The sequence below is a fragment of the Coregonus lavaretus genome, assembly GCF_964263955.1.
Source record: "Coregonus lavaretus genome assembly, chromosome: 21".
In the NCBI taxonomy this organism is placed as follows: Eukaryota; Metazoa; Chordata; class Actinopteri; order Salmoniformes; family Salmonidae; genus Coregonus; species Coregonus lavaretus.
The window spans coordinates 16,548,812-16,604,262 of record NC_140008.1 but is presented as its reverse complement, the minus strand read 5'-3'; the positions used below and the strand labels follow the sequence as shown (position 1 = coordinate 16,604,262).

Here is a 55,451-nt window from a genome sequence, read left to right as displayed (position 1 = left end):
TATGGCGTGGGTGTTGTCCTTGGCCACCTGCTGACAAGGCTGACAAGATAGGACTCTTTTGTCCATTGTTATAGGATAGGAACAGCATTGATTGAAAACAAACGCCCAACACAAAATGGGTCATGCACAAGATTTTAGTCAGACCAAGCTATAACATTATATATTTACTACGACAGTACATTCAACCAAAAGCTAATATAACAAAGGCATCAGAGATTATTTATAATCTGTCACAGAAACTGGAATCCATCTCCCCAGATCAGTCAATAAATGCTTCTGGTATTGACTTATATGCTGCCCCTGTCTTCATGTTGTTGCTGGACATATCTTTTTTAAAATGTGTGTAGGTCACCTAAATCATCAGAAAAATTGCCCCTCCTGAGAATTTGTTCAGGAGCCGCCACTGCCGAGAGGGCCGCCCACCAAAACTCACAGACCAGGCAAGGAGGGCATTAATCAGAGAGGCAACAAAGAGACCAAAGATAACCCTGAAGGAGCTTTAAAGCTCCACAGTGGAGATTGGAGTATCTGTCCATAGGACCACTTTAAGCCGTACACTCCACAGAGCTGGCTTTACAGAAGAGTGGCCAGAAAAAGCCATTGCTTAAAGAAAAAAATAAGCAAACACGTTTGGTGTTCGCCAAAAGGCATGTAGGAGACTCCCCAAACATATGGAAGAAGGTATGCTGGTCAGATGAGATTAAAATTGAGCTTTTTGGCCATCAAGGAAAACGCTATGTCTTGCGCAAACCCAACACCTCTCATCACCCTGAGAACACCATCCCCACAGTGAAGCATGGTGGTGGCAGCATCATACTTTCCCAGGGACTGGGAAACTGGTCAGAATTGAAGGAATGATGGATGACGCTAAATACAGGGAAATTCTTGAGGGAAACCTGTTTCAGTCTTCCAGAGATTTGAGACTGGGACGAAGGTTCACCTTCCAGCAGGACAATGACCCTAGGCATACTGCTAAAGCAACACTCGAGTGATTTAAGGGGAATCATTTAAATGTCTTGGAATGGCCTTGTCAAAGCCCAGACCTCAATCCAATTGAGAGTCTGTGGTATGACTTAAAGATTGCTGTACACCAGCGGAACCCATCCAACTTGAAGGAGCTGGAGCAGTTTTGCCTTGAAGAATGGGCAGAAATCCCAGTGGCTAGATGTGCCAAGCTTATAGAGACATACCCCAAGAGACGTGCAGTTTTAATTGCTGCAAAAGGTGGCTCTACAAAGTATTGACTTTGGGGGGTGAATAGTTATGCACGCTCAAGTTTTCTGTTTTTTAATCTTATTTCTTGTTTGTTTCACACACAAAAACTATTTTGCATCTTCAAAGTGTTAGGCATGTTGTGTAAATCAAATGATACAAACCCCCCCAAAATCTATTTTAATTCCAGGTTGTAAGGCAACAAAATAGGAAAAATGCCAAGGTGGGTGAATACTTTCGCAAGCCACTGTATGTGGGAACTCCTTCAAGACTGTTGGAAAAGCATTCCAGGTGAAGCTGGTTGAGAGAATGCCAAGGGTGTGCAAAGCCGTCATCAAGTTAAAGGGTGGCTATTTGAAAAATATAAAATATATTTTGATTTGTTTAACACTTTTTTTGGTTACTACATGATTCCATGTGTTATTTCATAGTTTTGATATCTTCACTATTATTTTACAATGTAAAAAGAAAGAAAAACCCTTGAATAAGTAGGTGTCCGAACTTTTGACTGGTAGTGTATATATATATAGTAATGTACTATTATAATGATGACTATTATAATTTTAATTCACAATAAGTTTTTTAAAAATCTGATATTGACAAGATCAGATATGCACTTTATGTAACAATACATCCCCAATACAGTAATCATGTATCTAAAATGAAGTTGCTGGGGTGGGATTGACACTAAATGCGTCTGCTACGTAAATGGCATATATTACGGTATTACAGTACTGTATTGGCCAATGCAATTTTAGTAAAGCAGTGTGCATCCCACCCCAGCAACTTCATTTTGGATACATGTTTACTGTGTTGGGGATGCATTGTTACATAAAGTGCATCTCTGATCTTGTCAATATCAGATTTTTAAAAACTTACTGTGAAGTAAAATAACAATAGTCATCATAATAGTACATTACAGTATATATATATATATATATATATAATACTTTATATGTTTATACTTTACTGACCTACATTTTCATTATGTAGTTCTCAAAGTCTTTAGTAGACAAACCAGTTTAAAATAGGTTTACCAAACGGTTAAGTAATAGTAACATTTATTTTAACAAATGAGAAGAGAATCATATCAAAAGTAAAGTGAGCATTGCAATGTAAAAGGCAATCACTTTATAAGAAATGTATTGCAATGTGAAACATGTATTTCTAGACGAAGCACTGATTAAGTTAGGTGAAAAAGTGGTTGTATGATTTTGTGTTGTACTTAGTCAATTGAAAATGTGGTTAGAGTTTTGAAATAACTGCCTTTTTGATGATCTGTTTTGAGTTTTGTACTAGGAGTTGTGAAAATGTACCACATACTTTTGAAAATTGCAACAAAGCGATTGAAAAATAAATAGGGTATTCTGGTATTAAGAGCTCCCAGCTCAACTATACAGTTTCCATATGCAGTACTCAGGACATCAGTTCCGCCACAGGATGGCAGTATACTTTCTATAATGAAATGAGTACTGAAGCTCGATCCATGTTGTGACTTGCTACTGCACACACAAACATGCTGCTTTTCATTCTGCTGGATCCACCACAGCGGAAGCAGGCCCAGCCATGCTGAACATTCAAATACAGTACTATATATTTTTTTACCCACTTAAGCACATACATGAACACATCACCATTATGTTTCTGGATGCTTTCTTACATGTTCTGAAATGTGTGCACTTTTATTCTTGTTAACTTTAATTCCTCCCTGTTTGCTAAGGTCTTGTCTTCTGCCGTGTCCACTTACACAGTCCTGCTGTCTTCCTGTGTGTGTGCGTGTGTGTGTGTGTGTCTGATTCCCTCAGGCTGTCCTGTGTGGTGAGCGGAGTCACGAGACGGCTCCCTCCACTCCCCTCACTCCAGGCCCTGCTCAGCCTGCCACCACCCCACACACACACATCTAATGCCCCACTAATGACAGTTAAGCAGACTAAGAGCCCACTGTGAGAGTTGCATATTCTCGGAAACGGTGTGTGTGTGTGTGCGCGTGCTCTCGTGTGTTATCCATGTGGTTATAAATGTTTCCTAGCCTCAGCCTGTGATGAGAAGGCATACAGTAGGAAAGTGTCCAAGTCTCCACTTATTATTCATCTTCATTGAGATAACATCTATTTGGGGATGTTTGAGTATAATTAATCTAGTATTTTGGGGGAATACTTGAAGCTAACATAATCTATATTAAAACAACAAAACATAATGAATGGAGAACACTTAGATTATACATGACTACAATGAAGTGCAGAATGTCTTTAGGCTTGACACGAATAAGAAATGTGTTCGATATCTCCGACACTGTAGGATGTGGTGTTATTTTCCATGTTCAGGCCCATGTGTTGTAGTCTAAACATATTGGATAAGACGCACAGTAACAACTGGAGGATAAGAGATGCCTGGGAGCTGTTGTCTACCGTCTCTGGTGACACCACTTTGTGTGTGTGTGTGTGCTGTCTTCGTTATGACCTGAGGTAGTTGGGCTCCCTGCTGTTTTCACAATGAACACACACAGAAGACATGTGTTCTTTCTTATGTTGATCAGGGACATTGACCCTTGACCCTTGACCCCTGAACCCTGCCGCCCTCCTCTGCATCTACCCCCACTCTGTCCAACTCCCACCAGGAAGCATTCTGGGGGACGGGGGAGGCATGGAGCCTCGCCTCTGGTCATTCCCCTCCCTAGAGCAGAGGACTGAGGTGCCTTTAAACCACTGCGGCAAAAACCCCACCAAAACTCTGCAGTCATTAATATGCAAAAATGCAAATGTGGAGGTAATTAAGAGCCTGAGCTCTCTGGAGGCTCTTTGATTGCTAATTAATTCTAATCTGCAAAGAAATGGGGAGGGGATGCAAAAAAGGATGAAAGAATATAGAAAAATAATGAAAAGAGGGCCCAATACCTGCATTTCTTACATTCATAACTTTAGAAATCTAAGTTATTACCTGGGGTCATACACTTAAAAATGATCCTGGTCATTTCATCCAATAACAAAATGGTACATATAGGTCACAAACATTTTGGGAGAATAGCAATATGTACTTGATACTTTTCAAAATAAAGAAATATAGTGTAAGCATTGTTGTTTTATTTAGCTGATGTAATTTTTATCTAAAGAGAGGTCATGTTTTGAACAGAAAGGGTTGTGGTAAACAATAGAGTATCAGTGTAATGGTGTGTTTGTAATGGGAGAACGTTAGACATACTAAAGCAGATTAGAACACACTGGCAAACAGACACTTACAGTGAGGGAAAAAAGTATTTGATCCCCTGCTGATTTTGTACGTTTGCCCACTGACAAAGAACTGATCAGTCTATAATTTTAATGGTAGGTTTATTTGAACAGTGAGAGACAGAATAACAACAAAAAAATCCAGAAAAACGCATGTCAAAAATGTTTTAAATTTATTTGCATTTTAATTAGGGAAATAAGTATTTGACCCCCTCTCAATCAGAAACATTTCTGGCTCCCAGGTGTCTTTTATACAGGTAATGAGCTGAGATTAGTCGCACACTCTTAAAGGGAGTGCTCCTAATCTCAGTTTGTTACCTGTATAAAAGACACCTGTCCACAGAAGCAATCAATCAATCAGATTCCAAACTCTCCACCATGGCCAAGACCAAAGAGCTCTCCAAGGATGTCAGGGACAAGATTGTAGACCTACACAAGGCTGGAATGGGCTACAAGACCATCGCCAAGCAGCTTGGTGAGAAGGTGACAACAGTTGGTGCGATTATTCGCAAATGGAAGAAACACAAAAGAACTGTCAATCTCCCTCGGCCTGGGGCTCCATGCAAGATCTCACCTTGTGGAGTTGCAATGATCATGAGAACGATGAGGAATCAGCCCAGAACTACACGGGAGGATCTTGTCAATGATCTCAAGGCAGCTGGGACCATAGTCACCAAGAAAACAATTGATAACACACTACGCCGTGAAGAACTGAAATCCTGCAGCGCCCGCAAGGTCCCACTGCTCAAGAAAGCACATATACATGCCCGTCTGAAGTTTGCCAATGAACATCAGAATGATTCAGAGGAGAACTGGCTGAAAATGTTGTGGTCAGATGAGACCAAAATGGAGCTCTTTGGCATCAACTCAACTCGCCGTGTTTGGAGGAGGAGGAATGCTGCCTATGACCCCAAGAACACCATCCCCACCGTCAAACATGGAGGTGGAAACATTATGCTTTGGGGTGTTTTTCTGCTAAGGGGACAGGACAACTTCACTGCATCAAAGGGACGATGGACGGGGCCATGTACCGTCAAATCTTGGGTGAGAACCTCCTTCCCTCAGCCAGGGCATTGAAAATGGGTCGTGGATGGGTATTCCAGCATGACCATGGCCCAAAACACACGGCCAAGGCAACAAAGGAGTGGCTCGAGAAGAGGCACATTAAGGTCCTGGAGTGGCCTAGCCAGTCCTTAATACCATAGAAAATCTGTGGAGGGAGCTGAAGGTTTGAGTTGCCAAACGTCAGCCTCAAAACCTTAATGACTTGGGGAAGAGCTGCAAAGAGGAGTGGGACAAAATCCCTCTTGAGATGTGTGCAAACCTGGTGGCCAACTACAAGTAACGTCTGACCTCTGTGATTGCCAACAAGGGTTTTGCCACCAAGTACTAAGTCATGTTTTGCAGAGGGGTCAAATACTTATTTCCCTCATTAAAATGCAAATCAATTTATAACATTTTTCACATGCGTTTTTCTGGATTTTTTGTTGTTGTTATTCTGTCTCTCACTGTTCAAATAAACCTACCATAAAAATTATAGACTGATCATTTCTTTGTTAGTGGGCAAACGTACAAAATCAGCAGGGGATCAAATACTTTTCTCCCTCACTGTATGACCTGACGTGTGTCAGGGATAAAACAGAAAAAGGTCAGGTATCTTGTCAGAATGTGTTCTACTACTGCAGCAGCTGTGTTGTGGAGTAGAGGAGATGTCATTTCATCACGTTTGCAAGCAATAACACCCCCCACTTCCACGCTCTTGCTCTGACACATGCACACACAAACACACACACACTGCTGTTATTGTTGTTCCAGTGCTCTAAAGACACCAACAATCTCTGTCTCCCTCCCCCACTCGCTCCCATCTATCTCCCTTTCTCTCCTTCTTTTCCTCCTCCTGTCCTGGATCTGCCTGACATGCCTGCTCCAATTGATTTAGAGTCAATTCAAACCTTGATCTGATTGTAATCATATGACTTTGCCCTCCCACACCTCCTACTCAGTATGTGACTATTACATTATATTTACAAAATGTCAAGCGACCAAAGATTGGGAAGTGTTGATATTGCCAGGGACCCCTCTCTCTCTCTCTCTCTCTCTGTCTGTCTCTCTCTCTCTCTCTCTCTCTCTCTCTCTCTCTCTCTCTCTCTCTCTCTCTCTCTCTCTCTCTCTCTCTCTGTCTCTGTCTCTGTCTCTCTCTGTCTCTCTCTGTCTCTGTCTCTGTCTCTCCCAACCCAGTTATATTTCTGTTTCTCCCTCTGTTGTTGCACTGCCACATTTTTGCTCTCCTTCTTGCTCATGGGACCACAAGTCTGTTCCGTAGTTGGGGTTCTAATGTGCCTGCCTGTTTAAAAAAAATAGGAATAGTGTTCTGTTCACTGTACCTGAAGCGTGGGTGGCAGAACAGGGCCTACCCATGGAATTACTGCGCAATAATGGGATTTCAAGATGGTAGGAGGGGTGTCAAAAATCACAAGAGAAAGGTAGTGGTCAGGAAACCACCTCATGTTAAAATGGGACAATGGGGAGGGCAATGGTGTTTGTTGGGCTTTGTAAATACACAGTTGATTTGTTTTTGTCTGTGACATACAGCATTGTGTTCATTTTAGCTCTGGGATGTTCATGAGATTAATTTTAAGGTCAATCCAAAACGCTCTGCGGGAATTACAGTTTCGATCAAATACAGTATATTTTATTGGAAATATAATATAGAACACATTTGTGTTCACATTTAAATTATTCTTTCTGTACCATGAGGGTTCTTTGTGTACCATGAGGTTATCTACTAACTATTTGAATTTGAGGTGTCTTCACATCACATACAGTCTTAAACTTGTGTTTCCTCATAGCTAGCTGACCTTGTAGCTTGTTAAACACTCTTCTCTGTGCACCTTGCTGATATTACACAGGTGGGCGTCTGATCTTGGATAGTTTCTGTTCTGTGGGGGTCAATTTACCATGAGCACGGAGAGCACAACAGATAGACTCAGAACACAGGCACCCAGCCAACGCTATCAATCTATCCCCTGCTACCTTCAGCCCCTTTCATTGGAGCAATGCTTTCAAGGGGTACGGAAATATGAATCATTCCCCAAATACATAAGGTCTATTCTCTAAACACACGTGTTGTGGACCAAATGCTTTTTTAATGTCTGGTTAATGACATTCTCTCAAGGGATTGTCTTGATCCTGTAACAAGTTGCAGTGATGGGAGGGGCTAGGGTTTGAAGGGTTGTCGGTCTTGGCCTAGTTTCTTGTGTGATCAGAACCCCATGCACCTCTGCCCTTCCCCCACACCCAATCCAAAGCCTCTACCATTATGCAGTCATTGCCTGTTAGGGGCTCAGTGTAGTGAGCAGCTTGTCTCACTGCTGTGTGATATAACCTGGTGATGTGGTTTGCATGAGTGGCTTTCTATAGACTGAACAGAGAGGATGCTGGGGAAGAGGACTGGATTTGAAAAAGATGTAAGAGACTGTTGAGACAGGTAGCACCAGACCACAAAACATAAAGAGGAAAGGTAAATGCTGCCATTTGTTCAGTGTAAAATGGAACAAAGAGAACATTGGCCCACAATGCTTTCTTCCGTGTTCTCCCAGGAGTGGAGAATCCCCCTTTGTTTATTTATTTGTTTCTTTACTATACATAATTAATGTGATAAATTCATCTAAGATCGCATAATTTGTACACTTAGTACACAATTATTACTTACATTAATTGGTCTATATTCAAAGATTCGTACACATTTTTAATATTTTATACATGTGCCCAAATATATGACCGATTAGCACCAATGTGCATCTGTGGTTAATTACAGAGAGGAGGCAGGGAATAGCTTGAAGGAAGTTATGAGGGCAAATATGGCAGTCTCCCACTCGAAATACATTCTATCTTGTCTATTGTACTGTTAATGCATTTGAAGATTGTATATTATATATACAGTATTTTGGTATCCATTTGTTCTTCCTGTAACAATGATATATGATCATCATGATCTGCAGCTGCCAGGCTACCATTCTGCGACCTGTTAATCATAAACAACCATTGCAATATGACTGATGGTTAAATTATGTGATTTTAAATCATACTATTTCCCTGGCACACACATTATTGATACAACATTTACAGGTACACTTAACTCAAATCGATACTCCATTTTATGTTTCCAATTCTATACAATGCCCCTTCCACTCCACCTTTATTTCTTGGAGTTCACTATCCACTCCAATATTCTATGAATTGACGTCTTTGATCCTTTAGTTAAAGGTTTTCAGACTGTTTTTTTTTATTCCACCCCCCCTCTTCATTCTGGCTGCCCTTGTCCATGCTCTCCATGTCAGGCCCAGCTGTTAATACAAACTACTTGGAGGGCTTACAAGCCTCATTGCTAACACTGACAACAGCACTATTCTTACCCAGGGGCCAATACTGGAAAAATATATTTTTTCCGGCAATTCATTTTCAAACAGATGTTTCCATCTGTTCACATTTTATTTTTGATGAATAGATACCTTAATTCAGGATTTTTCAAGTGGCTGTCAGATAAGTGAATCAGATGTCCTTCTTTGACAGCAGGGATAAGTTTCTGTTTTCTTCTCCCTGCCTTCCGTCAATGTGTTCAGTGTGTTAGTAAAGGTATTTATGGCCCATATGTGCATTTGTAGGGAATAACCCCATTACATTCCACAGATGGTCCCTGGGACTAATTAATGCACTGTGCTGCCGTGGCTCTCCTACCCAGGGGACACCATGATTATTTACCTATAAATCCTATTGGCAGCCCATCCCTCTCTCTCTCCTGGCTATCCTAAGTGAATGGACAGTTAGATATTTGGTTGATGCTTTTAATAATTGCCATACAAAATCTTTGCTTTCCAACTGTAAACTTTGGCCACAACTTGGACCACAAACACAAATGGTCGTCATCATCATCATCATCATCACATGTCTATCTACCCATTAGCCAGTCTGAACTTGATGTTGGTCATAGCATTCCTTATCTCATCCTTGCCTCATGGTTGATCTAAAGGGTTTGTAGTTTCTACACGCAGGGCTCTCCAACCCTGTTCCTAGAGATCTACCCTCATAATAATAATAATAATAATATGCCATTTAGCAGCTTCTATCCAAAGCGACTTACAGTCATGTGTGCATACATTTTTATGTATGGGTGGTCCCGGGTCCATGTTTTCGGTCCAACCCCAGTTTTAACTGAGCTGATTCAATTTATCAACCAGCTAATTATTAGAATCAGGTATGCTAGATTAGGGTTGGAGCAAAAACATACAGAATGGTAGCTTTCCAGGAGCAGGGTTGGAGAGCCCTGTATGACAAGGTTTAAGGCGGAGCCTCTGACATTAGTTATAAAGCAGCCATTAGAATAACATATGACCAGCTGTCTATAAGACATGCTATAAGAAACATATAAGCTGACTATAACATATATTTCCAATAGTGTGCGATGCGCTTACAGTTTACATATATCTTGCCCTTCAGTGTAATACATTTTTTGTTTTGTTTTGTTAGGGGAAGTGAGGTTGATTTAAAGTCATTGACACATTCCAAGGCTGTGTATATTTTGTGTAATTTATAGAAAGATATAATCTAACTACAGTGGGGGAAAAAAGTATTTAGTCAGCCACCAATTGTGCAAGTTCTCCCACTTAAAAAGATGAGAGAGGCCTGTAATTTTCATCATAGGTACACGTCAACTATGACAGACAAAATGAGGAAAAAAAACATTGTAGGATTTTTAATGAATTTCTTTGCAAATTATGGTGGAAAATAAGTATTTGGTCAATAACAAACAAGCAGGATTTCTGGCTTTCACAGACCTGTAACTTCTTCTTTAAGAGGCTCCTCTGTCCTTCACTCGTTACCTGTATTAATGGCACCTGTTTGAACTTGTTATCAGTATAAAAGACACCTGTCCACAACCTCAAACAGTCACACTCCAAACTCCACTATGGCCAAGACCAAAGAGCTGTCAAAGGACACCAGAAACAAAATTGTAGACCTGCACCAGGCTGGGAAGACTGAATCTGCAATAGGTAAGCAGCTTGGTTTGACGAAATCAACTGTGGGAGCAATTATTAGGAAATGGAAGACACTGATAATCTCCCTCGATCTGGGGCTCCACGCAAGATCTCACCCCGTGGGGTCAAAATGATCACAAGAACGGTGAGCAAAAATCCCAGAACCACACGGGGGGACCAAGTGAATGACCTGCAGAGAGCTGGGACCAAAGTAACAAAGCCTACCATCAGTAACACACTACGCCGCCAGGGACTCAAATCCTGCAGTACCAGACGTGTCCCCCTGCTTAAGCCAGTACATGTCCAGGCCCGTCTGAAGTTTGCTAGAGTGCATTTGGATGATCCAGAAGAGGATTGGGAGAATGTCATATGGTCAGATGAAACCAAAATATAACTTTTTGGTAAAAACTCAACTCGTCGTGTTTGGAGGACAAAGAATGCTGAGTTGCATCCAAAGAACACCGTACCTACTGTGGAGCATGGGGGTGGAAACATCATGCTTTGGGGCTGTTTTTCTGCAAAGGGACCAGGACGACTGATCCGTGTAAAGGAAAGAATGAAGGGGGCCATGTATCGTGAGATTTTGAGTGAAAACCTCCTTCCATCAGCAAGGGCATTGAAGATGAAACATGGCTGGGTCTTTCAGCATGACAATGATCCCAAACACACCGCCCGGGCAACGAAGGAGTGGCTTCGTAAGAAGCATTTCAAGGTCCTGGAGTGGCCTAGCCAGTCTCCAGATCTCAACCCCATAGAAAATCTTTGGAGGGAGTTGAAAGTCCGTGTTGCCCAGCGACAGCCCCAAAACATCACTGCTCTAGAGGAGATCTGCATGGAGGAATGGGCCAAAATACCAGCAACAGTGTGTGAAAACCTTGTGAAGACTTACAGAAAACGTTTGACCTGTGTCATTGCCAACAAAGGGTATATAACAAAGTATTGAGACACTTTTGTTATTGACCAAATACTTATTTTCCACCATAATTTGCAAATAAATTCATTAAAAATCCTACAATGTGATTTTCTGGATTTTTTTTCCTCATTTTGTCTGTCATAGTTGACGTGTACCTATGATGAAAATTACAGGCCTCTCTCATCTTTTTAAGTGGGAGAACTTGCACAATTGGTGGCTAACTAAATACTTTTTTCCCCACTGTACCTAGCTATTAAGTCATTTATCTTTTATTTTTCTTAACATCTTAATCAACAAAATGTAGACTTCAATATATGTCTCTCCCTCTCTCAACACATGCTCTCTCTCTCGCCTGCTCTGTCTCAATTCAATTTCAATTTAAGGGCTTTATTGGCATGGGAAACGTATGTTAACATTGCCAAAGGAAGTGAAGTAGATAGTAAACAAAAGTGAAATAAACAATAAATATTAACAGTAAACATTACACTCAGAAGTTCCAAAAGAATAAAGACATTTCAAATGTCATATTGTGTATATATACAGTGTTGTAACTATATGCAAATAGTTAAAGTACAAATGGGAAAATAAACATAAATATGGGTTGTATTTACAATGGTGTTTGTGCTTCACTGGTTGCCCTTTTCTGTGGCAACAAGTCACAAATCTTGCTGCTGTGATGGCACACTGTGGTATTTCACCCAATACATAAGGGAGTTTATCAAAATTGAAATTGAAAGAATTATTTGTGGATCTGTGTAATCTGAGGGAAATATGTGTCTCTAATATGGTCATACATTTGGCAGGAGGTTAGGAAGTGTAGCTCAGTTTCCACCTCATTTTGTGGGAAGTGTGCACATAGCCTGTCTTCTCTTGAGAGCCAGGTTTGCCTACGGCGGCCTTTCTCAATAGCAAGGCTATGCTCACTGAGTCTGTACATAGTCAAAGCTTTCCTTAAGTTTGGGTCAGTCACAGTGGTCAGGTATTCTGCCACTGTGTACTCTCTGTTTAGGGCCAAATAGCATTCTAGTTTGCTCTGTTTTTTTGTTAATTCTTTCCAATGTGTTTAATTCTCTTTTTGTTTTCTCATGATTTGGTTGGGTCCTGGGGCTCTGTGGGGTCTGTTTATGTTTGTGAACAGAGCCCCAGGACCAGCTTGCTTAGGGGACTATTCTCCAAGTTCATCTCTCTGTAGGTGATGGCTTTGTTATGGAAGGTTTGGGAATCGCTTATTTTTCAGTGGTTATAGAATTGAATGGCTCTTTTCTGGATTATGATAATTAGCGGGTATCAGCCTAATTCTGCTCTGCATGCATTATTTTGTGTTTTTCGTTGTACACAGAGGATATTTTTGTAGAATTCTGCATGCAGAGTCTCAATTTGGTGTTTGTCCAATTTTGTGAATTCTTGGTTGGTGAGCAGACCCCAGACCTCACAACCATGAAGGGCAATGGGTTCTATAACTGATTCAAGTATTTTTAGCCAGATCCTAATTGGTATGTCGAATTTTATGTTCCTTTTGATGCATAGAAGGCCCTTCTTGCCTTGTCTCTCAGATCGTTCACAGCTTTGTGGAAGTTACCTGTGGCGTTGATGTTTAGGCCGAGGAATGTATAGTTTTTTGTGTACTCTAGAGCAATGGTGTCTAGATGGAATTTGTATATTTTGGTCCTGGCAACTGGACCTTTTTTGGAACATCATTATTTTTGTCTTACTGAGATTTACTGTCAGGGCCCAGATCTGACTGAATCTGTGCAGAAGATCTAGGTGCTGCTGTAGGCCCTCCTTGGTTGGTGACAGAAGCACCAGATCATCAGCAAACAGTAGACATTTGACTTCAGATTCTAGTAGGGTGAGGCCGGGTGCTGCAGACTGTTCTAGTGCCCTTGCCAATTCGTTGATATATATGTTGAAGAGGGTGGGGCTGAAGCTGCATACCTGTCTCACTCCACGGCCATGTTGAAAGAAATGTGTCTGTTTTTTGCCAATTTTAACCGCACACTTGTTGTTTGTGATTTTGGAATGAGATTCGATGAGCAGGTGTCCACATACTGTATATATATATATATATATATACACTACCGTTCAAGAGTTTGGGGTCACTTAGAAATGTCCTTGTTTTCGAAAGAAAAGCAATTTTTTTGTCCATTAAAATAACATCAAATTGATCAGAAATACAGTGTAGACATTGTTAATGTTGTAAATGGCTATTGTAGCTCGCTATTGTAGCTGGAAACGGCTGATTTTTAATGGAATATCTACATAGGCGTACAGAGGCCCATTATCAGCAACCATCAGTCCTGTGTTCCAATGGCACGTTGTGTTTGCTAATCCAAGTTTATCATTTTAAAAGGCTAATTGATCATTAGAAAATCCTTTTGCATTTATGTTAGCATAGCTGAAAACTGTTGTGCTGATTAAAGAAGCAATAAAACTGGCCTTCTTGAGACTAGTTGAGTATCTGGAGCATCAGCAATTGTGGGTTCGATTACAGGCTCAAAATGGCCAGAAACAAATAACTTTCTTCTGAAACTCGTCAGTCTATTCCATGCGAGAAATTGCCAAGAAACTGAAGATCTCGTACAACGCTGTGTATTACTCCCTTCACAGAACAGCGCAAATTGGCTCTAACCAGAATAGAAAGAGGAGTGGGCGGCCCCGGTGCACAACTGAGCAAGAGGACAAATACATTAGAGTGTCTAGTTTGAGAAACAGACGCCTCACAGGTCCTCAACTGGCAGCTTCATTAAATAGTACCCGCAAAACACCAGTCTCAACGTCAAAAGTGAAGAGGCGACTCCGGGATGCTGACCTTCTAGGCAGAGTTGCAAAGAAAAAGCCATATCTCAGACTGGCCAATAAAAATAAAAGATTGAGATGGGCAAAAGAACACAGACACTGGACAGAGGAAGATTGGAAAAAAAATGTGTTATGGACAGACGAATCAAAGTTTGAGGTGTTCGGATCACAAAGAAGAACACTTGTGAGACGCAGACCAAATGAAGAGTTGCTGAAGGAGTGCTTGATGCCATCTGTCAAGCATGGTGGAGGCAATGTGATGGTCTGGGGGTGCTTTGGTGGTGGTAAAGTGGGAGATTTGTACAGGGTAAAAGGGATCTTGAAGAAGGAAGGCTATCACTCCATTTTGCAACGCCATGCCATACCCTGAGACAGCGCTTGATTGGAGCCAATTTCCTCCTACAACAGGACAATGACCCAAAGCACAGCTCCAAACTATGTAATAACTATTTAGGGAAGAAGCAGTCAGCTGGTATTCTGTCTATAATGGAGTGGCCAGCACAGTCACCGGATCTCAACCCTATTGAGCTGTTGTGGGAGCAGCTTGACCGTATGGTATGTAAGAAGTGCCCATCAAGCCAATCCAACTTGTGGGAAGTGCTTCCGGAAGCATGGGGTGAAATCTAAAGGTCTGCAAGGCTGTAATTGCTGCAAATGGAGGATTCTTTGACGAAAGCAAAGTTTGAAGGACACAATTATTATTTCTATTAAAAATCATTATTTCTAACCTTGTCAATGACTACATTTCCTATGCATTTTGCTATAATTCCTATTCAAACTCATTTCATGTATGTTTTCATGGAAAACAAGGACATTTCTAAGTGACCCCAAACTTTTGAACGGTTGTGTAGGTTGAAGAGGTTGGGGCTTAAACTGCATCCCTGTCTCACCCCACGGCCCTGTGGAAAGAAATGTGTGTGTTTTTTGCCAATTTTAACCGCACACTTGTTGTTTGTGTACATGGATTTTATAATGTCGTATGTTTTTCCCCCAACACCACTTTCCATCAATTTGTATAGCAGACCCTCATGCCAAATTGAGTCAAAAGCTTTTTTGAAATCAACAAAGCATGAGAAGACTTTGCCTTTGTTTTGGTTTGTTTGTTTGTCAATTAGGGTGTGCAGGGTGAATATGTGGTCTGTCGTACGGTAATTTGGTAAAAAGCCAATTTGACATTTGCTCAGTACATTGTTTTCACTGAGGAAATGAACTAGTCTGCTGTTAATGATAATGCAGAGGATTTTCCCAAGGTTGCTGTTGCCGCATATCCCACAGTAGTTATTGGGGTCAAAATTGTCTCCACTTTTGTGGATTGGGGTGATCAGTCCTTGGTTCCAAATATTGGGGAAGATGCCAGAGCTAAGGATGATGTTAAAGAGTTTAAGCCAATTGGAATTTGTGGTCTGTATGTTTTATAATTTCATTGAGGATACCATCACCACAGGCCTTTTTGGGTTGGAGGGTTAGTATTTTGTCTTTAATAGTTGATTCTAAGATTTGCATTTGATCATGCATATTTGTTTGCTGTTTGTTCTTTGTTATAGGGCCAAAAAGATTGGAGAAGTGGTTTACCCATACATCTTTGTTTTGGATAGATAGCTCTTCGTGTTGTTGTTTGTTTAGTGTTTTCCAATTTTCCCAGAAGTGGTTAGAGTCTATGGATTCTTCAATTACATTGAGCTGATTTCTGACATGCTGTTCCTTCTTTTTCCGTAGTGTATTTCTGTATTGTTTTAGTGATTCACCATAGTGAAGGCATAGGCTCAGGTTTTCTGGGTCTCTATGTTTTTGGCTGGATAGGTTTCTCAATTTCTTTATTAGGTTTTTGCATTCTTCATCAAACGATTTGTCATTGTTGTTACATTTCTTCGGTTTTCTGTTAGAGATTTTTTAGATTTGATAGGGAAGCTGAGAGGTCAAATATACTGTTTAGGTTTTCTACTGCCAAGTTTACTCCTTCACTATTACAGTGGAACGTTTTGTCCAGGAAGATGTCTAAAAGGGATTGAATTTGTTGTTGCCTAATTGTTTTTTGGTAGGTTTCGAAACTACTTTCCTTCTACCTATAGCATTTCTTAATATTATTCAGTTCCTTTGGCTTTGATGCCTCATGATTGAGTATTGCTCATTTCAAGTAGACTGTGATTTTGCTGTGGTCTGATAGGGGTGTCAGTGGGCTGACTGTGAACGCTCTGAGAGACTCTGGGTTGAGGTCAGTGTTAAAGTAGTCTACAGTACTACTGCCAAGAGATGAGCTATAGGTGTACCTACCATAGGAGTCCCCTCGAAGCCTACCATTGACTATGTACATACCCAGCGTGCGACAGAGCTGCAGGAGTTGTGACCCGTTTTTGTTGGTTATGTTGTTGTAGTTGTGCCTAGGGGGGCAAATGGAGGAGGGAATGCTGTCACCTCCAGGTAGGTGTTTGTCCCCCTGTGTGCTGAGGGTGTCAGGTTCTTGTCCAGTTCTGGCATTTAGGTCGCCACAGACCTAAATGTCCCTGGGTCTGGAAATGATTGATTTCCCCCTCCAGGATGGAGAAGCTGTCTTCATTAAAGTATGGGGATTCTAGTGGGGGATATAGGTATCACATAGGAGGACATTTTCCTCTGTTGAGATCATTTCCTTTTGAATTTCTAGCCAAATGTAAAATGTTCCTATTTGGATTAATTTAATACAGTGAGTTAGGTCTGCTCTATACCAAATTAGCATACCCCCTGAGTCTCTTCCCTGTTTCACACCTGGTAGTTTGGTCGATGGGACCACCATTGGGTCCATCTCCTCTATACCATGTTTCTTGTAGGATGACTCTCTCTCGCTCTCGCTCTCGCTCTCGACTCTCTCTGCAGCCAGACCTCCTCCCCTCCCCCCACATTCATGCTCTGTTAAGATCCTGTACTCTGTGATCCCATACTCTTTTATTTCCCTCCTCTCTCAGTGGAGAAGACCAAGGAAGTTTAGTTTTATGGTTAAGGTTCAGCTTTTGTCAATAAATGTTATGTCCACGGTGAAAATATCACACAATCAATCAACTTTATTTATGGTTTATGGAGTTTTCCCTGGTCATATCACCAGGTCAAGAAAAACTCAGGCCCAATAATAACATAGTTATCTATTATCTATTATATTTTGTATTATTATTCATTGCTTGGCAAACATTTAGTCAAAACGGGATAGATAGGCTTATCAATGGCATGAGCAGTTTTAAGGGAAGAATTGAGTAGAAAATAATTAATTAGGTCAGAAAATTGTACAAATATATATTTTTAAAGACTAACATTGTAATACTGTTATACATGTGCTGTGCTGTCTATCTGACTTTAAAAAAGAAAAAAGTAGAAGAAGAATGTAGAAACAGCCTATTACTCTGATAAAGGCTAGATCATGTAGTCTGACATAACAATTTGGTGATACCCACTCTGTTGATACTACGGTGCACATAGCATTTAAACCAATACAACTAGTATAGTGTGTGGTTGACATAGGCAATGAATGTTATTTATTTGACTATTTCACCCTTCTGCTTAGAGTAGGCTAGGGCTACGCTTGCAAAATGTAGAGCGAGAAAAAAACGTTAACCACAGCATTAAAATGATGTCAGAGGCTACACTGTAGCCCCCCTCATAGCCTTCATTAGCACACAGCAAAACCAAGCGTCAAGATGAGGGAGGTTCCAATATATATTTCCGATCGGCTATTGGCTTCTGTGTCTGTTTGTCACTCATACCTGCTTTTCTATTGGCTATGCTCTTACGGATTTATCAATCCATCTCGGGAAGCTGCTGTGTAATCACAGTGAACTTTCCTACTATAACCTTCCGCTGAAAGGCGTAGTCCTTTAGATCTCTTTTATTTTGAAGAGAACATCATGAACTGTTGACCAACGAACTAACATATGCGGCTGTTACATCAATTTAGTCGTTATATCTTATAGTTTTTATTTTCCTATGAGCAAATAGGTTGTCTTTCAATAGGCTTTGAAATTGGACACCACTGGCTTTGGGGCCCTCATTTCATGCGTAGGGATATGTTGTTGCTTCTGACAATGTGGACGGAGGTGGTGAAGATGTCTACTAGAAGAATGAAATCATCTTAATTGTAACAACAAAAAGGAAGACGTGAGATTAATAACTAGATATTGTTTGGATGCAGACTGGTTACATTGTACTAATGACGTGGGTAGTGTAACAGAGCAAGGTTCAGGAGGAATAAGGAAGACATCTACAGCGATCCAATGCGTTTCACGCGCTGAGGTTGAAATTCTCTTGAAGTTTTATGTTTTTTCCCCCTGCGAGACTCAGCCTTTCTTTTTACTGTTGGATGCCAGACATTTGAAGATTAAAGGTAAAAATGTTTCTGTTTCACACTCGCATATAGTCGGGAAAATTGCACTAATTCATTAGGTACAATGTAGGCCAATTGTAGGACGTATGACTTCTACAATTATCAAAAGTTTTGGGAATGTGTGGTTGGAGCAGGGGGGTGTAAGTTTTTGTCTGGTTTCTAGTAAGGTGGCGAGTTCAGCCATCAAGTGTGTGATGGTCTCCGCACCAACCGTGTAGTGAGGGAAATTAGTCCTTTGTTCACCATAAATATGTTGTAAGGTTATTGTGAATGACACATTTTGATGTGTTTGCCAGTCTCAATTTTCCAATAAAGGAGCCTATTTGATCAGTGGGAATGACGACAAAACTAATTGGCTATAGCCTAAATAATGTTGAGGGGCATTATAAACTTGTGCTTTCATTTGTTCACCCTGCCATTTTAAATGTTCATAACAAATGTAAAGCAAGTAACGAACCTTTCTATAACCACTAATACACAAAACAACCACCCCTTAATGAAAGTGGTTAAGCGGCTGTTCACAGGCTAGACATTAATTTATTTTATTGCACATTTGGCAGGAAATTCCTTATGCTCCCACCTCCCACCATCTCCTTTCTGAACTAACTCAAATGCAAACTGTAACCTTGAGTTGTAAGTTGTCATATTTCAAAAGAAGCAACCTATTTGTTGCATTATTTCAAGGTCTTTCACAGTTATTCAGAGGCCACATTTTTCAGTATCTTTCAGAAGCCTTTCCTTTTCTTAAAGGTAATTAATTATTTTAAACTTTGTGTAGCTGGATATTACACTCTAAATTCCACGATATAGAGCATTTGGAACCTGATAATATCCTCCGGCTGAAAAGCGTCCCTTTTCAGTATAGCTATATAGGTCCTAGATGTGGCCTATTATCATTTGAAACGGGTAGCTGACGGAGTAGAATGAGTTTATAATCAGGAATAAATATTTACATTGTTTCAGTCAGGGAAGCTACCAGAAACGATGGGGGGGGGGGGGGGGGGGATTAATTGTTACGAAATATCGTTGGACTGAGCAGATTTCTTGTTGATACATTTGCTTCGTTTTCCGTCGATGTTACATTTTAGTTGGCTACGTTGACATTTTATTCTGTTGCTGAGAAGCAACAGTTGAATTTGATTTCTTTCAACTCAAACATAAACAATTTATGTTCGGGGAAAAAACAATTATCCAAAGCTCATATTCTACTTACACTAGTTGTTGATTTGGCTTGAATATGCTCGAAGATTTTGCGAAGTACGTTATCCCAATGTGTTTTATATTGCTGTTAGATCTCAAACATTTGAGGACTATAAAGTCCGTTTTATCAAAGTGTGTGTATATATATATATATATATATATATATATATATATATATATATATATATATATATATATATATATATATATATATATATATAGAAGAAGAAAAAACCATGTAAAAAAATGTTTGGTTCCCTTTAGGAATACATTCTATAGGCCTAGTTTTGCACTTGGAGGACGTCTTTCCTTGTCTGTCTCGCATGTGTACAAGGCAACCGTATACTTAATCTGTTGCATCCGAATATTGTTCATACTGTCAGTAGCAAAATATGCAATTCTGCATAACAAAATGTGTGTATCCACAAAGTGACAGCGTCCTTTTTAACTATCGAGACATACCCACAACAATTTGGAACAGTAAATGTTTTTGTGGTTTATGTTTGGCAAGGTTTGTGTATCCTTGGCCTACCACCTTATCGAAAGTCTGGCAAGACAACATTAGGCTTATTTACACTTGGGCCTAGTGTTATATTAGGGCATTACATTTGTTTTATTCAAGGTTAGATCATGTAGGCCTAACCTGCCTTCACAATACAAACACCTATTCCCGATGGATCCTTTGCATGGTATATAGAAATTTTTATGGTAAAATTGGATATCCTTTTGAATGTTTTTTTACACAGCTATTCTCAGCCTTCAAATAATATATTCAAGGTTGAAGATGCTAAAGCGTCATTTGCTGAAACTATAAACACCTAAATTCCTTGATCCCACAGTGTGGTCTTGGCTCTGAGGAATTAGGCCCTATGTGTGTGACAAATATGAAGAAAGTAAGAATAGCTTTCATTTTGCAATTGATGTATTGTTACAAATCTGGTCTTTTACATTTACACCTGAGAAGTTGCGTTTATTTTCTGGTTTAAACCCCCAAATGGTTGATTACAACAAATTGCTCTAGTAATGGATTACAAAGAAGGTTGTAAAAGTACACCACCTGTTGGCGCCCTAGTGCTTCTTTCCCGTTGCACTGGCAGTTTTTTTGTGAGGCAGGTACTGCTGCTGTTGAGCATCCAAGCTCTACCCTTTGTGCCTCAGGGGCACATTGGAATGAAAAACACAGGGTAAATCCAGTATTCATGCTTTTTTTTTTTTTCATTTGACAAGGTTCCTCTGCGCTGACATATGGTAATTTGGTAATGACATGTTTGCATACATCCATTAGCTCTGCCTTTCACCCCTATTACCCTGTGCAAACAATAGTCCCAATTATGTCTAATTGTGAACCTAATATACTTTACTTTCATATAGAATTGGATGATTGACGTGCATGTGATTTGTTGTGGAAGCATCAGAAAGGAAGACATGGTCTCAGAGAAGTGATTAGTCTTGCTAAAGGTTGGAGAAGGGATACATAAACTAAGCAGGCCTATATGTTTCACATTTGCAGCCTGTGTAGTGATGCCTCACTGTTAGTAGCTTATTTGGTCGTGCCCAAAGGAGTTGACGACATTCTCTGGTTGTTCTTTAGGTTGTACTTGTTCATATGCACTTATTACCAATTAATGAATGCACTGGCCAAACTTTTAACTCTGTTACAATAAAATAGTGTTGGCCATTTTTCCGGTCTATTGTTTGAACAACAGTGTCCCATATTCCAAAATAGCCTTGGCTTCTCACCCACGTCTGATGACAATTATTACCATGAAAAAGTCAGAGGCGATCAGGAGGCAGTGTTAAGATTGTAGGGCTTCTGGGAAATCATCTAATAAAAGGGGAAGGATCTTTAACTATTAGTCTGGGTACTCGACTTTCGCCAACTCTTTACGCATCCGTGTCCATAGGGAGTGGTAGGTAAGAGTGAATGACAATTCCGAAAAAGCAGTATGTTACCATTTGTGTGTTCATTCATTTTCTCAAGTGATAGAACTCGTGAATTCTTCAGTAATATCTAGCGTGATTTTTTTTTTTAGTCACATTCTATGTGTTTGTACTCTCTCTAGTCTGGTTCCATTAAAAGTCAGTCTATCCTATTTGCGAATCTCTCTCGTAGGGTTGTTAGAGACTGAGGGGCATGAACGAGCAGCCGCAGCAGAGAATGGCTGCAGTGGGAACACAAGACAAGGAACTCAACGACCTCCTGGATTTCAGTGCGGTAAGAGAGAGTGGTCTAGGGGTCTGGGGTCAGGTCAAAAGGGCTGCTGGGCTGGGCCGGATGGGCGGTAGGGCGGAAGCGAGAGAAGCTGAATTGGGAGGGATGGGCCTGTTACATTTCCAATTTAATGACAGCAAAACCGTTAAACAGTTCTCCTTGTTCCCGATTCATTAACAAGTTATACTTTTTCCACATTGCTCCCCCCATGCTTTTTTTTTTATCCTTTAACTTCTGCATGGCAGAAGTAGCTTAATTTCCCCCCAGAAGTCGTTTGATTGGAGAGAGAAATTCTGTTTTACCCCATCCCACATCAAAGCAAGGTCACCTGAATACACCACAGGTCCAAGGTGTTTATTCATTGGGTTTTAAACAAGTCTTTGAACATGAGAAAACATCATCAGCACTAAGGTTGATTTATGGTTTGGGCTGACCTGAATGCTGAAGATTTATTTAGACAAAATGCATTTGATTCCTATGTTTGCAGTTATATTTATTTTTTGCTCCGAGTTTGGTTTATCTTATTTTGTGCACAACCTTGCAATAGTTTGATTGCTGATAATAACTTCCAGGACATTTAAAGGGATGCTCCATACTCTTGAGTGGTTCTGGCACTCTCAAAGTATACACAGATGAAAAACCTCACATCATATTCAACTCAATACATGCTGTGTGGAATGGGATAGCCCTGCATTTATGTCTCTTGAATAGCAGGTCTTTATAAATGGTCAGATTAATAGGATTTGGGGTATGATTTTTTTATCTACTTGCTGGCATCGGCCAGTTTTTGATTCATTTTTACCATATGATTTCTGTCTTTGGCTTTTCAAATCAAATCAAATTTTATTGGTCACATACACATATTTAGCAGATGTCATTGTGGATGTAGTGAAATGCTTGTGTTCCTAGCTCCAACAGTGCAGTAGTATCTAACAATTCACAACAATACACACATCTAAAAGCAAAATAATGGAATTAAGAAATATATAAATATTAGGACGAGCAATGTCGGAGTGGCATTGACTAAAATACAGTAGAATAGAATACAGTATATACATATGAAATGAGTAAAGCAGAATGTAAACATTAAAGTGACTACTGTTCTATTATTGAGTTGACATTCACGTCAGTGTTTCTCTCTGAATAAATTGAATAGCCTGAGTAAATTGATTGTTATGGAAAATTATCTTATACGGGAGACATCCATGGATTCAAGACCAGGAATTCTAATTGAGTAAACGCTTGTCATCAGACTTGATGTCCCACATTAATGATATCCCTCCACTAACCACAGCTTACTAATGAGATCTGACCAGGTATTTGATTTCCTCTGCATTATTGAAGCCTTATGATGTGTAACATTGGGAAATTCCATTGGTTTTATTCCCTCTGTCAGTTAAGGGGCCACTAGTGTGTGGAGCATCAACTATCATGCCCTCAATCAAGACCTTGGTTTGCTATGCACATCATATGTGTAGCCACCACTCAAATCATAAACACGTCCATGGTCCTATAAGTAGTAGCTATGTATGGAATCTAAACCCACTAGAGACAAAGGCGTGTGTGTGTGTGTGTGTGTGTGTGTGTGTGTGTGTGTGTTGTTCTGTGCCAGGATTGGCTGAAAATGCAGCAGTATGGCTGTTGCTGGCCCAGATGCCAAAGAGGCAGAAGCACACAGTGGCTCATGAGATGGCATGTTAAACAAGCACCTGTAACCAGGGATTAGGATAGATCACTCCTAACATCCGTGTCCAGCCCACATTTCATATCACAGATTATCTAGTTTTACTGTATGTTCAATGAAGGTGTATTTATGAATTTATTTCCCACCTCTTCTCTCTTCTAGATGTTTGCACCACCTGTGGCTAATGGGAAGAACAGACCGACGACACTTGCTAGCAGTCAGTTTGGAGGATCAGGTAAGATTCTATTCTGAATGCATAATACTGTAAAACTGTCAAATGCTGAGCCTTGAATATCCTGCAGGACCATACTTAAACTGTATTGAATCAAGCTTTACTTTTTTGATAAGGTCAGTAAGTAATGGAGAATGGTTGTTATGTAGCGGCAAAATTGCAAAAATCTTTTGGTAGTAAGTTGGAAGTACTAGCGTAGTGGTTAGTAGTGCTTTGGTTCTATTGTACATTTACATTTGACATTTTAGTCATTTAGCAGACACTCTTATCCAGAGCTACTTACAGTTAGTGAATGCATACATGTTTTTTTTATTTTTTATAATTTTTATACTGGCCCCCCGTGGGAAACGAACCCACATCCCTGCCAGCCAAACCCTCCCCTACCTTGGACGACGCTGGACCAATTGTGCGCCGCCCATGGGTCATTGTACTATGCCTTTCTTCACCCATGCACTTGGTTATAGAATTAAAGATGCTCTATATATTTTGGATTGACCTCTTACATCCTCTATGTGCGGACAGTATTTCATCAACTTTTAGTGCTGTTAGTAAGTTGGCCAGATCTAGTTACTTTGATCCGAGTTCTTCTCTGGAAACATGCGAGAGCCTGCTCTGTCCCTCCATGTGTTCACATTTCTCCCTTTTGACCCCCTCTTTTTATCTAACCAAGATGATTCATCTGTGCTAAAGCTTCAGGACACTGTTGGTGCCTTTGAACGCTGTGTTGTTGGATGACACTTCTTAAGAAAAGCTTTCTGGAATTCAGCAGAATGTCTTCATTTTTGGTTGTTGAATGAGGCCCAACATGTTTGTTGGTGGGGTGATGAACAAAACTATCTTGGTAACCCTTTTCATTTACAACAATATCTCAATTTAGCAAATTAGATCTATATTTTTTACTTTCAATGCATCTTTTTCTAGCACCAACATACAAACTGGCTTGTGTTTTCCCACCTCGGAACACCTGAAACCCTTGTGTGTGCTAGTAGCTTTTGCTGAATGTTATTAGTAAGTCATGTTCCTTCCCTCCTCTGTCACCCTGCCAACCTGCAGTGTGAAATGGAGTCACACTGCGCGGCCCCCAGAGTGAAAACTCTGCCACAGAGGAACAAAGACGGAAAAGGGCTTGCGGACTTGAAACGACTCCCCCACCCCAAAGTGTAAAACACTCCTCCCCCAACTCAGCACAGGACTTTTCCCCCCACTGGTTCACAGGAAATGGCTTGAGCCTGAGACATTGCCCCTCACCCCCAGCTCTGGGGCACTTAACTGGCCCAGCATGGAGCGCTGGCCGGAGTAGGAGCCCTCTGAATGGGGATCAGTGACAGGACTCTGTGTTTGTTTCTATTACAGCAGGCAATTACTTAGCAGTGAGGAGTTAATTCCTGCTCCAGTCCTAAGTGTGCCCCTTGGTCATTGACACCATTCAAATGTGATACTTCAAGCTGTCACATTTAACTTTCAGAGAACTCCAGGTATCTCGTAATAGCACTTGAGTGCCACAGTGCAAACCTCCACAGATGCCAACCTCTAGAGAATATATTTGCGAGTATGATCCAAGCCTATCAATCCGTTGTGCGAAATAAGGGCATCCGTGAACTACAATTCAGGCTTGTCTGTAAGCTACAAAGTATTGCGATGTGATATTCCAAACATATTGCTCACGTCTGCTACAGAGAGACGAGAGAGCATGAGAAAATTTTGTTTTTATCAGTCATGAAATAAAAGTGCTAAAAACATGTTGGCTCAATATTTAAAAAGATGGAGACCAAGTTATAGGATGAAAAACGCCAGTTTTGTCGCAGTTACAGCCGTCTAGCGCTAGTTAACGCTACCTAGTCCAATAAAAGTAAATTTTTACAAATTGATACTTTGCGTCAAAGTATCGCTGTAATAACTTCCAAAATAATATTGAGATGTTAATATCAATTTTTCCCTCCATCAATCTCCTTGTTATAAAATCTGATATACAGTGCCTTCAGAAAGTATTCATACTCCTTGACTTATTCCATATTTGTTGTTACAGCCTGAATTCAAAATTGAATACTTTTCTCTCACCCAGTTACACACAATACACCATAATGACAAAGTGAAACATGTTTTTAGAAATTTTAGCAAATGTATTGAAAATAAAATACAGAAATATCTAATTTACATATGTATTGCCACCCCTGAGTCAATACTTTGTAGAAGCTCCTTTGGCAGCGATTACGACTGTGAGTCTTTCTGGGTAAATCTCTAAGAGCTTTCCACACCTGGATTGTGCAACATTTGCCAATTTATTCTTTTCAAAATTCTTCAAGGTCTGTCATTGTTTGTTGATCATTGCTAGACATCATTTTCAGGTCTTGCCATAGATTTTCAAGTAGATTTAAGTCAAAACTGTAACTCGGACACTCAGGAACATTCACTGTCTTCTTGGTAAGCAACTCCTGTGTAGATTTTGCCTTGTGTTTTAGGTTATTGTCCTGCTGAAAGGTGAATTCATCTCCCAGTGTCTGGTGGAAAGCAGACTGAAACAGGTTTTGCCGGTGCTTAGCGACTCCCCAGTCCTTAACAATTACAAGCATACCCATAACTTGATGCAGCCAGCACTATGCTTGAAAATATTGAGAGTGGTACTCAGTAATGTTTTGGGCAAATCCAACACAACACATAACGCTTTGTATTCAGGACATAACGTTCATTTCATTTTTTGCAGTATTACTTTAGTGCCTTGTTGCAAACAGGATGCATGTTTTGGAATATTTGTATTCTGTACAGGCTCCTTTTCCTTCTGTCAATTAGGTTAGTATTGTGTAGTAACTACAATGTTGTTGATCCATCCTCAGTTTTCTCCTATCACAGCCATTAAACTCTGTAACTGTGTGAATGTCACAATTGGCCTCATGGTGAAATCCCTGAGCGGTTTCCTTCCTCTCCGGCAACTGAGTTAGAAAGGACGCCTGTATCTTTGTAGTGACTGGATGTATTGATACACCATTCAAAGTGTAATTAATAACTTCACCATGCTCAAAGAGATATTCAATGTCAGCTTTTTTAAAAACCAATATACCAATAGGTGCCCTTCTTTGCGAGGCATTTGAAAACCTCACTGATCTTTGTAGTTGAATCTGTGTTTGAAATTCACTGCTTGACTGAGGGACCTTACATATTGTACAGTGAGGGGAAAAAAGTATTTGATCCCCTGCTGATTTTGTACGTTTGCCCACTGACAAAGAAATGATCAGTCTATAATTTTAATGGGAGGTTTATTTGAACAGTGACACAATAACAACAACAAAATCCAGAAGAACGCATGTTAAACATTTTATAAATTGATTTGCATTTTAATGAGGGAAATAAGTATTTGACCCCCTCTCAATCAGAAAGATTTCTGGCTCCCAGTTGTCTTTTATACAGGTAACGAGCTGAGATTAGGAGCACACTCTTAAAGGGAATGCTCCTAATCTCAGCTTGTTACCTGTATAAAATACATCTGTCCACAGAAGCAATCAATCAATCAGATTCCAAACTCTCCACCATGGCCAAGACCAATGAGCTCTCCAAGGATGTCAGGGACAAGATTGTAGACCTACACAAGGCTGGAATGGGCTACAAGACCATCGCCAAGCAGCTTGGTGAGAAGGTGACAACAGTTGGTGCGATTATTCACAAATGGAAGAAACACAAAAGAACTGTCAATCTCCCTCGGCCTTGGGCTCCATGCAAGATCTCACCTCGTGGAGTTGCAATGATCATGAGAACGGAGAGGAATCAGCCCAGAACTACACGGGAGGATCTTGTCAATGATCTCAAGGCAGCTGGGACCATAGTCACCAATAAAACAATTGGTAACACAGTACACCGTGAAGGACTGAAATCCTGCAGCGCCCGCAAGGTCCCCCTGCTCAAGAAAGCACATATACATGCCAGTCTGAAGTTTGCCAATGAACATCTGAATGATTCAGAGGAGAACTGGCTGAAAGTGTTGTGGTCAGATGAGACCAAAATTGAGCTCTTTGGCATCAACTCAACTCGCCGTGTTTGGAGGAGGAGGAATGCTGCCTATGACCCCAAGAACACCATCCCCACCGTCAAACATGGAGGTGGAAACATTATGCTTGGTGTTTTTCTGCTAAGGGGACAGGGCAACTTCACCACATCAAAGAGACGATGGACGGGGCCATGTACCGTCAAATCTTGGGTGAGAACCTCCTTCCCTCAGCCAGGGCATTGAAAATGGGTCGTGGATGGATATTCCAGCATGACAAACATGGCCAAGGCAACAAAGGAGTGGCTCAAGAAGAAGCATATTAAGGTCCAAGGGTTTTGCCACCAAGTCCTAAGTCATGTTTTGCAGAGGGGTCAAATACTTTTTTCCCTCATTAAAATGCAAATCAATTTATAACATTTTTGATATGCGTTTTTCTGGATTTTTTGTTTTGTTATTCTGTCTCTCACTGTTCAAATAAACCTACCATTTAAAATGATAGACTGATCATTTCTTTGTCAGTGGGCAAACGTACAAAATCAGCAGGGGATCAAATAATTTTTTCCCTCACTGTATGTGTATGCGTGGTTTACAGAGATGAGGTAGTCATAAAAAAAATCATGTTAAACACTATTGCAAACGAGTGAGTCCTTGAGACTTAAGCACATTTTTACTCCTGAACCTATTTAGAATTATCATAACAATGGGGTTGAATACTTATTGACTCAAGACATTTCAGCTTTTCATTGTTAATTAATTTGTTTAAAAAATCTAAAAACATTATTCCACTTTGAGATTATGGGGTATTGTGTGTAAGCCAATTTTAAATTCAGGCTGTAACACAACCACGTGAAACAGTCAAGGGGTGTGAATACTTTCTGAAGGCACTGTACAATCAAAGGGCTGTAGCCTCAATACAGGGCTAAACTTACATACTTTAGCAGTTTTACATCAGTTTTTCTCCTGAGGGGGGTGGACTTCTATTAAAGTAGGCAATGTTTGTGATACATATGAACATTTTCCCATGATATTTCCCCACCTCTTCCACTTTTTCCTGAAATGACAACTTGATTTGATTTGTAAGGATGTGTAGAGGCACATTACCTCATAACGTCAAAGTGGAATGTTTTTTGACATTTTTACAAATTAATTAAAAATGAAAACCTGAAGTGTCTTGAGTCAATAAGTATTCAACTCCTTTGTTATGGCAAGCCTAAATAAGTTCAGGAGTGAACATTTGCTTAACAAGTCTCATAAGTTGCAGGGAGTCTCTTGTGTGCAATAATAGTGTTTTTAACATGATATTTTTACTTCTGTCATCCATTATGATAGGATCACATGGCCATAACAAAGAGCAGCCTGTTTGTTCTTTATTGTTCTCCTGGTAACTTGGGTCAACTTCCTGTTTGGCTGGCCCAACTGTATCCCGTGACATCACGGCTTCAGTGTACCACTGCTAGTAGATGACCCAGCGCGGGAAAGGCAGAGCCGGAGCTATTCACCAACACAAAAGTACTCAGAGGGGTGCTAATTGCGAGGGGAGCTGGGGCTGTGGGAGCAGTCACACCCGCAGGGCTCTACCAGGCGTCCCCTCACTCACCTCTGCAGCTGCTGGCCCCGTCACCCAGCCACCCACACACCCACCCAAGACAGGCCACATTTCCCCCCCAACCACAACAAACAACCCTCTTTCACACGCACAGACAAATGCTCGTACACACACTCCCACACAAATATTTTTTCAGATTATTGTCATAGGATGCTTGTCACCTTATGATCTGAACAGCCAACTTCTATCCAATATGCCCTATAATGCTGGCACTAGAAAATGGCTGATCTACTAGGCCTATATCTTGTGGTTTTAAGACGTACGCAAGAAACAATCCAGGCTGCCTTTTAGAGGCATGTTACATTTCGCCCTGTGAGAAGGTTTTGTGCCTCAAAATCTGATTATTTCTTCAGCGGCTGGCTGCTCCTGTACAGTGTTAGTATTGCCCTCATGGCCTTCACTAGACTCTCATTACTGAATCAGGTTATAAAGTTGAGGCGCAATGTTTCAACAGGTAGAAAGTGTGAGAAGAGAATGCAATCACACTTATAACAGCATTACACATAAACAATGAAGTTAATACAGTGGGGGAAAAAAGTATTTAGTCAGCCAACAATTGTGCAAGTTCTCCCACTTAAAAAGATGAGAGAGGCCTGTAATTTTCATCATAGGTACACGTCAACTATGACAGACAAATTGAGGAAAAAAATCCAGAAAATCACATTGTAGGATTGTTAATGAATTTATTTGCAAATTATGGTGGAAAATAAGTATTTGGTCAATAACAAACAAGCAGGATTTCTGGCTTTCACAGACCTGTAACTTCTTCTTTAAGAGGCTCCTCTGTCCTTCACTCGTTACCTGTATTAATGGCACCTGTTTGAACTTGTTATCAGTATAAAAGACACCTGTCCACAACCTCAAACAGTCACACTCCAAACTCCACTATGGCCAAGACCAAAGAGCTGTCAAAGGACACCAGAAACAAAATTGTAGACCTGCACCAGGCTGGGAAGACTGAATCTGCAATAGGTAAGCAGCTTGGTCTGAATAAATCAACTGTGGGAGGAATTATTAGGAAATGGAAGACATACAAGACCACTGATAATCTCCCTCGATCTGGGGCTCCACGCAAGATCTCACCCTGTGGGGTCAAAATGATCACAAGAACGGTGAGCAAAAATCCCAGAACCACACGGGGGGACCAAGTGAATGACCTGCAGAGAGCTGGGACCAAAGTAACAAAGCCTACCATCAGTAACACACTACGCCGCCAGGGACTCAAATCCTGCAGTGCCAGACGTGTCCCCCTGCTTAAGCCAGTACATGTCCAGGCCCGTCTGAAGTTTGCTAGAGTGCATTTGGATGATCCAGAAGAGGATTGGGAGAATGTCATATGGTCAGATGAAACCAAAATAGAACTTTTTGGTAAAAACTCAACTCGTCGTGTTTGGAGGACAAAGAATGCTGAGTTGCATCCAAAGAACACCATACCTACTGTTAAGCATGGGGGTGGAAACATCATGCTTTGGGGCTGTTTTTCTGCAAAGGGACCAGGACGACTGATCCGTATAAAGGAAAGAATGAATGGGGCCATGTATCGTGAGATTTTGAGTGAAAACCTCCTTCCATCAGCAAGGACATTGAAGATGAAACGTGGCTGGGTCTTTCAGCATGACAATGATCCCAAACACACCGCCCGGGCAACGAAGGAGTGGCTTCGTAAGAAGCATTTCAAGGTCCTGGAGTGGCCTAGCCAGTCTCCAGATCTCAACCCCATAGAAAATCTTTGGAGGGAGTTGAAAGTCTGTGTTGCCCAGCGACAGCCCCAAAACATCACTGCTCTAGAGGAGATCTGCATGGAGGAATGGGCCAAAATACCAGCAACAGTGTGTGAAAACCTTGTGAAGACTTACAGAAACCGTTTGACCTGTGTCATTGCCAACAAAGGGTATATAACAAAGTATTGAGAAACTTTCGTTATTGACCAAATACTTATTTTCCACCATCATTTGCAAATACATTCATTAAAAATCCTACTATGTGATTTTCTGGAATTTTCTTTCTCATTTTGTCTGTCATAGTTGACGTGTACCTATGATGAAAATTACAGGCCTCTCTCATCTTTTTAAGTGGGAGAACTTGCACAATTGGTGGCTGACTAAATACTTTTTTTCCCCACTCATCATCACACTTATAACAGCATTACACATAAACAATGAAGTGAATATATTCTTCAAAAGAATGAAGAATGAACTTGGAACAATGACGTCTGTCCTCTCTTGTCCCACACCCCTGTCCTTCTCTCCTCCCCGTGCCTTTTACTCCCTCTGTTCCTCCAGTCGTTCACCCCGTCCTTCTCTCCTCCCCGTGCCTTTTACTCCCTCTGTTCCTCCAGTCGTTCACCTCGTCCTTCTCTCCTCCCCGTGCCTTTTACTCCCTCTGTTCCTCCAGTCGTTCACCCCGTCCTTCTCTCCTCCCCGTGCCTTTTACTCCCTCTGTTCCTCCAGTCGTTCACCCCGTCCTTCTCTCCTCCCCGTGCCTTTTACTCCCTCTGTTCCTCCAGTCGTTCACCCCGTCCTTCTCTCCTCCCCGTGCCTTTTACTCCCTCTGTTCCTCCAGTCGTTCACCCCGTCCTTCTCTCCTCCCCGTGCCTTTTACTCCCTCTGTTCCTCCAGTCGTTCACCCTGTCCTTCTCTCCTCCCCGTGCCTTTTACTCCCTCTGTTCCTCCAGTCGTTCACCCCGTCCTTCTCTCCTCCCGTGCCTTTTACTCCCTCTGTTCCTCCAGTCGTTCACCCTGTCCTTCTCTCCTCCCCGTGCCTTTTACTCCCTCTGTTCCTCCAGTCGTTCACCCCGTCCTTCTCTCCTCCCCGTGCCTTTTACTCCCTCTGTTCCTCCAGTCGTTCACCCCGTCCTTCTCTCCTCCCCGTGCTTTTTACTCCCTCTGTTTCTTCAGTCGTTTACACATCCCTCTCTCCTCTCCTCCACCTCTCTCGTCTGTTTCTCCTCCCCTCTTCCTGTCCCCCTCTCCTCCTTTCCTTCAGTCCTTTACCCCTGTCATCCCCTCCTCCATTGTGGCAGTAGGCTCCTCAGTGTTTGGCTCTCACTTCTTAACATGGCTGGCTGTGTCATTGTCACCTCAGCAGCTCCCCACCTGGTTTAATTGCCTTTTGAGTTAATTACTCCACAAAGTGTGGAACAATGTTGTCAGAGTTGTCCTCGGTATGGCGATGCTATCTCAGACAGTACCCACTCGCCAAATGGAGGACCTTTTTTAAGTGGCGTAGGTCTAGGTGGGTACCAAATACTATTATTGAGTGGCTGCTGGACCAAAGCCATTGTAGACTCTGGATAATAGAGACGGCTTGTTTTATAGACCTGGTGTTCCTCTTATGTGGATTTGATCGTGTCTCAGTATTGAGTGAACTAACTCTGCCAGCAAGGCTGTTTAGATGAAGTGGTGTCCATGTAAAGCCTGTCTTACATATTTAGTTGTGTCCATCAGTCCTGTGTGCTGTTGTGACTATTTGTAGCTGTGTTAGCAGTGTGGCCTTTCAGCCCACTGACAGTGAGTGAGTAAGGCTGATCTTTGGAGGTCCTGCTCCCCTGCTTCTCCATGCCAGTGGCATCAGGTCCATAGATCATGGCTGTCATAGCGTGTGTAGGTGCTTGCACCGCTCTGTTAGCCTCATCAGTCATTTTCACTCGTCAGCCGCTCATCTCGCCCAGACCCCCTCTCCCTCCCTCTCTCCCCTCACACTCTCTCTCTCTCACGCACACATTTGTTTAATTATGCAGAAATCAAAGGAGAAATATGAATATTCATAAGGAAACCACATTAATATGCACAATTATGCAAATTAGTATGCAATTAAGCCCTGTGTCTCCAGAGAGGCTTGGTAGCATTAACGGATACGACTATGGGAGAAGGGGGTATTTGGAATTTCTGCTCCGCCAATCTTTAGAATGCTTGTTTTTCCTATGCCACAGACGCCACTTGTGAAATAATTAAACATATTCATATACGTTTTGTGTACTGAATATGTATGTTATTGGTTGTTTTATGGCTTAGCGTATAATGGCATCTGCAAAACTGCTGTGGAACGAATTGCAATGAGAAGCTGGACAATGACATATTCTGTTATGGTTTGGTTTCTCAGCCAATCAGTGAAATGACCCCTCTATTTTTCACATGGACATGTAGGGATAGTTCACCCAAATGTTCAAATACATATTGGTTTCCTTACCCTACCTTAAATAGTCTCTGCATAGATATTTGGGATAGAGTTTTCCACAAACACTGTAAACAGTCTATGGACAAGGTATGACAGCAATCCATGCTTTGGTTTAGTTTCCCTGGCACTGTTTCCACATGCTAACATTTTAGCATTTGTGGCACAAATCCCATTCAAGTCATGGGACCAATATTAGCATTTTTCGTGCATCATGTTCAAAACCTCGAAGTGACTTTGAACTTCACAATCATTTTTGAATACTTTCGGATGATTTGGACCTGATGCGCAAAGAATGCTAATATCGGTCCCCTGACCTGAAATGGGATTTGTGCCACAAATGCTAAAACGTTAGCATGTGGAAACAGTGCCAGGGAAACTAAACCAAAGCATGGATTGCTGTCATACCTTGTCTATAGACTGTTTACAGGGTAAAGAAACCAATGTAATTTTGTAATTTGGGTGAACTATCCCTTTACATTTTTACATTTTAGCAGACGCTCTTATCCAGAGCGACTTACAGTTAGTGAGTGCATACATTTTCATACTGGCCCCCCGTGGGAATCTAACCCACAACCCTGGCATTGCAAGGGCCATGCTCAACCAACTGAGCTACACAGGGCCTTTAATGCAACAATGACAGATTCTCTTAAAGATGACCTGTTGTCCCAGTGGCTTTGCCATTAAACCAATTAAGACCTGTGAATGACATACATTGGCTCAGGGGCCTTGCAGTGCTGACAAGATCACCTGAGTGATGGGATGCTAGCATTAGGCTAGCTTGTATTATGGCTACATGCCTACAGATAGGTTTGAGCTAAAGGACCCTACCCCTAACTTCACTGTTGGTCGATGGTATTGCTCTGCGACCACTCGATCCCACCGCTGACACCAAATGAACACTTGCGCTAGGACTAGGAAGGAGGAAAATGCCCACAGTCATTGTATCTTGCTGGTCTTAGTATAATTCGTCCGGATCTAGTAGTTTATGATGGAAGTAGTCTTTTCCGTGGTCCACCCAACCTAATGTGTGTTTTTATAGCTGTCTGTCTATAGCAGTCAGTGAGTAACCTCGCCATTTCTCTCTTCCAGCTCTGGACGAGCGCAGTGGCTCTGGATCCTGGGGCCCTGGAGAACAGAACAGCCCCTCCTTCAACCATGGACGGGTAAGCATTACCAGGGACTCCTCACAAGCTCTCAACCTCTGTCTCTCTCACTCACAAACAAACAAACAAACACACACACACACACACACACACACACACTCTCGACAACAGCTCAGTGCGTTGGCAGACTTTTGATTCAGACTGGTAGTTTTTACTTTGTACCTAATGGCTTGGCTCAGAGTCAGGCGTTGGCAGGCTCTGCACTAGGCTTTACATCAGTGGAAGCCCAACGGTAATTGCGGCTTCACAGCCACGGTAACTGTCTTGGCTCATTTCGGTGTAAATATAAGGAACGGGGGTACAGGGGGTGAAGATTGGTTGCAGCAAACTGTGATTATTGATTAACCACAACTTGATGATTAAGAAATTGCTAGAGACTGGATTCTGCACATTTCCTGAGCTCACATGATAGTTTACAGACTGGGATGAACCAGTGCACTGGCCATGGCATGGAAGGACTTCAGTGAACTCTGCCGACTTGGACTCTAGTCCTCATCATGTATTCTTCCTCTGTGTGTTTTCCCACAGGGCTACGGAGATGGCTCTCACTACAATGAGCATGAGGGCCTGTCATCCCCCTTCCTCAGCTCAGGAATCGGAGGTAGGCTACGCTCAGTCTGCTGGCTTGTCACTTTGTGTCTATCACTGTTGTAATGCAGTGGTTCCCAACCTTTTTCACTTACTGTACCACCAACTGAATTTTGTTCTGCCCTGATACCCCTGAAGTACCCCCCTCGTGCATTTTACCAGGCCTATGGTCTCATGAGTCTTTTCAAGTACCCCCTGTGGATAGGCCAAGTACCCCCAGGGGTCCTAGTACCCCTGGTTGGTAACCACTGTTGTAATGGGGATAGGTTGTAAATAAGTAGCAGAGGTTACTGTTGGTGTGCACGTATTTTGTTATGACCATAAAATTGTTATCTGAGTGACAAAGTGCCAGGAACTGTGTGTGGTGTGTGTGTGTGTGTGTGTGTGTGTGTGTGTGTGTGTAATGTGTATTTAGTGGGTGCTGGGGATGTTAAGAGCACTGAAGCAGAAACGCTCCCTTGGGGTTTGTCTGGCAAGCAGCTTCACTGCAGCCGAGTGCTCTGAAAGGGGGAGGCCACTTTTATCACGACTTTTGTATTTTAAACGGCTACTAGTAATTTGGACCTTTTTGTCATTTTGAAAAAATACTCCAAATACCCAACGTGTAACTTCCATTCCATAAGGAACCCGCTAATTGTCAATTTCGTCTTGCAGGTAAAAATGAGAGGGTACCATACTCTTCGTTTGGAGGCCAGGTAAGAGTGCCGCTGACCCCTTTGCATAGACCCTGTTATGGTAATAGTTTAGGTTGCCCACGTCACCAATTCTAACTTGATTTGAGCTAAATTCATAGTCCGGTTTCAGTATAAAGAAGACCCTGTTTTCTCACTTCTCCTTTCATCTGAAACACATTGAATTAGAGCGTTGTGGATTTCCCAGAACTGTGCATTCATGTGTGTTTTTGTATGCATTCCTGCATGTGTTGTTTGTTAACCCCTTGCTCTTTGTGTTGTTCTGCCAGCCTGGCTTCCTACCCAGTGACATCGCCATGCCCAGTCCAGATGCCATGTCCCCCTCTGGGCTAAAGTCTGCCTCTCAGTTCTACCCCGGATCGTACCCCAACAATCCCAGGAGGAGGCCTCCCGATGGCCAGCTAGGTAAGAGAGATGGATTCGGAAAAAGCTTTAGTTCTTTGTAGAAATGTTTTTCAGGCTCTTGCCTTTTATGTCAGATTATAGAACAAGAAGTTGTCTCAGCCAAATATGTGTAGCTTTAACCTTTTTAACTGGGTTAAAACGCTAACGATACACAATACTACCGTCAATATGGTCAAATAATATTGTATTTTCAAACTAGACACTAAGGGCTCTATTTTAACAAACCTAACACAATGGTAGATCTTAGCGGTAGCGCTATAGGTCTGGGGGGTGTCAGAAATATTTGTGCTATTTTCACAGCAGGAATTATGAGCGCAATAACTGATGGTGCCGCGAAAGGAATGGGTTTTGATGAATAAATTAATTGTAGGTGTGACAAGGGCTTGGCCACTCACTGGCCAATCAACGCTTTTCATGGCTTAATACTGCATGCTGTTGTCTCAAGTTCTGTAGGTTATTGATGGTCTTTGCGTTGTCATCAACTCCAATTCGGCTGGAGGCACGGAATATTCTCATCTTAGTCCATTGTGGATTGATACTACAGTTGATTAAATAGCATAGGCTACAGAAACTAGTAATAACAACAGTTAAAAAAATTAAAATACATTCAATGTTTGCTCAATGTGTTTGGAGTGTTGACAGAATATTGTTGTAATTGGCTTCAACGAGTATAGGCCTTTATGCATCGCTCTTCATTCTTTAAAAATATATATACTAGGCTCCCGCAAATTCTATTGTATGTGTGAGGCACGTTCTCAATAAGCAAGATATAGCCTAGGCCTACCGTTGATATGGCGTTATAGGACTGAATAATTTGAATATGTTTGGAAATGTGCGTCTTTGGTAACTGGACAGGAGGCGCTCTTTGGAAATGGGGATGGATACAACCCGAATGGAGTATGCACTGCAGGTAGGCCTATGTGAATAATACAAAAGCAAAAGCCTCAGGAGTAGACCATTTTAGTAACCTTTTATGGATAGGCTACTTGGCTAATGCATGGCCAGGAGAAGACACCAACTCATTGCTGTTGAACCTGCTTTAGTTACAGTAGGGTAAGGGTTTCCTACTGAGGACTTGTTTTGTTTTCAAATGGAATGGAAAACAAGCAATTGTTACAGGAAAATAACTTGAATGTTTCTAAATACGAGGGTCACCGGCGTCATCTCCTCTCTCGTTCCATGATATGCATATGGACATGTAGCCTACATGGAGTTTGTTTTACGCACATCCAAAATAATAACAGGAGCTGTCTAAAATAACATACAATACATAGATAAAAGGGGATTTCCTCACTGTTTTGCTGCTCCCAAACATGATCTTTTAATAAAGCTTTGGTGATTAAGATTTATTTCAAAGTGGTGTAACGAGCCAAACCCTTTATCGATAGTCATGACTATTGGCGAATGCGTTGGGAAGGACAAAAAAACCTGCCTTAATCAAATGAAACAAAGTGGGAAAATACAGTAGTTTTTTATGTTTCTAAATACGAGGTTTACGGGAACAAAAAGCATATTTTTGTTGTACCATGTGCATATGGGCACAGTGTGGCAAGGCTGGACAGGCTGCTTCCGCTGTCAAAATCCATGCCATAACAACCGCGTTACTGCTAAGGCCAGGTCTTGGTTGGTCTTAAATATCCCCACCCACCAGCGCTGTCTGAAATTGGCACTTTGGCGCATGTTTTTAAGGATGCGCCTCAGATATTGCCACCCCTCCCACCTCGGCGCAAGCGAGCTCATGTAAGACAGGTAAATTACCAATCCTGGCGCAAGGGCTGGAAAATAGTAGAGCGCCGGCTTTAACCGGTCGAAATTGCCAACGAGCGTGCGTTTGACAATTGCGCTGTCTTAACACCAGCTGAAAATAGATCCCTAACAGTCAACCTTTATGAAGCGTGCTATCAGATTTACCTTCTCTGTCTCCCTGTAGACACCCAACCGAAGAAGATCCGGAAACCCCCTGGCCTGCCTTCCTCGGTGAGTGTTCATTCTGCTCCCCTTCAGACAGCCAGACAGTCTCCCCACACTAACACTCACCACTCTGCTCTAGACAGACAGACAGACAGACAGACAGACAGACAGACAGACAGACAGACAGACAGACAGACACAGAGAGAGACAGACAGACACAGAGAGAGACAGACAGACACAGAGAGAGACAGACAGACACAGAGAGAGACAGACAGACACAGAGAGAGACAGACAGACACAGAGAGAGACAGACAGACAGACAGACACAGAGAGAGACAGACAGACAGACAGACACAGAGAGAGACAGACAGACAGACAGACACAGAGACAGACAGACAGACACAGAGAGAGACAGACACAGAGAGAGACAGACACAGAGAGAGACAGACAGACAGACACAGAGACAGACAGACAGACAGACACAGAGACAGACAGACAGACAGACACAGAGACAGACAGACAGACAGACACAGAGAGAGACAGACAGACACAGAGAGAGACAGACAGACAGACAGACAGACACAGAGAGAGACAGACAGACACAGAGAGAGACAGACAGAGAGAGAGACAGACAGACACAGAGAGAGACAGACAGAGAGAGAGACAGACAGACACAGAGAGAGACAGACAGACAGACACAGAGAGAGAGACACAGAGAGAGAGAGAGCCAAAGGGCCTCTGCTCACTCAGACAAACAACTGGCAGCCCAGGCTAGTGAGAGAGCTTCCAAACAAACATTTAGTCTCTACAACACTTGGCTCAGACTACTGAGAAAGTACCACATAAATAACTCTAGTCTACAACGTTGTACTCTACTGACAAATGCTACAGATGCTGAGCAAGCCTCCAAATAACCAGCAGTAGTAAATAACACTGTAGAGTTGTTTTTGTTGAACTAATGCTTGAGATTGCATGCCGTGTGGTATTTGGTTACCATGCCCTGTAAGATGGTCCAGATATTTCTGGTGTGTTCGGGGTGCCTGCTGCCTTATTAGCTATTAGTGGAAGACTAGAAGGCCCCCTGCCAGGGATCATTAAAATGAAATATTGCCATTACACAAACATTTTCTGTAACCCAAACCATGGGCACCTGCGCTCTCATATTACACCGCAGCGAAGACGGTCATAGTGAAACCTCTGTGGCCAGTGTTCATGACTGCACCACATAGGCAATGTTAAACACCGTCTGGGTTTGAGGCCCTTATCTCAGCCGCTCCCACAGTTTGAGCGATGGCCATGTGGTTTTAGCGTAAATTAATGTAAAACCCCCAGCTGCCCCCCTCCTCTCCCCGTCCACCCGTCCGCCTATGCTTCGCCACATGATGGTCTGGGTGGCCTCCCCCATGAGTGACCCAGTTGTGAGGCGTGCTGCTCGCGAGGTCTCTTAGCCCGTGTCTGAGCCCAGATTAATGACTGCTGATGATCCTGTGTCCCTCGCCCTGCCCCCTCTCCTCTCCCTGCTCCCCCTCTCCCTTTGCACCCTCAGCTCTATGTGGTAACCTAGTCCTAGCTCTCCAACCCACCCACTCGTCCAACCCAACCGCAAGACCCCTCTACTAATCCTCTACTACCTGTACATCAGGGCCTGGCCCTAACCCTAGTTTGGAACTCGGTAGTGAGTGTTGCGACTGAGGACAGACGATTTTTACGTGCTTCAGCACTTAGCGGTTCTGTGAGCTTGTGTGGCCTACCACTTTGCGGCTGAGCCGTTGTTGCTCCTAGACGTTTCCACTTCACAATAACAGCACTTACAGTTGACCGGGGCAGCTCTAGCAGGGCAGAAATTTGACGAACTGACTTCTTGGAAAGGTGGCATCCTATGACGGTGCCATGTTGAAATTCACTGAGCTCTTCATTAAGGCCATTCTACTGCCAATGTGTGTCTATGGAGATTACATGGCTGTGTGCTCGATTTTATACACCTGTCAGCAACGGGTGTGGCTGAAATAGCCAAATCCACTAATTTGAAGGGTTGTCCACATACTTTTTTAAAAACTACATACATACATACATACATACATACATACATACATACAGTGCATTCGGAAAGTATTCCGACCCCTTGACTTTTTCCACATTTTGTTACGTTACAGCCTTATTCTAAAATGGATTAAATTGGTATTTTTCCTCATCAATCTACACACAATACCCCATAATGTTAAACCAAAAAACTGTTTTTTTTTGTGTGTGCTCATTTATATTTTTTAAAACCCCATGAAATATCACATTTGCATAAGTATTCAGACCCTTTACTCAGTACTTTGTTGAAGCACCTTTGGCAGCGATTACAGCCTTGAGTCGTCTTGCGTATGACGCTACAAGCTTGGCACACCTGTATATGGGGAGTTTCTCTCATTCTTCTCTGCAGATCCTCTCAAGCTCTGTCAGGTTGGATGGGGATGGTCGCTGCGCAGCTATTATCAGGTCTCTCCAGAGATGTTCGATCGGGTTCAAGTACGGGCTCTGGCTGGGCCACTCAAGGACATTGATACTTGTCCCAAAGGCACTCCTGCGTTGTTTACATTTGACATTTTAGTAATTTAGCAGACGCTCTTATCCAGAGCGACTTACAGTTAGTGAGTGCATACATTTTATTTTTTCATACTGGCCTCCCGTGGGAATCGAACCCACAACCCTGGCGTTGCAAGCGTCATGCTCTACCAACTGAGCTACACGGGTTGTCTTGGCTGTGTGCTTAGGGTCGTTGTCTTGTTGGAAAGTGAGCCTTCACCTCAGTCTGAGGTCCTGAGCGCTCTGAAGCAGGTTTTCATCAAGGATCTCTCAGTACTTTGCTCCGTTCATCTTTCCCTAGATCCTGACTGGTCTCCCAGTCCCTGACGCTGAAAAACATCCCCACAGCATGATGCTGCTACCACCATGTTTCACCGTAGGGATGGTGCCCTTTTTCCTCCAAACATAACGATGGTCATTATGGCCAAACAGTTCTATTTTTGTTTCATCAGACCAGAGGACATTTCTCCAAAAAGTATGATCTTTGTCCCCATGTGCAGTTGCAAACCATAGTCTGGCTTTTTTATGACGGTTTTGGAGCAGTGGCTTCTTCCTTGCTGAGCAGCCTTTCAGGTTAGGTCGATATAGGACTTGTTTTACTGTGGATATAGATACTTTTGTACCCGTTTCCTCCAGTATCTTCACAAGTTCCTTTGCTGTTGTTCTGGGATTGATTTGCACTTTTCGCACCAAAGTACGTTCATCTCTAGGAGACAGAACGCGTCTCCTTCCTGAGCGGTATGGCGGCTGCGTGGTCCCATGGTGTTTATACTTGTGTACTATTGTTTGTACAGATGAACGTGGTACCTTCAGGCGTTTGGAAATTGCTCCCAAGGATCAACCAGACTTGTGGAGGTCTACAATTTATTTTTCTGAGGTCTTGGCTGATTTCTTTTGATTTTCCCATGATGTCGAGTAAAGAGGCCCTGAGTTTGAAACAGGTACACCTCCAATTGACTCAAATGATGTCAATTAGCCTATCAGAAGCTTCTAAAGCCATGTCATCATTTTCTGGAATTTTCCAAGCTGTTTAAAGGCACAGTCAACTTAGTGTATGTAAACTTCTGACACACTGGAATTGTGATACAGTGAATTATAAGTGAAATAATCTGTCTGTAAACAATTGTTGGGAAATTACTTGTGTCATGCACAAAGTAGATGTCCTAACCGACTTGCCAAAAGTATAGTTTGTTAACAAGAAATTTGTGGAGTGGTTGAAAAACTACTTTTAATGACTCCAACCTAAGTGTATGTAAACTTCTGACTTCAACTGTATATTATATATACAGTGAGGGGAAAAAGGTATTTGATCCCCTGCTGATTTTGTACGTTTGCCCACTGACAAAGACATGATCAGTCTATAATTTTAATGGTAGGTTTATTTGAACAGTGAGAGACAGAATAACAACAACAAAATCCAGAAAACGGCATGTCAAAAATGTTATTAATTGATTTGCATTTTAATGAGGGAAATACGTATTTGACCCCTCTGCAAAACATGACTTAGTACTTGGTGGCAAAACCCTTGTTGGCAATCACAGAGGTCAGATGTTTCTTGTAGTTGGCCACCAGGTTTGCACACATCTCAGGAGGGATTTTGTTCCACTCCTCTTTGCAGATCTTCTCCAAGTCATTAAGGTTTCGAGGCTGACGTTTGGCAACTCGAACCTTCAGCTCCCTCCACAGATTTTCTATGGGATTAAGGTCTGGAGACTGGCTAGGCCACTCCAGGACCTTAATGTGCTTCTTCTTGAGCCACTCCTTTGTTGCCTTGGTCGTGTGTTTTGGGTCATTGTCATGCTGGAATACCCATCCACAACCCATTTTCAATGCCCTGGCTGAGGGAAGGAGGTACTCACCCAATATTTGACGGTACATGGCCCCGTCCATCGTCCCTTTGATGCGGTGAAGTTGTCCTGTCCCCTTAGCAGAAAAACACCCCCAAAGCATAATGTTTCCACCTCCATGTTTGACGGTGGGGATGGTGTTCTTGGGGTCATAGGCACCATTCCTCCTCCTCCAAACACGGCGAGTTGAGTTGATGCCAAATAGCTCAATTTTGGTCTCACCTGACCACAACATTTTCAGCCAGTTCTCCTCTGAATCATTCAGATGTTCATTGGCAAACTTCAGACGGCCCTGTATATGTGCTTTCTTGAGCAGGGGGACCTTGCGGGCGCTGCAGGATTTCAGTCCTTCACGGTGTAGTGTGTTACCAATTGTTTTCTTGGTGACTATGGTCCCAGCTGCCTTGAGATCATTGACAAGATCTTGCCGTGTAGTTCTGTGCAGCATTCCTCACCGTTCTCATGATCATTGCAACTCCACGAGGTGAGATCTTGCATGGAGCCCAAGGCCGAGGGAGATTGACAGGTCTTTTGTGTTTCTTCCTATGTCTTCTTTCTATTTGACCCCCCTTTAAGAGTGTGCTCCTAATCTCAGCTCGTTACCTGTATAAAAGACACCTGGGAGCAAGAAATCTTTCTGATTGAGAGGGGGTCAAATACTTATTTCCCTAATTAAAATGCAAATAAATTTATAACATTTTTGACATGCGTTTTTCTTGATTTTGTTGTTGTTATTGTGTCTCACTTTTCAAATAAACCTACCATTAAAATTATAGACTGATAATTTTTTTGTCAGTGGGCAAATGTACAAAATCAGCAGGGGATCAAATACTTTTTTCCCTCACTGTATATACACACATTATTTATTTACATACATACATATACATACATACATACATACATACATACATACATACATACATACATATATACACATACACACAACTTGTTTCAAAAAATTCTGTGTGTAATGTGTGTGTGTGTGTGTATATATATATATATATATAATATATATATGTGTGTATATATGTATGTATGTATGTGTGTGTGTGTGTGTGTGTATATATATGTGTATTCAGTGAGGGGAAAAAAGTATTTGATCCCCTGCTGATTTTGTACATTTGCCCACTGACAAAGACATGATCAGTCTATAATTTTAATGGTAGGTTTATTTGAACAGTGAGAGACAGAATAACAACAAAAAAATCCAGAAAAACGCATGTCAAAAATGTTATAAATTGATTCGCATTTTAATGAGGGAAATAAGTATTTGACCCCCTCTCAATCAGAAAGATTTCTGGCTCCCAGGTGTCTTTTATACAGGTAACGAGCTGAGATTAGGAGCACACTCTTAAAGGGAGTGCTCCTAATCTGTTTGTTACCTGTATAAAACACACCTGTCCACAGAAGCAATCAATCAGATTCCAAACTCTCCACCATGGCCAAGACCAAAGAGCTCTCCAAGGATGTCAGGGACAAGAATGTAGACCTACACAAGGCTGGAATGGGCTACAAGACCATCGCCAAGCAGCTTGGTGAGAAGGTGACAACAGTTGGTGCGATTATTCGCAAATGGAAGAAACACAAAAGAACTGTCAATCTCCCTCGGCCTGGGGCTCCATGCAAGATCTCACCTCGTGGAGTTGCAATGATCATGAGAACGGTGAGGAATCAGCCCAGAACTACACGGGAGGATCTTGTCAATGATCTCAAGGCAGCTGGGACCATAGTCACCAAGAAAACAATTGGCAACACACTATGCCGTGAAGGACTGAAATCCTGCAGCGCCCGCAAGGTCCCCCTGCTCAAGAAAGCACATATACAGGGCCGTCTGAAGTTGCCAATGAACATCTGAATGATGTCACCTTCTCACCAAGCTGCTTGGCGATGGTCTTGTAGCCCATTCCAGCCTTGTGTAGGTCTACAATCTTGTCCCTGACATCCTTGGAGAGCTCTTTGGTCTTGGCCATGGTGGAGAGTTTGGAATCTGATTGATTGATTGCTTCTGTGGACAGGTGTCTTTTATACAGGTAACAAGCTGAGATTAGGAGCACTCCCTTTAAGAGTGTGCTCCTAATCTCAGCTCATTACCTGTATAAAAGACACCTGGGAGCCAGAAATCTTTCTGATTGAGAGGGGTTCAAATACTTATTTCCCTCATTAAAATGCGAATCAATTTATAACATTTTTGACATGCGTTTTTCTGGATTTTTTTGTTGTTATTCTGTCTCTCACTGTTCAAATAAACCTGCCATTAAAATTATAGACTGATCATTTCTTTGTCAGTGGGCAAACGTACAAAATCAGCAGGGGATCAAATACTTTTTTCCCTCACTGTATACAGGCCCGTCTGAAGTTTGCCAATGAACATCTGAATGATTCAGAGGAGAACTGGGTGAAAGTGTTGTGGTCAGATGAGACCAAAATTGAGCTCTTTGGCATCAACTCAGCTCGCCGTGTTTGGAGGAGGAGGAATGCTGCCTATGACCCCGAGAACACCATCCCCACCGTCAAACATGGTGGTGGAAACATTATGCTTTGGGGGTGTTTTTCTGCTAAGGGGACAGGACAACTTCACCGCATCAAAGGGACGATGGACGGGGCCATGTACTGTCAAATCTTGGGTGAGAACCTCCTTCCCTCAGCCAGGGCATTGAAAATGGGTCGTGGATGGGTATTTCAGCATGACAATGACCCAAAACACACGGCCAAGGCATCAAAGGAGTGGCTCAAGAAGCAGCACATTAAGGTCCTGGAGTGGCCTAGCCAGTCTCCAGACCTTAATCCCATAGAAAATCTGTTGAGGGAGCTGAAGGTTCGAGTTGCCAAACGTCAGCCTCGAAACCTTAATGACTTGGAGAAGATCTGCAAAGAGGAGTGGGACAAAATCCCTCCTGAGATGTGTGCAAACCTGGTGGCCAACTACAAGAAACGTCTGACCTCTGTGATTGCCAACAAGGGTTTTGCCACCAAGTACTAAGTCATGTTTTGCAGAGGGGTCAAATACTTATTTCCCTCATTAAAATGCAAATCAATTCATGTGGTCCTCTGTAGCTCAGCTGGTAGAGCACGGCGCTTGTAACGCCAAGGTAGTGGGTTCGATCCCCGGGACCACCCATACACAAAGAAATGTATGCACGCATGACTGTAAGTCGCTTTGGATAAAAGCGTCTGCTAAATGGCATATTATATTATTATATTATATTATAACATTTTTACATGTGTTTTTCTGGATTTTTTTGTTGTTATTCTGTCTCTCACTGTTCAAATAAACCTACCATTAAAATTATAGACTGATCATGTCTTTGTCAGTGGGCAAAGGTGATCCCCTGCTGATTTTGTATGTTTGCCCACTGACAAAGACATGATCAGTCTATAATTTTAATGGTAGGTTTATTTGACTAAACCAAAACGTACACTCTTTGCGGTCCCAAGGACCAAGTTTGGGAAACGCTATACTGTGTGTGTGTGTGTGTGTATATTTATGTATTCTATAGACCAGCGTTTCCCAAACTTGGTCCTTGGGACCGCAAAGAGTGTACGTTTTGGTTTAGTTGTTTATTTGAATCAGCTGTGTTAGTGCTAGGGCAAAAACCAAAACATGCACCCCATGGGGTCCTGAGGACAGAGTTTGGGAAACCCTGTTCTAGACCTACAGTGGTTATATTATTAATAAAGAGAAAATATCCTCTACAAGTTGATATTAATCTGTTTTCTACTAGGCCCGTTCTATTTTCATATTACATCACATGTTTTGCAAATGCTCACACACAGTCATAACCTGAATTACATTAAACCCCCATTAGTGAGGATTTTCCACAGAAATCCTCATTCTTTCTTCTTAAGAGCACAATTATCATTGTTTCATTCCCCCACACATCTATCTAGAGCAGAGGATTCGCTCAACATTGTTTCCCCTGAAAGACAAACCTAAAGCCTATTGTTATATGAAGCCATCTCCGGCCTGTTCTCTCAAATTAACTGTGATGGTAGTAAAGCCCCTATTCCCACACACTGACTCCCCTGGCCATATCATGCTTTGTTTAAGTCATTTAGATTACCTTATTCTGTCCCCCACCCCAGCCTTATCTCTTTGCCTATTTCATAAATCATCAGTGCCTTAATTCCCCCCCCCTCTTTGCCCCGCCCCCTCCTCATTGCAACCCCTCTCTCTCCCCATGCATCCCTCTCTCTCTTTCTCTCTCTCGCTGACTGGCTCCCAGCCCCCACCTCTCTCAGCCCTCTCCCTCTCCTTGCCTCTGCTCTCCTCAGCCCAGCTGCCTGTGGAGTTGGACCGGGTCCAGGAACAGGCAGATGGCTCTGTAATTAGAAGTGCATCTCTCCATTCCCTTTCCACTTCTCCCTGTTAAATCAAATTACAGAAAAAAATCTGTTTTCTGGTTTAGCATTCTTTGCAGCATAGCCTCTCCCTCTCTCTTCTCTCTCTCGTCCCTCTTTCTCCTCGTACGTGCCAGAAAGCGTGAGTGATGGGTTATAGTGTCAGGAAGCGGGGATCTTTGTGTCTGTATGAATTTTAGGGGAGTGATTCAACGTTTCCGACACATGCGGAAAAAAGGCTTGGAATGGCTTGCCATTTTCAATGTACTATTCATTGTGGTTCGGAATAACTTGAATGGACCATTGAAAGGCCATTTAACAAAATTGCTTTTAGAGTATTCAAACCCATGGTTGGGTCATGGACCCATATCACCCCTAATTAAATAAATACAAATTCAATACATGCATATTATCTATGCCTCTTCAGTTCAAACCCACGGTCTTGGTACTATAGAAATCGGAGAAACTATTAAATGTGAGTCCCTTGCTTATTTGAGGTCATGGGCTGGACAGTGTGGGTGCATGCTTGTTTGTGTGTATCTCAGTGTGTGAGCTGCCGGTGAAAGGCTAGCTCGAGGGAGGAGCTACAGGCACTAACCCTGCTATGTCACTGGGCTCCTGGGAGAGAGGAAGTGCTGGCTGTGCTGTGGGATTGGAACCGTCGCTGTGCCCAGCATGGCATGGCCACTGTGCTGCTCTCGCACACAGCACAGGCAGGGGGGGCATGCCAGCCTCACCCTCGCCACCTCCTGGCTGCTTAGTGCAACAACTGTTAGCTACAGGTTAACACCATTGAGTATTGGCAGTTGTGCATTTGTTGTTATCTTGGCAATAGTGATACCTGGCGATTTTAGATGTAAGGCGCAGACACCTTTATTTTAGGGGAGGCTAAATGTAGGTATATATCATGGCACAAGTGTGTGGTGTGTGTTGTTGAAATTACGCCTAATGTCAACTGTGTTTGACCCATTAGGTGTACGCCTCTTCCTCCGGGGATGAGTATGCCCGTGACAACGGAGGATATCCTGGCACCAAACCTGGCTCTGTCTACCCAGGCTCTTTCTACATGCAAGGTAATTACGGTAACCACTTAAGCACGTTCATAAACTGTCACTGGAGTGATGACACTGTTTAACCTCTTTGTTAAGTTAATGATTTAAGGTAAATGAAAATGTGTTTTGAGTTCAAATGCACTGGAGTTAGTCATGTTTGATTGAGTAAGTCCATTGCCTAACACTGTTGTTGTTGACAGAGGGCCTCCACCCCTCCTCTGACCCCTGGGCCTCCTCAGGACCTTTGGGTCAGTCTGGCTACTCTGCCATGCTGGGGAACTCTCCCCACATCGGCCAGCCCGGCTCCTTCTCTGCCATCAACCCACAGGACAGGATGGTGAGGACAGCCCCACAATATGTAATTTTTCATATAATTTACATTCAATTAACTGTTGTATTAAATTCTGTGTTCTGTTTAATGCTATTTCTCCTCTATGACGAATCCAACTTCCATGCAAGTTGCTCTAACCGAAGCTGTTCTGTCTTCCCTTCAGAAGCGTCAACCCCTGCCTCTGTCCCCACAGAACTACCCTCTCCACGGCAGCGAGGTGAACGGCAGCCTCCCGCCCGGCTTCCACTCTGGCTCTGGGAGCTATAACCACGGAGCAGACGGCATCATGGGTACAATAAAGGCTCACATGACAACCGCTCATTTTGTTAACCAATTACCTTGTCCTTCTCCTGTGAAAGATGTTGTGTTGCCCCTCGGTTTAACAATGTCTTTAAAGCGGTCTCACTAGCTTATTGGAGACCTTTATATAGTAGTCGCTGCCTTGTAATAATGTGCGAGATTAATAAGCTGTCCTTTCTCCACAGCCAATAGAGGCACCACTGCAGGGAGCTCAGGAGATGAGATTGGGAAGGCTCTTGCATCAGTGAGTAATCCTCTCAAAAAACATCCTACAGACTTTTTGATTTGAACTGCATTGTTCTGTCAGTGTGCTGCTGTTCACTGTCTAAAGACACTGTCTTTATCCTGTGTGGTTTAGATCTACCCCTCGGACCACAACAGTAACAACTTCTCCTCCACATCCTCCACCCCAGTAGGCTCGCCCCAGGGAATTGCAGGTGTGCATACTGGATTATATCTGCTGCATCTGGTATCTTGTATTAGTAAAGGGCTTGACTGGATCTCTGGAGCCCTGAAAAGGGTTCTGGATCGCCATCTACTGTTGGAAATCAGAGCTGTCATTTTTCAGGATTTTCTGTGTAAATATGGCATCTCATCTATTTTCTCTCTGCAGGAGCTGCATCTCAATGGCCAAGACCTTCAGGGCAGTCTGCCCTGTCACCCAACTACGAAGGGCAATTGCATGCCCTGGTACGCCCTCTTCGCTACAAATAATTCTAAAATCTATTATTTGATGTGATCGTATTATAATCAACATAGTGACTGAGATTTGCCCTGTACATCTGTGTCTCCTTGCAGCAGAACAAAATGGAGGACCGTCTGGAGGAGGCCATCCACGTGCTGCGTAGCCACGCTGTCCAGGGCCCGCCCGGCCTGGGGGGAGGAGCCCACTCTGACATGCACAGCCTGCTGAGCGCTGTGTCCTCTGTACACAACGGTGGCCTGGGAGGTCTATCTCAGGCCTTCTCCAACGCTGGCTTGGCCCTCAGCAACAGACACCCTACCATGGTGAGCACGCCTTCTGACCTCTGGTTCCAAGACAAAAGCCCCCTGTTGTCTTACATTACCGAGATTATGATGATGATTTTATTGAACAGATTTAATCAAGCTTTTGTCATCGCGTTGTTGTTGTGTTTGACGTTTATGTTTTGTTACCATTCTCCAGGGAGGGAACCACCAGGAGGAGCCCACAGGCCTTCCTCCCAGCAATACCCTGCTGCACGGTCACCACGCCTCCGGACCCCCTCAGTCCACTGGACAACCAGAGGGCTTCACCAGTGAGTCACACACTTCTCTCTCACACACTCTGATTCGCTACTCATCCCCCACATGACCTGTGACCTTTACTCCTGTTCCCTGATGTAATGTATCAAACATGGCAAACCGATAAGATAATGGACTACTTAATTGTTCTCTAAATCGGACATACTGAAGGTGTGTTTCTGTGCTGTTCCACAGGTCTGCCCGGAAGCGTGGCCCGCTCCACACACTCGTCCAGCGGCTCGGACATCAAGAGGGAGGACAAGGAGGACGACGAGAACTCCTCCATCGCTGACAAGTCTGAGGACGAGAAGAAAGAAACCAAACGCATCAGAGCAAGGTAGGTAATCACCAACGGTCTCCATCTCACCCCGACTATTGACACTGGCAACTGGCATAGAGAATGTATGCCTGTGTACAGTCGTGGTCAAAAGTTTTGAGAATGACACACATACTGATTTTCACAAAGTCTGCTGCCTCAGTTTTGATGATGGCAATTTGCATATACTCCAGAATGTCATGAAGAGTGATCAGATTAATTGCAATTAATTGCAAAGTCCCTCTTTGCCATGAAAATGAACTTAATCTCCAAAAAACATTTCCACTGCATTTCAGCCCTGCCACAAAAGGACCAGCTGCCATCATGTCAGTGATTCTCTCGTTAACACAGGTGAGAGTGTTGACGAGGACAATGCTGAGATCACTCTGTCATGCTGATTCAGTTAGAATAACAGACTGGAAGCTTTAAAAGGAGGGTGGTGCTTGAAATCATTGTTCTTCCTCTGTTAACCATGGTTACCTGCAAGGAAACATGTGCCGTCATCATTGCTTTGCACAAAAAGGGCTTCACAGGCAAGGATATTGCTGCTAGTAAGATTGCACCTACATCAACCATTTATCGGATCATGGAGAACTTCAAGGAGAGAGGTTCAATTGTTGTGAAGAAGGCGTCAGGGCGCCCAAGAAAGTCCAGCAAGCGCCAGGACCGTCTCCTAAAGTTGATTCAGCTGCGGGATCGGGGCACCACCAGTGCAAAGCTTGCTCAGGAATGGCAGCAGGCAGGTGTGAGTGCATCTGCACGCACAGTGAGGCAAATACTTTTGGAGGATGGCCTGGTGTCAAGAAGGGCAGCAAAGAAGCCACTTCTCTCCAGGAAAAACATCAGGGACAGACTGATATTCTGAAAAGGGTACAGGGATTGGACTTCTGAAGACTGGGGTAAAGTCATTTTCTCTGATGAATCCCTTTCCGATTGTTTGGGGCATCCGGAAAACACCTTGTCCGGAGAAGACAAGGTGAGCGCTACCATCAGTCCTGTGTCATGCGGCCATTCATGTTTGGGGTTGCTTCTCAGCCAAGGGAGTGGGCTCACTCACAATTTTGCCTAAGGACACAGCCATGAATAAAGAATAGTACCAACACATCCTCCGAGAGCAACTTCTCCCAACCATCCAAGAACATAACTTTTCCAGCATGATGGAGCACCTTGCCATAAGGCGAAAGTGATATCTAAGTGGCTCGGGGAACAAAACATCGAAATGTTGGGTCCATGGCCAGGAAACTCCCCAGACCTTAATCCCATTGAGAACTTGTGGTCGATCCTCAAGAGGCGGGTGGACAAACAAAAACCCACAAATTCTGACAGACTCCAAGCATTGATTATGCAAGAATGGGCTGCCATCAGTCAGGATGTGGCCCAGAAGTTAATTGACAGCATGCCAGGGCGGATTGCAGGTCTTGAAAAAGAAGGGTCAACGCTGCAAATATTGACTCTTTGCATAAACTTGATGTAATTGTCAATAAAAGCCTTTGACACTTATGGAATGCTTGTAATTATACTTCAGTATACCATAGTAACATCTGACAAAAATATCTCATAACACTGAAGCAGCGAACTTTGTGAAGACCAATACTTGTGTCATTCTCAAAACTTTTGACCACAACTGTATTACATTTTCTTGATGAACATACTGTAGACTATTTTATCCCACATAGGTGGAAATGTTGTTAAAGTCTGTTAGCGAAAGAAATACGAGGAGGAACGCATGACATTAGCCCCCATCTATATGCACAATTTCAACTGCTAGTTAGCTGTGTTAGTTGAGTTGGTCACTAATTGAATGTGTAGCTAGTTGTGTAATGCCCTCCCCTCATGTCCCATTGTTTTCAGAAAGGAGGCGTTGACCCTCCAGATCCTCTCTGGCCTCTCAGGCCTGTCAGACCCGGGAGATGAGTAAGTCTCTCCATCCATAGGCCATAGTGCTTTGTGTGCTGAAAGCACACAATTGGGGAGCCAATACTGTATATCAAAGTCCACCATTCTGCAAAGCTGAGCACTTACATTTTCATTTGGTTTGATGGTAATAGACATAGAAGTTGGAAAACAAAGCGACATTGAAGAGCATAATGGTAAATGTTAACATTTCCAACCCATGTGGGATAAGTCATTATTGTTTTGTCTTTTTACCAAATATTCTTATAATGGGTTTCACTGCAATTGGTAACTTATTTTCCTAGTCTTGAGTAAATTTGATGTTTCTATTCGGATCGATTGTATGACTATTAACAATGTATCTGGAGCTTCCTTTTAATACCTTTACTTTCAGAACTACATAACTTCCTGGTGCTACCCAGGATTCTTTTAGAATGACAGCTAAATGCTTAGGCGTCTATGCTTCACATGTTTTGCTGAGGTGCAGCTGGCACATGCGGCCCAACTCTTTGAAAGTCTAGTTGCTTGGTTTGTGAGTGCCGTCCTCCCGTGGCTTCATTCCTCTCCGTGTCTTCCGCCTTCTAGTCCAGAGGATGAGGATGACGAGGACCTTCCTCCTGAGGTAAAGGTAGAGCGTGAGAAAGAGCGGCGAGTGGCCAACAACGCCCGTGAGCGGCTGCGAGTGCGAGACATCAACGAGGCTTTCAAGGAGCTGGGCCGCATGTGCCAGCTGCACCTCAGCAACGACAAACCTCAGACCAAACTGCTCATCCTGCATCAAGCCGTCAACGTCATTCTCAACCTGGAGCAGCAAGTCCGAGGTAACGCAGGGCTACTGTGGCCATATCTCTTTGTATTGTCACTTTTTACATGTTGACCTCTGTATTACTTTGTCCCCTGTGTATATTCCTTCCTTAGTGGACCATCGAGAACCAAACCGAACATTTCACCCAGCTATTCTTCACACCAGAAAAATCTGTTTTATGTGTCTTTTTAATAAAGGATGACATTTTTATAGCACAGTGGAAGGTTGGATAAATAACTTGCATGCAATGTAAACTCATATTCCCTCCTATCCCCTCGTCAGAACGCAACCTGAACCCTAAAGCAGCATGTCTGAAGCGGCGGGAGGAGGAGAAAGTGTCTGGGGTGGCAGGGGAGTCCCCCATGCGGCTCTCAGGAGGCCACCCCAGCATGGGGGGAGATGGCCATAACCCAGTCAGCCATATGTAATACTAGGTACGTATCTCTTCATCCATATTTCATCTCTGTCAATAATTGTAGTACTTTTGAGTTGATCATTTCACTCAAATTCAAGTTTAGAAGACTGACAATGTTGTATTGTCCTTTGCAGATCTGGTGGAATTCCCTTGGCTCTCGGAAGATGTGGCCTTGAGCTCTTCTTCCACCCATTCTTCTCAGTGTGTACATATACTGATGTGTCTGTGTATTGTCAAATTCAGTTTCAAGACGCACATTCACACACCCTTATCCACACATGCAAACTGCCAAAACTGACACAGCCAATTTGCCGCACTCCTGACCATGACTACCAGCGCAAATGTGAAGAACCTTTTACTTTTTTTTAATACATATATTTTTTGCTTCCGTAACATGATGGATCACCAGAGTACTAGTGTCCGGCCACAAATGGGACTTAATACACTGCCGAGAGGTGCTCTGTGAAAGACAGAAGCCTAACAAACTACAAATGTACTAAAGGATTTGTGCCTGATTGTTACATGTTTTATGAGACATTTAACCAAATGTACGGAACGTTTTGTTTAGGGGTTGCTTGTATGTATGAGCAAGTGTAGATTTGTCATTCCCAACTTAATGGTACAGTCTTACATATGTTATGTAACCAAATCCATGTGATAGAGAGGGCAGTTGACCTACATCGGGGGACAGAGTTGCAGTCCCACCCCAGCTCTGTGGGCCCTGGGCCCAGCATGAGACGAGGCAGAAGGGAGAGGAACCTCACCTTCCTAGTTGTCATGTTCTCAGGGTTGTAGAAAAATTATTCTCCAAGGCTATTCTTCCCATCCATAAACAAAATAATGGTATTTCAGACTCCAGTATTGTTCCAGTATCCCCTCGGTGTAGGTTAATTGGGAGCCGCCGGTTTACCTGGCCAGGGGTAGAAAAGCAGTTTTACAGCACAAAAGGAAGTCATTTTTCATCCTGCATCTCAACCCCACCCATTTGTTACTATTGATGCCATCAGAAACTAGAGAGAAGCTTTCTGAAAGCTTGTGGAGCTAACTAGCCACCCTGTTGAATCTAATCATGAGACTGGAGGCTTGGTTTGGAATACTCTGATGGGCATCTTATGGCCATATTGTGTAGTGCCACCCTCTGAGTTTCAAATCAATTTACCCTGTACTTATGCCCCCTAAGGACACCAAACTAAATTTGGTGCTTCGCCCGCTGCATTGTTATTCTTAAAAGACTAACACTAGGTGCCAATGTGCAGATTCAGGATCAACCATCGATACCCTTAAGATGTTATTTCATTCCATTAATACCAGACAAGCAATTTATTAGAAGTTCGGTTGTCTATTCTTAAAATGTAAGCTTTGAGCATTCCCAATGAACTACACTACATGGCCAAAAGTATGTGGCCACCTCTTAATTTGTGGATTTGGTTATTTCAGCCACACCCGTTGCTGACAGGTGTATAAAATCGAGCACACAGCCATGCAATTTTCATAGACGAACATTGGCAGTTGAATGGCCTTACTGAAAAGCTCAGTGACTTTCAACGTGGCACCGTCATAGGATGCCCCGTTTCCAACAAGTCAGTTCGTCAAATTTCTGCCATGCTAGAGCTGCCCCGGTCAACTATAAGTGCTGTTATTGTGAAGTGGAAACGTCTAGGAGCAACAACGGCTCAGCCGCCAAGTGGTAGGCCACACAAGCTCACAGAACGGGACCGCGTAGCAGGTAAAAAATCGTCTGTCCTCGGTTGCAACACTCACTACCGAGTTCCAAACTGCCTCTGGAAGCAACGTCGGCACAAGAACTGTTCGTTGGGAGCTTCATGAAATGGGTTTCCAAGGCCGAGCAGCCGGACACAAGCCTAAGATCACCATGTGCAATGCGAAGTGTCGGCTGGAGTGGTGTAAAGCTTGCCGCCATTGGACTCTGGAGCAGTGGAAACGCGTTCT

At 42.7% G+C, this 55,451-nt stretch overlaps 1 protein-coding gene across 9 annotated transcripts; it reads left to right on the top strand.

Moving 5' to 3' along the window:
• The first annotated feature begins 18,213 nt into the window (after positions 1–18,213).
• LOC311148877 (transcription factor E2-alpha-like) lies at positions 18,214–54,016 on the top strand. 9 transcript variants are annotated; one of them, XM_084185880.1, is made up of 21 exons: positions 18,214–18,525; positions 21,839–21,940; positions 23,784–23,856; positions 34,701–34,774; positions 35,303–35,375; positions 36,017–36,057; positions 36,324–36,459; positions 38,390–38,436; positions 48,100–48,199; positions 48,379–48,536; positions 48,703–48,799; positions 48,995–49,053; positions 49,168–49,246; positions 49,423–49,499; positions 49,608–49,817; positions 49,975–50,086; positions 50,268–50,409; positions 52,240–52,302; positions 52,867–53,102; positions 53,369–53,520; positions 53,636–54,016. In XM_084185880.1, exons 2-20 carry the CDS (start codon positions 21,860–21,862, stop codon positions 53,512–53,514), a joined length of 2,004 nt encoding a protein of 667 aa, XP_084042006.1. In that variant the 5' UTR covers positions 18,214–18,525; positions 21,839–21,859; the 3' UTR covers positions 53,515–53,520; positions 53,636–54,016. The 9 variants fall into 9 exon arrangements, with proteins under 9 accessions (XP_084042006.1, XP_084042005.1, XP_084042011.1 ...); XM_084185879.1 differs by having other exon boundaries at positions 18,217–18,525; positions 48,379–48,515; positions 48,673–48,799; XM_084185881.1 differs by having other exon boundaries at positions 18,222–18,525; positions 48,379–48,515.
• Positions 54,017–55,451: the final 1,435 nt, after the last annotated feature.

Coding starts and splice junctions, on each gene's coding strand:
- LOC311148877 (XM_084185878.1), top strand. CDS start 21,860: ATGAACGAGCAGCCGCAGCAGAGAATGGCTGCAGTGGGAACACAAGAC. Junction 49,818..49,974: donor GCAACAGACACCCTACCATG/GTGAGCACGCCT, acceptor ACCATTCTCCAG/GGAGGGAACCACCAGGAGGA. Junction 50,410..52,239: donor ACCAAACGCATCAGAGCAAG/GTAGGTAATCAC, acceptor CATTGTTTTCAG/AAAGGAGGCGTTGACCCTCC.